The sequence below is a fragment of the Rhipicephalus microplus genome, chromosome 8 (genome assembly GCF_043290135.1).
Source record: "Rhipicephalus microplus isolate Deutch F79 chromosome 8, USDA_Rmic, whole genome shotgun sequence".
Classification (NCBI taxonomy): domain Eukaryota; kingdom Metazoa; phylum Arthropoda; class Arachnida; order Ixodida; family Ixodidae; genus Rhipicephalus; species Rhipicephalus microplus.
Genome location: NC_134707.1, coordinates 73,175,341 through 73,247,232, shown reverse-complemented (window position 1 = coordinate 73,247,232; position 71,892 = coordinate 73,175,341). Strand labels below are relative to the sequence as shown.

Genomic DNA, 71,892 nt, shown 5'->3' with positions numbered 1-71,892 from the left:
CGACATGGACGACTTCAGGTCGCGATCGGCGTCGTTGAGAGTTCGTGATGCCGTCGGGGACAACCTCGTAATCAAGTGGACCGAGACGTCGAACCACCTTGTACGGTCCGAAGTACCGTCGCAGAAGCTTTTCACTTAGTCCACGTCGGCGTATCGGCGTCCACACCCAAACACGTTCACCGGGCTGGTATTCCACGAAGCGCCGTCGAAGGTTGTAACGGTGGGTGTCGGTCGTCTGTTGATTCTTGATACGGAGACGCGCAAGTTGTCGGGCTTCTTCAGCGCGTTGAAGGTACTCGCTCACATCGAGGTTTTCTTCGTCGGTGACGTTGGGTAACATGGCATCGAGGGTTGTTGCCGGGCTCCTTCCGTAGACCAATTTGTATGGAGATATCTGCGTCGTCTCCTGCACCGCCGTGTTGTATACGAAGGTCACATACGGAAGAATGGCGTCCCATGTCTTGTGTTCGACATCGACGTACATTGACAGCATGTCGGCGATCGTCTTGTTAAGACGCTCGGTGAGGCCGTTGGTCTGTGGGTGGTACGCTGTCGTCCGGCGGTGGTTTGTTTGGCTGTATGCCAAGATCGCTTGAGTTAAGTCGGCAGTGAATGCCGTTCCTCTGTCGGTGATAAGGACCTCCGGGGCGCCGTGACGTAGGACGATATTTTCGACGAAAAACTTAGCTACCTCGGATGCACTGCCTTTTGGCAGGGCTTTTGTCTCGGCGTAGCGGGTGAGGTAGTCGGTAGCTACCACGATCCACTTGTTTCCGAAAGCCGACGTCGGGAACGGCCCCAGTAGGTCCATACCAATCTGCTGGAAAGGTCGGCAAGGTGGATCAATTGGCTGCAGAAGTCCCGCTGGCCTTGTCGGCGGTGTCTTGCGTCGCTGACAGTCCCGGCATGTCCTCACATAACGAGTGACGTCGGTGGTAAGACGTGGCCAGTAGTACCTTTCTTGTATCCTCGCGAGCGTGCGGGAAACACCGAGGTGCCCTGCCGTCGGATCGTCGTGCAGGGCCTGCAGGAGTTCTGGTCGCAGAGCTGAAGGCACCACAAGGAGGTACTTAGCTCGAAGCGGTGAAAAGTTTTTCTTTTGTAGAAGACCGTTTCGTAGAAAGAACGACGCAAGTGCGCGCTTGAATACCTTCGGGACTTCGGTGGTCCTGCCTTCGAGGTATTCTATTAGGGCTTTAAGTTCCGGGTCGGCCCGCTGTCGTTCAGCGAAGTCGTCGGTAGTTATCGTTCCCAAGAAGTAGTCGTCATCCGAGTCGTCGGGTAGCGGTTGGTCGACAGGCGCACGAGAGAGACAGTCAGCGTCGGAGTGTTTTTTGCCGGACTTGTAAATGACAGTAATGTCATATTCTTGAAGTCTCAGGCTCCATCGTGCGAGGCGACCTGAAGGGTCCTTCAAGGTGGCTAGCCAACACAAGGCGTGGTGGTCGCTCACAACTTTGAAGGGCCTGCCGTAGAGGTAGGGGCGAAATTTCGACGTAGCCCAGATGATGGCGAGGCACTCCTTTTCTGTTGTGGAATAATTTGCTTCTGCTTTGGATAGCGATCGGCTGGCGTAACTAATAACCCTTTCAAGTCCGTCAGCCCTCTGCACAAGAACGGCGCCAAGACCTACGCTGCTTGCGTCAGTATGTATTTCTGTCTCGGCGAATTCGTCGAAATGGGCAAGTAACGGAGGCGTCTGGAGGCGATGTTTAAGCTCCTGGAAAGCGTGTTCCTGTGGCGTTTCCCACTTGAACTCCGAGTCGGCCTTGGTAAGGTTAGTGAGAGGATCGGCGATGCGGGCGAAGTTTTTCACGAACCGCCTATAATAGGCGCACAGGCCCAGAAATCGGCGCACGGCCTTCTTGTCAGTGGGCGGCGGGAAATCGGCGATGGCGGCTGTTTTCCGTGGATCGGGACGAACTCCAGACTTGCTGATAACGTGCCCCAGAAACAAGAGCTCCTCATACGCAAATCTGCACTTTTCTGGCTTCAGTGTGAGTCCGGATGTCTTGATGGCTTGAAGTACAGCTTCAAGGCGCCGAAGATGCTCGTCGAAACTCGAGGAAAACACGACGACGTCGTCCAAGTACACAAGGCAAGTCTGCCACTTCAATCCTGCCAGTACTGTATCCATAACGCGTTGAAAAGTTGCAGGCGCTGAGCAAAGGCCGAAGGGCATCACCTTAAACTCAAAGAGGCCGTCCGGTGTTATAAACGCCGTCTTCTCTCGGTCTCTTTCGTCGACTTCGATTTGCCAATAGCCAGTCTTGAGGTCCATTGACGAGAAGTACTTGGCGTTATGGAGCCGATCAAGGGCGTCGTCTATTCGTGGGAGAGGATACACGTCCTTTCTTGTGATTTTGTTCAGGCGGCGATAATCGACGCAGAAACGTAGGGTCCCATCCTTTTTCTTCACTAACACCACGGGGGATGCCCACGGACTCTTGGACGGCTGGATAATGTCATCTCGCAGCATTTCATCAACTTGTCTCTTCATTGCCTCACGTTCTCGCGTCGAAACCCTGTACGGACTCTGACGGAGTGGTCTGGCATTTTCTTCGGTTATGATTCGATGTTTCGTGATTGGGGTCTGCCGTATTTTCGATGACGACGAAAAGCAATCTTCGTATTGCAGGAGCAGGGCCTTGAGCTGTTCTTGCTTATCGTTCGGAAGTCTGGGATTGACGTCGAAAGCTATGGGAGGGGCTTGGTTCCTCTGAGCAGGTTCCGCAGAATCGGCGAGGGCGAAAGCACTGGTGGCTTCGACAATTTCTTCGATGTATGCGACCGTTGTTCCTTTGTTCACATGTTTGTACTCATTGCTGAAATTCGTGAGCATAACCGTTGCTTTGCCTCCCCGCAGCTCTGCAATTCCTCTTGCGACGCAAATATTTCGGGTGACCAACAGATGCTGACTGCCTTCAACGACGCCTTCCAAGTCAGGTGATTTAGGAGCGCCGACTGAAATAATGACGCTTGAGCGAGGCGGAATGGTGACTTGTTCTTCCAGCACATTCAAGGCATGGTGTCCTGACGGCGTGCGCGGCGGTAGTGCTTCTTCTGTGGATAACGTTATCGACCTTGTTTTTAGGTTGATGACAGCACCATGGAGGCATAAGAAGTCCATGCCAAGGATGACATCTCTCGAGCAACGCTGTAGGACTACGAAGTCTGTAGGATAAATACGTCCGTTTATGGTGACTCTTGCTGTGCAGATTCCTGCAGGCGTTACGAGATGACCTCCGGCTGTGCGGATTTCAGGGCCTTTCCAAGCTGTCCTAACTTTCTTTAACTTCGCGGCGAACGACCCACTGATGACAGAATAGTCGGCTCCAGTATCGACGAGAGCAGTCACACTGTGGCCGTCGATAAGAACGTCGAGGTCGCTAGTTCGCCGTCTCGCATTACAGTTAGGGCGTGGCGTCGGGTCACGGCTGCGTCGGCTTGTTCCGCTGCTTCCATGTTGCGTCGTCCGGCCACCTTCGGTAAGTGAGCTTTTGCCTTCAGGGCTTTTCCTGGTTGGGGTTGTGTTCAAAAAGCTCCGTCGCGTCGGCGTCGTCGTCGGAGGATCTTCGGTAGTTCGTCGCACAGCAACCGCACCTCCATCGGTTGCTGCCCTTAGTTTCCCGGATACGGGCTAGGAGACCGGCCCCGCGTTGGGCCAGAGTACTGCCGGGGGTGCGGTGACATGCGGCGGCTGGGCGACGGCGAACGGGAAGGGCTTCGTGGTGTCCATTGAGTTCCTGCCAGGTAGTCGGCGATGTCACGTGGCCGATCTCCTGGCTGCGGACGCGGTGCATTGACGGCGAAGCCACGCAGTCCCATCTGTCGGTACTGGCAACGGCGGTATGTGTGCCCGGCCTCGCCGCAGTGGTAGCAGAGCGGGCGGTTGTCAGGTGCACGCCAAACGTCCGTTTTTCTCGGTGCACTGCGCTGGCCCGCTGGGGAACGGTAGAACGTCGGTTGGGGTGGTGGCGGCGGTGGCGTCTGGCGACGGAAGTGTGACGGGGCGGCGTTTTGGCGTGAACGGGGAGGAGCGTTGTGGCGCACTGCAGCGGCGTAGCTCATAGTTTCTGGCTCGGGCGGCGGTGTTTCGGGAATTCGAAGCGATTGCCGGACTTCTTCTCGCACAATGTCGGCGATCGAATCCACTTGAGGCTGCGCCGAAGGCAACAGTTTGCGCAGCTCTTCCCGCACGATCGCTCGGATCGTTTCACGCAGGTCGTCGGAGTCACTGGCTTGAGCAGCAGCGCATTCTGGAGTCAGGCGACGATTATACTGTCTGGTGCGCATGTCCAGCGTTTTTTCGATGGTGGTCGCCTCGGATACAAATTCTTGGACGGTGTTCGGTGGATTCCTCATTAGTCCCGCGAAGAGCTCCTGTTTGACCCCTCGCATGAGGAAACGAACTTTCTTTTCCTCAGGCATGTCTGGGTCAGCGTGACGGAATAGGCGGGTCATCTCCTCTGTGAAAATTCCAACCTTTTCGTTTGGTAGCTGAACCCGGGTCTCGAGTAGAGCAGCGGCCCTCTCTTTGCGAGCGACGCTTGCGAACGTTTGAAGAAATGCGCCGCAGAAGACATCCCACGTTCGGAGCGTGGACTCCCGATTCTCTAGCCAGGTCCTTGCGGTGTCTTCCAGGTAGAAGTACACACGACGGAGCTTTTCTTCGTTGTCCCAGTGGTTGAGGGCGGCCACACGGTCGTATGTTTCTAGCCAGGTTTCCGGGTCTTCAAACGATGAGCCATGGAACGTTGGTGGTTCCCTGGGTTGATGAATGACGATCGCGGGCTGGGACGCTCCGGTTGTCATTGTCGCTGCAGTCGAGGTCATTGTCTTGGTCTTCCGCGCCTTGTCTTGTAGCAGGCTGTACTCCGGTGGGAGACCTTGCTGTCGGCGGCTCGTTCGCTGCTCTTGGTTGGCGTCGGTGTCTTCTCCGCGAAGGGGGCTGGGTTCACGGCTTGACGGGGGCGTCCGGTACATGAACGAAGCAGCACCTCCACCAGATGTCACGGGGTCGTGACGTGGCCAAAGACAGAAAACTTCGTGTTGGGATTTAACTGTTTATTTGGGTGAACCTGTGCCCGGTAAAGGGAAAGTCTAATTACAGCAGCAGTCTTGCACAGATTGCAGTCTCGGACTGATAGCGGCGAACGCAGCGTCGGCCTTCGATCAACAACTGACAAGCGGCGAAGCGCGTCGGCATTTATACCCTTGCCGTCGAATGTTCTAGCGTTATCGCTGGCGGTGGCGTAGGTTCCAGAACAATCTGTACCGTTCGCACAGTGGGCGTGATCTTATCGAAATGATCTACTACAGTCCGGAACCTTCTAGAAACCTGCAGGCGCGGTTTGCGCCGAGAATCGTGTGGTGTTTCGGAACGCTAACAAAAACTTGTGAAATGGAACGTGGCAATATATATATGTTTGAAGAGAGAAAGAAAAGCCAATAGTCAAAAAACCAGTATGTCTGACAGGGATGCAGACTATTAGATGAATTTTGAGACAGATGTAGTGGTGTGTCCAAAACGCATGATATAAAAAAAGGCACACTAACATTGCAATCGGTTTGTTTCAAATATGTAGTCAAATACCGTAGAGCAGACGTCCTTGCAGCTATAATCTAATTTAATGCTGCCAAACAACAAAATTACTGCCACATTTTTTTCTAATCCAATTTTTTATGTGGAACTACCAGGTATATTTTCCGCTGATAACAACATCTGCGACAGAATGAAAAGAAATGATCAATCCTTTCTATTTCTTTGCAAGCCTGACATAAAAGTGACGCCTTTAGACCAACTTTATGTAAATTATAATTTAGTTGTGGAAATCTACAACGCAATCTGGTATAAGTAACTTCCGATTGCCTGTTGCACACCACAGTCTATTCCAGCACCATCTAAATTGTGTGAAATCTCGAAAATTTTCCAACAAGTAGGAGTTCATTTCATTTTACAAACAAAGGTTTCTAAACATAGTGTTGTCGTGCAAGTCGTATCAGGCAAAATCGGGAAGAGGGAACCGCTAGAAGATACTGTGTGTAGTGCATTCGCCATCTCAATGAGATATATGCCACGATGGCCTGGTACCCATAACAGCTGAAGCTTTTGCAAGTTTGTCGGTATGAGTTGTCGAAATATATGCATAAGGGTTAAGTTGGCTCTCGAAGACAGAGCAGCACATACTGAAAAAGCATCTGTAATTACGCCTGCTTCTGATTCAACCGAAGGAAGTTTCCGCAGTGCCAGTACATTAGGAAGTAATTCTTCGATGAATATTGGCGTGTAATCTGTACGCCTAACCGAAAAAGACCAGTCCAGAGAAGGCGAAAAGATACCTGCCCCAGCTTTTTCATTTGATACGGATTCATCAGTCGCAATTCTGTGTGCCAAGTAATCTCGTAGCCGATCATTTAAATATTGAAATGTCATTTGCGTCGCGTTAGAGGGGTAAATATTTCAAATTCTATCTGAAGGTCGAAATTAAAGTTACTTGTTTAGAAAATATGTTTTATTTTGACATTCGGTGGTTCTAGCAGCGCTTGAATGAACATGTTCAGTGGGGAGTGGAATTGCAACCACTGAGTTTCAAAAACTGAGCTTGGCTCTTTTATAAGAGCATGAAACGATTCTTTCTGGGGCAAAGTGCACTGTTTTAAAAATGTTTGGGTAGTCAATTTTTTTAATCTATTTAGTATTCAAGGTAGGCTTGCTTCCATGTAGAACACATTGTTAGCAACAAACTTGTGCTGTCAAGGCATAATCGTAAAGCTTTCCTTTCCAATACTATTAGCGGTCTCATTTTATAAGTCGCACTGTCATGAAATAATGCACAGCCGATTTCCATGATAGGACGCACGTACATTTTATAGATAATTACCCATGTATTTCTTCGCAACCTCGTTTTTCTATTGCTGAGCTTGTGTAACCACCCTATGGCTTGTGTTGCCTTGGACCCAATGTGATCACTGTGAATTTTCCAATTTAACGAGTTGTTATATATGATTCCTAAGTTTTGAGTGAATCCACTTGGGGAATAGGCTCCTTGCCGTACATCAGGAAGATGTTGACAGGATCCTTCAACGAGAACGCTAGAAGCACGTTTTTGTTTACGTTCAAAAACATCTGAATCTTTTCAAGCTATTCCTCTAGCATATTTAGGTTTCAGTGCTTATGATTCGAGAATCTGGAATTCGAGAATCTGGGAAAATTCGAGAATCCGGAAAAATTCCGGGGGCATGAATAAACTTTGCAAAAAGCTTGTGACTGTGGTTTGGCCCGTGAACTTATAGGCTAACTGATTTTCGAGGTAGACAATTGTCTTGTGTTCCACCAAAATACCCAGGTGTTCTATTAGATGCATATTGATCAAGTGCCCATAATTGGAAAGAACTTGTGCCCACCCTAAAGCGCTCTGCCCAGTCGTTTATTCTTCATAACCTCTCTGTTCTTGGCAGAGCTAAAGCATGCAACTTGTTTCTGGCAACATAACTATTCCACGCTCTACAAATAGTCTGTTGTTTGAGGGTTTACACGCAAAATTTCACCGTACATTTGCTACTTTCCTTGTAATCAACCTATGAACCAATGAGGCGAGACAATTTTCTTAGACCTGTTTGCGTAGGTGGTATTGATTTGGTACACATCTTTAAAAGACAATCGATGTGACTATTTCCCTGTTTTCGCGACTGGGCTCCTCCACTCCTTTCAACATTCTTGCAAGGGAATTTCGCAGATGTTTTACTAGATTTAGCAGTATCAACTAATTTCGATAACCTCCCTATCTGCAAAGGTCATGTGGGAACAATACAAATATTTGCATTTTCTGAGAGCTAGATTCTCCAATGAATGCTTGTTCTCTGGCTCTAGAAAATACTTATATTACTCTGTATTGAATGTGGTATTTTCGGCACGCTCACGTCACCGCTCACTGTATATTCGATTCTCTGGTCATGGTGTGGTATTACGTGTATCAAAAATGCCTATTTCACCAATAACCTAAACGTTCTTTTACAAAGAGCATACAAAAGCAATACCTGTAAAACCTTGGTTAAACATCGAAGCTATCAATGTATCCTCAATTAACTAGCGCCTATGTGAAGTTCCAGAAACAGTAAAGCATTGCTTTTTTAGTTGTAAGGGCGGCATCTTCATTTGTGGCATCTTGCAGAAGGCTTTTAAAAACGATTGAAGGCAAAATATTATATTATCCGATATCTTGCACCAAACAATTGCAATATTATGCCAGTTAACATGCTGTTGTTGATGAGCATTCATAGTTATGGGAAACTCTCATAATCGACAGGCAGTGGAAACCAATGACGTCTTCGCGATGCCACTTTGTACAAATGGCTGTGCAGCTGCAACATTTTTATGACCAACTGCAGTTTCAGCCAGACTGGTATAGATTTCTTGAAGTGTGATGCTCAAATACCCCTTTAGACATTGTGTTGTATGGGATTTGCTTTGCAATGTCCGTAGTGCATTTGACAAGTGGCTTTGTGTATTGGGTACGCTATGTATATACGTCAACTGCATTTGTAATAAATACCATGAAAGAAAAAAAAGAGACGCGTGGCCTTGTGGTAGAACACGCGCTTGTCACGTGAATAACCCGGGTTTGATCTCCGCACGGGCCCACTCAACCTGGGTTCAATCCTTACTCTATCCTACATCGTTTTTAACATTTATCTCCTTTTATCACGAATTACGATTTGCTGCCAGAAATTCGCGTGGCATCATTCCAAGGCTATCAATAGTACACTCCATGCTAAAAAATAAAGGAAAACGTTGTTTCGTGCGAGTTTTATCAATAGAAGTTATTGAGTGTATGACTAATTGTCTCATTATTCTGCCATGAGTCGGCTTCATTATTTGGACATAAGGAATGCACTACCAGGCGCGAAATACTTGCACAGTTTATTTTTTGTTGCATGTGTTTCAAGCTGATATATAGATAGAAAAAATTTTCATTCCTGCAGATTATTGGCGCGGGCTTAGATCTGCCATGTCGCCAAGTCAAGGCCTTGCCTCTCCAACGCTTCGCGGGCTTGCTGGAATGCCCAGAGTTGGTCGGCGAGCTTGGGGCTACGCATAGCGGCTTTCCACCTAGCCGAAAAAAATATCGGGACTAATACATTTTGATTTAGCCTCGCATTCCCAGAGCTTCTTTTTAAGCGTAGCGGTGTCTGTCTGGTAGATATTAGGGATGTTGGTGCTATAAATATCTGGGCATGATCGGTGATGTAGCAGTGGATTAGGACAAGTGTTCCTTTGTATATGCCACCATGTGACTGCTTGGGCTCTGCATAAATGGCCACGAGCCAGAGGAAAGCATCGCCAGGCCACTTAGAACGCTTTGGTCAGTTCATTACATTCCGTTAGTCCTTACTGGTCTGCATACTCTTCAACAAAGCCATCGCCTCTTGCGTGGGCTGTTGCGTAGCATGCTGATTTGACATATATGTGAAGCTTAAGGTCCCAAAACCACCATATGAATCTGAGAGACGCTGTAGTGGAGGGCTCCCGAAATTTCGACTACCTGGGGTTCTTTAACGTGCACTCAAATCTTAACACACAGGCCTACAACATTTCTGCCCCCCCCCTCGGAAGTGCAGCCGCCGCCTCCGGGATTCGATCCCACGACCTGCGGGTCAGTAGCCGAGTACCTTAGCCACTAGACCACCACGGTGGGGCTGATGCCTAGGATGCATCGGAGTGCGCTACCTCGTTCATGTTGGAAAAATGCATTCGCTCGCAGGATTTCAAGCTGGACGGTTGTGCCCTCGCGATCTCCGACATCAGCGTAGCTCCCGCTGACTGGTTCGCCCTCCGCGGTCTCCTGACGCCGTGCAGCTCTCGCATTGTGGCACCCCGCCCTTGGACTGCTTCGACCGGATCCCCACTTTCCTATCTCCTTCTTTTTTTCTCTCGCTGGCTGTCTTCTTCTTCGTCTATTTTACTTCTATTCTTTTTATCCCTCCTTCCCCCCACCCCTATAAGGCACTGCGCCGTGTCTTTTTTTTCCCTATATCTTTTATTCCCCATATCCTATTCGTCTGCTGACCTGTTGAGGTGTCCTCGTAAGGAGAGACAGTTACGGGTCGGCACCTTTCTTTTCTTTTCTTCTGTTATAACCACTTATATATAAAAATGCGGGTAGACTACGCATTTATGGGCGAGAACCCTGATTAAGGCATCCTGAAAAATCTGACCGGCATGCACCAGAACGCAAAAAGCTTCAGTCGCAGTCCTACTTTTATCAAAATTTCCTACTGCCTAGCGCGAGTCACTGAGTGCAGTTTGTGGTTCGCGGTCAAATTGGGCTAGAGCAATGACCATTGCTTCAGCTATCGCCGGGTGTCGAGTATAGCGGCGTGTGTTGTCGTTTTGTGTGTGCTAATGACGACGATAACGAACCACCGTCCGTTCGGAAAGCGGGCGCATTCGGTGAAACGCGTGTTCTTATCGTTGCAATACGCTTTAAGTAGAAGTGTAGCCCTGGCTTTTCTGCCACACGGGTTGCAAAGTGGGCTGAAGTTTCTTGGGATCGGGACAACGTGTACTTCCTCTCTCGTTTGCTTAGGTACCTCCACTTTGTCACCTTGCTGTCGGTACTATGTGATGCCCAACTCTTGTAACACATGCTTTCCGGTGCTTGTGAGAGTAAGCCTTTTGAGGTGCGAGGTTCTCTGGGCTTTCGCTGTTTCATCTAAAGTGCTATAAATCTACTGTCGGAGTAACCTTTCAATGCTGGTGGGTTTTAGTAGGCCGAGGGTGACTTTTTGTGCCTTGCGGATCATGATATTAGCTTTAATAATTTCGCCTCTATACCAGTTGTACGTAGACGTTACGTATTCAATGTGAAAAGCGACAAAGCAGTGTAAAGGGTAATCAGTTTGTCCTCCTTCAGTCCACCTCTTCTATATGTACCTATTTCGATAAGTCTGATGGCATTGGCGACCTTGTGAGGGAGTTTGCTTCCGGTTTCATGAGTCATCCCGTTGGATTAGATAATCACTTCAAGGACTCGGACGCGCCTGACAATAGCGATGGGGCCCCCGTCTTTGACAATAGCGATGATTCCCTGTCAAGATTCAAGCCATTTGAAGAAACACGTGGTGCGCGTGACGTGATATTGGAGTTCCCGTGTGCATTTGGGCTTAGCATGACTGAAAGTGCTATTTTATTTGCATCACTCTTGGTTTTTTGCTCGCGAATAAGATGATTGTTCGCTCACTACCTACGACACCAACGCAGACGCTGACGCAGATGCCGACGCTATAATTTCTACAAAACGAGTGCTTTAACGTTTTCGCATTGATAATTGTTGGAGTGTAACATCGTATTCACCTTAGGAATATGACAGGTGCCGTAGAGGAGGGCTGGATATTTAGACCACCTGGGGTTCTTCAACGTGAATCTAAATCTAAGCACATGGACCATAAGCACAATGGCATCCATCAATAATGCACCCTGGATTCTATCTCGTGACTTGCGGGTCAGCAGCTGAGTTGCCTTAGCCACTGGAACACCTTGGCGGGTGACAGTGTGAAGGAGCTCATGTCGCAGAACGTATGAAGCAGGGGTCAGCAAGAATCATTAGGTTTCAACTACCGGCGGAAGCGAAGACAAAAATATAACGCCAGATTCGCATTAGGGGTGTCTAGCCTGACGGAAGTGCGGAGTTCATGATGATGATGACATTGATTGGTTGGCGCTGACCCACACAAGGCGACAGACCAAGACCCAGGTAGCAGGATGCTTGAAGTAAAGGTATGAAAAACCAAAGCCAAGCTCGGCAGCCTCCTTTGTTTCTCTTCAATTTTCTTTTCTTTTCTTCTCTGTTTCTTTTTTAACTCAATTTAGACTCTTTCCTTTTTCTTTGGTTTGCTTCTTTTTTCCTCTTTCCTTGTCCATTGCTTTCTCTGTTTCTTCCATTTACGATTGCACTACCACTTTTTTCTCTTAGCCTCTATATCTATTTCTCGATTGGTTCATCGTTTCTTTTATTTTTACAAGTGGTTTTGCCTGCGTTCCACAAAGGCCAAGATTTTTCGTTGTTGTTGATGATAAGTGATAACGTTCGAGTGTTTCGAAGAGCAAGAGAAAGAAGGTTTTTCCTTATAACGAGTGTGTGCACAATATGCTTTGAGCATAATACATTCAGCATTCTGCTGCCCGGTTTGTGCTCCATCCTCTTTTTGGGTGAGCTCCATCCCTGTGACGTCGTCATTATTAATATGCCACGGCATCAAGCATTACACCAAGCGACAACACCATACAACAGTCCCTTTCCCTGTCTTATTGTGCTGTGCACAAGTACTGCTCGAGAGCCGGAATCAGACCTAGGTTCTGTGCATGAGAGTCAGTATTTTGTTACAGATTCACACCAGTTTGTCAGAGTGTTTCGAATAAGAAAATGCCACATACAAGCTTCACATGAGGACAACGTCCGAAGCGTGGGCTGTTCTGGCTATCTGCTTTTATGTAAGTGTTGCAAAAAAGTCACACTTTCAGAACAAGGCCGAGGCGATGAATGCGATAACAACACATAGAGCTGTTATACAAGGTAATTCGACGTTTTAGCGGTGCAAGCGGCGAGACAAATCATCTAGACCAGCGAGTTGAGTTTGTTCGTCTTAAGTAGTAGTGGTTGTGCGCATGGCTAAGGCAACCAAACTCAAAGACATAACAGGACCAGCAACTTGCCGAATATTCCTGGAGATTTAGGAACCATACGAAACGTAGTGAACTCACGAAGTTTCATTTCCGCAGTTCGTTGCTACACGAGAAAGTGAAGTGTACTTTGGAAATGACGGCAGTGGCGATTGACGGATTTGTTGCACAACGTATAATTGTTATTTTCGCACCTGTAACTCATGTTCTTACCGCATTGTCTTCGTGAAAGTAGCACCTGTGGCACATGCTGTCTTAAATACCTAGAGAACAACTCACCTAAACATGTGCAAGTGTACCTGGAAAGTAAACACCGCGACAGATGCAGCCATTGCTGTGCATGTGCCGCCGCATCCCTACAGCGGACGTGGCCGCAAACAGCTCAATGGAGAAAGTAGCGATGTTATTGTTGTATTTTATTACTTGTTTTATACATAATAATATCCCTCATAACAAAAACAATTGTTTAAATACAGTGTGAGCGCCGCTTTAGGCAACAGCTTCTTGCTGTACAAGCTACTGGTACCGAGGCTACACACTTCATCGCAGCCGTCGCAGTGAAGTGAGGTTGGGGAACGCACTTGCCGGCAAGTGTACTTTGCAGCGAGTGACACAAAACTTGCTCGTGTGACAGTGCGCAAATGACACTCGCGGCTAAGTGACCTCGCTCAAAGTGCACTTAGGCTGCTACGTGTGACAGGGGTATTACTCACTCGGCAAAGTGAGATAACATATAGACGGTAAGGACACCCCAAAACTACCATTCCTAGCTAGATTTTCCTAGCTAGATCAAGAAGTCCCCGCAGCGGTGGTCTAGTGGCTAAGGTGGCTAACTTGGCTGCTGACCTGCAGGTCGCGGGATCGAATCTCACTTGCGAAGGCTGCATTTCGGATGCAGGCGAAAATTCTGTAGGCCCATGTGCTGCGATTTGGGTGCACGTTAAACAACCTCAAGTGGTAGAAATCTTCGGAGCCCTCAACATCGCCGTCTAGCTCTCATAATCATATGGTCATTTCGGGACGTTACACCCCTCATATCAAATCTAGATGGAGAAGAAAACCGAAACTAGCCACTTGTTGATACGACTGGTACTGACATTGCAACTGTGAACAGAATGGCTACGGAGAAATCCAAGAGCAGCGTTGTAGAGAAAAGTGCAGCAATTGTTTATGTTATCGTGATATCAGAAAGACGTCAGAAGATAGCGCACCTTTAGGAGCGGCTTGATTTGCTTAAAGCCATTGGCTCGTACGCCATCGTGAGCAAACTTCGTGAACAGTTGTGAGGGGTGACACGTCGTTGTCTTTTCAGGAAGAAGGTACAAGGCGACCCAATCAGGTGACATGTACGTACAACGTTTCCTTACCCATTCAGTTATTCATTATGACAGTTCGAACGCTCGCTAGTGCTCGGCTTGTATAGAAGCGTTGTTTGAATGCAAACTTCTGCTCCTGAGAGCACGGCTGGCCTAGTAGAAAGGGAATGTCGAGTATTTTGCGAAGCAAGTTTGGTCTGCGATGAATAAGGAAGTAAAATAAAACTATGCGTAGTGAATCATCAGCTAATCGAACTGACGGCTCGAGATCTGTTGGGATTGGTGGAGAGATCCATGGGGATTTTCTCCGTGTGCTTCTGGATTGCACTGATTTGCTCTGTGTGCTTGTGCCTGTGCCAATTTATCATGACCAATAAACGTGCCCATAAGACGAATTTTATTTCAGCTATTTTAGCTTTGATCATCTGTGTAAAGGGCAGTCTGAAATCAGAAATTAGCTCACCGTTGCAGTTTTCATGGCATATCTTATAGAAATTTGTATGGATTGCTACAGTGTGATGGTATGTATACTCCGAAAACCACAGCTGCTGCAGAAAAACATAGAATTTCGAGTATGTCATGAGGCGACATTGATATATAGCTGCAGGTGCCGTTGATAAGGATGTGAAATCAAAACTAAGCAGCGCATTGTGAATTAACCACGGCTGAACTTCACATGATATGCGGGGAAAGACCGACGTGTGCGAATTTATCATGACTGTGCTGATTTGCTATCTGTGCTTGTAATAAGCTACCATCAATTATTTTCTGATGATTTGAACCCTAGTCACGCCACATTAGTTGTTTATGAGATTTCTACAGCGCAAAATAAAATTGGAAACCAGCTCACCGTTACAGTTTCCATGACATCTCTTACTAAAATCTTGATGACTCGCGACATGATGACGTAAAGTCTACTCCGAATAGCACAGCTGCCACCGTAAGACATCAAATGTTAGGTATATTGAGAAGCAAGTTCAATAAACAGCTGCAGATGCCAGTGATAAGGATGTGAAATCGAAACAAAGCAGTGCATTGTGAATCAACCGAGTTAACGCAGCATGTTGTGCGAGGAAAAAACCTGCGTGTGTTACTTGATCAGGATTGCGCTGATTTGCTCTGTCTGCTTGTAATAAGCTACAATGAATTACTAGCTTATGAGATGAAATCAAGTCACGATAAATAAGTTATTCATCTGATGCGCAAGGCGTAATCTGAAATGAGAATCTAGCTCACCATTGCTGTTTTCATGGAATCGCTTATAAAACATTTTGTTGTGTTGTTAAGTTTGGTACACTTCGAAAAGCACACCTGTGGCAGAAAGACATCCTATGTTGAGTACATTGTGATTCAAGTTTGATAGACAGCTACAAAAGTCATTGATAAGGATGTGAAATCGAAACTAAGCAGCGCATTGTGAAATAACCGCGGGATAACTTCGTATATAATGCGGGAAAAGCCAATGTGTGCGCATTTATCATTATTACGCTGATTTCCTCTCTGTACTTGTAATCAGCTACCATCAATTACTCGCGTATAGGATGAACTCTACTCACGCTAAATTAGTTATTCATCAGATGTGTAAGGTGTAATCTAGCCCACCGTAGCCGTTTTTATGGCATCGCTTGTAAATATCTTGGTGGATTGCAACGCTGTGTAGTTAGGTCAACTCAAAAAAGCGCACCTTCCACCGTAAAACATGAAATGTCAAGTATGTTGTTAAGCAAGGCCTATAGACAGCTGCAAGATCCATTGATAGAATGAGAAATTGAAACTGAATAGTTCAACGTGAGACATCCCAGCTAATAGCACGTGATCTGTGGGCAAAGACCTACGTGCTCGTATTTATTAAGAACGTGCATATTTGTTCCGAAGATGCAGCTTAGTCATGGAAAATTAGCTATTAATCAGGTGTGTGAACCGTAATCTGAAAATGGAAACTAGCTTTCCGTTGCAGTTTACATGGCATCGCTTACAGAAATTGTTATGGATTGCTTAACAATATAAGGCTACTCTGCAAAGCACAGCTGTCGCAGAAAAACAGATAATTCCAAGTGCGTTGTAAGAGAGATTTATAGACAGCTGCACGAGCCAGTGATAATGTTGTGAAATGAGAAATAAGTAGTGCATCACGAGATAGCCATGCTGGGCGGCACGTTTCAGTCATTGAGTGCGTGTAAAACGACCTACAAATGTTAATGTTAACGTGCAGTACCCTGTTCCCCTGTTCTCTTGTACGAAACTTCCCAATTACTCGCTCTTAATTGCACGCTGAAACGCGCTAACAAGTAGCGATGAAATGGATGCACTAAAGGAGCTTCTTGCCTCACAAATGCACCAGCCAAAAATGTTTAGAAACCATGCTTTTTGAGCGAAGTTACAAAAATTTGTCGCAAAGTGCTACGATATTTTCTCCTTTCTTGTCCAAACGAATGTGTTTCTAGGCGCTGCTTCAAACATTTCAGCCATATTTCACATTGCGCAGCCAAGAAAATTTACAACTGGTGCGTGAACTTGCCGTGTCTTCAGCCGCCCTCTTTCAATGTGAGCTGCAGAGACAGCGAGGCATTCAGAGGCTTGTCTTTACTCACTTCGGAGCTGCCGGCACTGACTGTTTGATGTCTAAGAGCAAGCGACATGCTGTAATCAGCATAAATCAAGGGCGGCGTTTTGGCTTATGTTGTTCATTTTGGGATAGGATGCAGCCACATGCCAGCGAAGCACTCTATAGTCTGGTAAAATTACGCAGAAAGCCGTACTCATCTATAAAACTAACGAAAGAGGTACCGAGAACAAATTTCTATAAGCGAATACTGAAAACCTCTGTTGCATGGGGCCTTCAGTCCAGAGATTCATTGCCTTGCGTGATTCTGCGTTTCCCGCTGGACCACTTGCTACTGTCTATTACGCCATGAGCAGAGCAGCTCAGATTTCCATGAAAAAAGGGGGGTTTCGGGGATGACAAGAACGCCACATGGGCCAAGGCATATTGCACCGTTGGTTCCGATCCGCATAAGTGGTGGTAAGAGGGGTGTCGAGTGCAATGAAAGAGATTCAGCACGTAGAGACAAGAAAACAAATTAGTTTGCAGTTCCTGCAAAGCGACAGTATCTGCTCTGTTATGTGAAGGATGAAAAAGCGGATATGTATAACCGCTCTCTCGGCAGTACCCCAGCGTCCCTTTGTAGACTTTAACACGAAAGAGTTGAAGAGATCGTTTCGCCGAAATTCCGGTGTTCGCGTCGGTGTCGGCGTCCTTGGTTATGAGTGAAAAATTCTCATCTTGCGCGTGATAGAAAAACCGAGAATAATTTGAGCAAAATAAATATTAAAAAATTCTAGGTCTGAATGGGGATCCAAGCCTGGTCGTTTGCGTGATAAGTGGGTGTTTTGCCACTGAACCACGCGTCTGCAAGTGAATACAGTGAATATAAATTCATCTACTTGGAAACGCAGTGAAAGCAACCTTTATGCTGTACAAGCAAACTTGTCCTGTATTCATGATTCACAATAAAAGATGAAATATTGCAGTAATATCTCGCAGTACAAGTGTTCACTGCCATCGCGCTAAAGAACGTGTAATTATCACAATGACTTAATTGTTTAAAGCCAGGCACCAACTAAAAGGGGCACACATGCTACTGCGCCTCTTCTGCTGAGGCGACGTAGTTGATGCGTAGCAAGATCAATAACATTTAGTTCACTAAGTGGTTGAAAGATGCACTAGGGACACGATATCGCTATCGCGTTCAACTTTTAAAGGTAAAGCTTCAGTGTGTCCTAGCTTTTTGCAATCGATTCACAAGGCCATCAATTCTCACACTGAGATCAGTCAACGATTTCTTTCATGACCCCTTTATTACACGCTTCGTTATTTCCTAGCAGCAACAATGGCTTCACCCAAGCTGTGTACACTTGCCGGATCCATGCATCTAGACACAAGCAAACCTGGAGACAAGGCTGCTGAGAGGGGCAGCTGTGACTTGGTTCCGGAGGCATCATCCAAGCAAGGGTATCAAAACGGAGAACTGGCTGCCGATTCAGAAAACTTGAAGTTTGTCTCAGATGTAGCAGCCCCACCACGTGATTCCACCATGCCCAGAGAGCCCATTAGATCAACTAGACCAATTGACAGTCTTCCTAGGGAGCCCAACTATACTGAAGCCCACACAGTTGCCCAAGATTCGGGAACTTCGAGCTGAGCTACCAAAGTCTCATCACTGGAGACTAATTCAGCCATGTCCAGCCCGCATGGTGGCTCATCTGACTCAGAGCCAGAAGACCCAAGCACGACTCCCAAACCCTCAGACTCAACACCAGGACCATCTGCTAATGTCGAAGGCAAGCCTTCTGAGCAGCCAGAAGGTTCTTCGGTAAGCTTGTGGTTCTTTGCCATGCTGGAGTGCAGATAATGCCTCAAACATTTTGTCCAAACACACAAGTTTTGCAAGTCCGTGTTTTGCATTCAAGTTCAATCTCTGCTTTCTGCGTCGTCCACTATATTGGTGTTAACTTTTTCTGTATGGTGCCATAGTCATTATACATAGACTTCCCGGGATTTCAAATCTCCAGCAAAATATAGAACTTGCCCCTCAAAAACAGCAAATTCTTCTGGGCATGCTGATTGAAAACTGCTCATTTAGTTTCATTTGTTTACATCTTGCATACACCCCCTCTCGGCGTCTCAGCATTGGGCGAAAGACCGGCATTTCGGATGAAGAACATGATAAAAGCTGACTACTGTTAAGAGCACTACGGTCTTTTCTGCTCCTATTATTTTTTTTACCCCAGCAGTGGGAATGGCTACAGAAGAGATGTGGGATAATCTGATTTGACATTTCAGGAAAACGCGCTAGCTATACGACATAAACTTCAACGAATATGCGCACATCAGTGTCGTTTTCATCTTCGCGCTGTATATAGAAAAAACCTTGCTCCATACTTAGTGTCACTTTTTTTTGTGCTTAGGACCACTGCAGTACTGCACAGCTAATACATTTTGCCATTGACGCCGACTGATGCACAATTTTCGCACACAATGATTGATGGATATGTGGGGTGCAACGTCCTAAAACCACCATATAATTAGGAGACATGCCGGTGTGGTAGGCTTTGGGAATTCCGGACCACCTGGGATTCTTTAATGTGCACCCGAATCTGAGCACACGGTCCTAGAACAATTGCGCTTCCATTGAAAATGCAGCCGCCGCAGCCAGGTTTCAATCTCGCGTCCCGTGGGTCAGCAGCCAAGTCAATTATTCACTAGACCACCACAGCGGGGCAATTTTTCGCACGCAAAACAACCTAGTGTCCCTATTGAAGCAGTCTGGCAGATGAATGTGTGTGGGCAATGATTGCGGTTGATTATTTCTTATAACTTCTTGACTTGCGCTGTGAAAACTTTGGGCCGAAACTCTACGTAATACACCTAAATGAATATTTCGGTTAGTGAGAGTCAATCTTAGTTTGGCACATTACATGTTGAAATCTCTTTCAATCAGGGATGCTAAAACTGGTTTGGGTGATCATTTACGTGAGTTAAAAGTACTTTTTATTTATGTGAGTGATGCTGAAGTATCGTGAGTCCCCCTATGCTGCGGATAACAGCTAGAAATATTGTTGACCAAATATGTTACGCAAACAACTTTCTCAAAAATTGCTTACATTGGTGGAAAAATCAGCTTTTTGTATTCTGTATATATCGCATGCGTTAACAGCTTTATTACCATCTTGTATCACCTCAAACAGAACCGAAAGGTTCCAGAACTGCCCAGCGGCACCTTTTGTGACCACTTGTAACTTATAAAGTAATTCAACAGACAATTGAATAAAATATATTTGGACAAAGACATGCCTTTAGCCACTTTTTACACCCCCGGATTTTGCTTGACGCTAACCAACAAAAATCGAAAAAAGGAGAAATTGCTATATTTTCTGTCAGACAACAAACACCTTTTTTTGTCTTTTACTTGAAAACTTTCCCTCAGTATCCTCCCTTCCAGTGACTGTTCTGCTCAGTGGCACAGCCATCACGGCCGCTTGAGTGATGAGTTCTGGAAAATGCAGTGCATGGTTCAGCGAATTGGTATTCATAGGGAAGGTAATAGTTAAAACCAGGAAAAAAGTTTCACAGTTCAGGATTCTGAAAATTACTGTTTGTTTAAGGACACTCACTCGCCTCTTTTATGTCTGTATTTGTGCATTTTTCGTTCAAGGATCGAATACATTTTGAATAATTTTAACCCTCACAGCACTTTCTATATATGGGAAAAACGTCCAACTAACGAGCAACAATCTCGTCTTAAGGTATGCTAATTATGTCCAGTCGTTCCAGCAAAAACAAGTTATTGCAGAAGCCTGAACATTAGCCGCGTTTCTTCTGGAACAAAACAGTTGTTTAAAAAGCACTCTTTATACTATCGTTCACGGTTTGTAACAGTTCAGTTGACAGCCTGAGCAAGGACCGGCAGTTTTCTACTTAATCAGGCGTTTGTGCACATCGGCCCGTGAGGAAGTATCCATGTCTTTAATATTTTGGGCACCGGCGGTAGCTACACTCTATGTGTCCCGACGTGACGTGAACATACAAGAGACAGTCCAAGTCATCTTGCTAAAGTATGACTGAGCTTTTGTGGACGAGGTTAAATGTCGGCAGAAATATTACCGCTTCATAGGCAGCGCTTCGTTTGTCAGCAAAGGCTAGTGCAGCCTCCTCAGCAAAACCTCTACTGAGCTCTGGCTGCACTAGTTGTGAAACAATGTAGGCTCTGCTGTTATCGACCCTCTAACATTGCAGCTTGCCAATAGCACCACGTTTCGTCACGTGAGAAAAAATATGGGTACATTGAAGCATTAACAACAACTTAGAAATAAAACTTCGGGAAGCAAGGCAAACATAGCTAGAAAACCTCCAATGAGTGATCGGAACACCCCCATAGCCGTGTGTTCCCGGTGCGTTAGGGTTAACAACTCTTCAAGGAAGCAAATCAGAACGCGAGGGGGAGGGGGGGCTTGCTACATTATAATAGCGAGCCAGCAAAATCAGTTTTACTTATTCTGGTATCTTGCAGGCAAGTTCAATTTTTCTGTATTGTTTCGTCTTCTTTAAGTGCTTTACAAATAACTGCTTGCTGTTCACAGCGCTTGTTATTCAAGAATGTACTCGTAAGTGTTCTCGGACTTCGCGCGAAAGCTCAGGTGAAGTAACTAACCCTCGTAACTACCGCAACCTTGCTTCGAGCGTGCGATTGTTCTGTAACATGACGAATGTCGTTGGGCGCGCGTTAGACCACATAAAAGACTTCCAACTGGATGGCCTGGAACAAATGTGAGACAGGTAGCACCCCTGACACTGGTGGCGGGGAAACCGAGGTGCTGTATAAGAGGTGGGGACGGCCCCACAGAATGTGGGACGCTCGCGAACCCTAGTGTTAGTCTGTGTACAACCGACTTAGATAGGTGGGAGTGGCTTGTGGGCAATACGAATTGTTAAATAGCTGGACGTAACCTTAAGAAAACACTAAAAGTTGTAATATTTCATAATTATAGCCACGTCCATGAACATGGGGAGGGAACGAACCATGGGCCATATGCTCGTCTAGGTGCTGCTTTAGAAGGTGTCGGCGTATAAGCAGACGAGCGATGTCCATCGTACATAGAATTCCCGGACAGTCACAGTCATCATGGTTACATGACAAAGCAAGGCGATCCGCTTTTTCATTGCCCGCAATACCCACGTGCGAAGGTACCCACTGTGCAGCTAGGCATACCCCACGTGATAGAATATTTTTGATGAATTTCATGATGCTACTTACAATAGTGCTGTCGGTCTTCTTGCTGGTGAGTCTGCTAAGGGCACCACGAGCCTCGGTGAGGATCACAACCTTTGATGCTGGTAACCCTTATTGTACATACTTAAGGGCAACATCATCTATCGCTGCTAGCTCGGCCGTCACCGACGATGATGGGTGCGATATTTTAAACAACCGCCTGATATCGGTTGAAGGGCAGTAGAAAACTGCAGAAGCGCTCGGGCCATCACTGCCTGCAGAAGCGTCCGTAAATACTTTTGCCTAGTCTTCGAAGTTTTCAAATGAGTTTGAATTGGCTAATTGCTGTAGTTTGGAAACAGGTTGGTCAAACTTTTTGCGTATTCCTGACATTGGCAGATGGGTATGGAAGGCACATGGATTGTGCTCTGTTGATATTGGCAACTCAATAGTTTCGCCGGAATTGCCAGTAATGACATTGAACAAAGCCATCCTTTTACCCATTCGAGAAAGTGGGTGCTGTAACAGTCTGTTAAGGAGTGTCTTGCCATGTGGGACTCAGTTCAGATGCTCAATATGATCTTGCTCTCTCTGGTCAGCTTCCAGCCTTAGCGGCAACTGGTGCGCTTCAGTCAGTAGTGGAATGGTTTGTGCTTCACGAGGTGAGCCAAACAGCACTCGGAGGGCAAGACGATGATCCCGTTCCAGCTAAGACAATAAAGCAGGCGGTAAATTCAAGACTGGCAAAGCATACATCACGCAAGAGAGTGCAGCTGATTGGTAAACCTGTAGTGCCGTCTTCTCATGAATGCCACCAACCCTAGCAGTTAGGGCGGCTACATACTTGAACAGACAGCGATTTTCGCCTCGCAGTTTTAACAGCAGAGTGCCAAAAAAGACGATCATCGATGATTACACCCAGGTAGCAATGTTGGTGTACCCACTGTATCGGTGAGTCTCCGAGGTAAAGCCTGCTTAGGCTTCGAAGAGCGCGTTGCCTTGGATGATACGCGATCGCAGCTGCCTTCACAGGTGAAACCTGCAGGCCAACTTCCAACAAGTATTCTGAAGTTGCATTCAGACCTCTCTGCAATGTACCACGAAGATGTGGACCATGGTGCGATGAAACACTGACCCATAGTGCGATGTCATCAGCATAAATCACTGTGCCCATATGAAAGTCACAATCTTGCGGCAATCGGCCAGGAAGTCCAGCAAGTACGCTGTTGAAGAGGAGCGCTGACAAGACGCTGCCTTGCTAGATGCCACATTTAAAGTTTCGCGCTGTACTTCTCCAAAGCGCACTTTCATTGTGTGCTGAGCTATAAAATCACGGAGAAAGTGCAACAGACGACCTGAAATTCCTCCATTAATCAGTGCACAAATAATCGCCTTATGTGGCACCGAGTCAAACGCTTGCTGTATGCCAAGAAATAGAACATACGCTTAATGTCTGTTTGCTCGAGCAGATTCAAGCGATGATACAAGATCTGCTATACTGTCGAGGGCTGAACGGGGGCGACGAATAGCTCTCATCCCATCGTTGAAGAAAGTGAGCTCCTGTAATTAGGCGTCCAGACGAAGCAGCGCCATACGTTACATCAGCTTCATAACATTAGAAGTTAGTGATATTGGCTGTTATGAATTCAGGTGTTGTGCAGGGCCACCAGGCTATAAAATTGGCTTCACCAAAGACCATTCCCAATCAGCAGTAATTAGGCTCCTTTGCCACACTTTGTTGTATTCGTCCAGAATACATTGATGAAAGACCTCATCAGCGATTTGCAAAGCATGGTACGTGACACCATCTTCACCTGATGCAGTGTGACGATAACCGAGTTTAAGTGCATGACGCAGCTCGGCCAGGGTAAATTCTGCCTCATCCATTTCACGTAGATGTACATAAAAATTGTTAAGGAACGATGACTGGCGTTGTCTTTTGACATAAGACAGGTGAAAATATTGGCAAAATCTTCCGCAATAATTTTTGGAGACCGTCCAGTCGCGATGCACAATGCTGTAGTTGGGTTCTTGCAGACCTATGGTGTTCGGAGAGCCTTCAATATGCGCCATACACTCCCAAAACCGCTCGCCTTATGCAGTGAGCTACGCAATGCGGCCCAGCTTTTTCGATGAAGTTGTTTTGTGTGCCGCCTAATGGGTGCATTCAAGTGGTTATAAAGTGTCTAATGAGAGCTTCTTTTGGAACTTCGTGCACTCCTGTAAGTACTTCGTTGGCAAGCACGTAGTCTCAAGAGCTTTAGGTCAGGGTTTGGCTTGGCAATGCTTCGCAGTCGACGTACTGTACACAGTAAAAATTTTTACACCCAAAAAAGTGTAAAAAGGGTGCTTTTACGAGAAAGCACCCTTTGCAACACCCTTTAATACCCATAAATGGTCGATTGAAAAAAAAGCACCCATTTTTTGGGTGTTTGTCTCGATAGCACCCTAAAATAGGCTCTAAGGGTGCTTTTGTGCCTGAGAAGGGTGTAGGTGACGATTCATCAGATGGAATATGCAGCATAAGAAGAACACATAATTATAATATTTGGTATTTTACGTCTCAAAAACCTTGATATGATTATGAGGGTCGTCATAGTGGAAAGCTCTAGAGATTTTGACCATTTGGTGTTCTTTAACGGGCGCTGATATCGCACAGTGCACAGGCTTCTACCTTTTCGCCTCCATCTGAATTCGACTGCCACGGCCGGCATCGAACCCGCGACCTTCGGCTTGGCGGCCGAGCAGCGTAGCTACTGCACCAATATGTGGACCTTGCGTTAAATGACGGCCTAGACTTAGAATGTGTGAAGGTGCTCTCCGAATACAGCAGAATGTCACAGAAGCAAATCGCGTTTCCTCTATAATGGCAATTAACTGCAATGAACGTTACGAAAGCTCACCTTAGCGTTGTTATAAGCTACATGTTTGCTGTGGATTATATACAGGAACATAATGTTCGCCCGAGTATGGGTGTGTGTGCGTGAGCCTGCGCATGTGTTCGCGTGTAAGCGCGATTGTGTGTACACCCGTGCATGTGTGCGTGCGCGTGTATGTGCGAGTCCGTGCTTGTGTTAAGCGTGCCTGTGCACATGTGTACGCCCATGCATGCGTGCGTTTACGGTCGCGTGTGTGTGTTGCCGTATGTGTGTATACGTGTATGTGTGTGCGCCTGTGAATAAGTATGTGTGTGTATCAGCCCGTGCGCCCTCAAATTTTGTGTGTGTGTGCGGAGGGGGGGGCACTGCTTCTTAGTGTTTAAGGTCCCACACCTGTTCAGACTGGGAGTCTATATGGAAGGTGGCTTAAGAAATGGCGGTGGTCAAGGCACTGTACACTAACTATTCAGTACATGGAAAACAGCTGCACATTTTCGTACCTCATCATTGCTTACGAACTTGCTGTGGTAACTGATTAGCTCCGTTGAGGCGCTTCTACGCTCGAAAACGTGGGTTATGACCAATTCACACGGAAAGCTGTCACTGCACTTATGCACAACCATCGTTTATATTAAGAACGTTTACCAAGAACGTGCACTGCCTTTGCTACAGGTGCTTAGCTAGCTCATTGGGCAACCATATGGAATTATGTGCTGATCATGTGGTCAGCAAAAAGTTTGTTATAACAACCTCGGCACGTTTCGTGGTGCATGACAAGCCTTCTAAACATCCGCTACTGTGGATTAATTTGTTCCAGCTTCGACTACGCATTCAGTGTTTGCGGCACCATACGCAGAATCGCCTGACACAGACAATGCAAAAAGAAATTTCTCTGGAAAAAGGTGTAGCGATGCTCTCCCGCTAATGCCACCGAGGACAAAATAATTATTGTTTCTGGCCATTCCATGGTGCACTTTGTTTTCCGCAAGTTTTGCTTCACTATTTTTCTCCCACTGCAATCGCATTCCGTCAAAATACTCAAAGAACCCGAGGCTGGTAAATAACCTGCGTCGCTGTGCGACTGGCTGGAAGGAGAGTGGCCGTTTACAAGGAGTCATTCCGCGACGAACGGCCGTCCGCCGTATGCGCCATAGCGTTTGCCTTTCGACGCCGTCTTGGCGGGGGTTTGCCGCTCCTCCCCCCCCCCCCGTTCACCCCGGTCAGCGTTGCTCCCAAAACGGCGGCGTAGATAAGCGAAGAGTTGCGTCACCGAACAACTGCGTCGACAGCTGCGGCGCCGCCACGCCGCCGCCACGCCGCCGCCAGTGCCTCCTCCTTCTCTCTCCCAATGTTGCTCTCTCTGTCTCATCGGTCTTTCAAATGCGTTGCGTTGGTCTGGGGTCTTGGTCGCTGTGCGAGTTCTAGCAAACAGGCGCATCTTCAATGGTGGTCACGCATGACACCGTGTTCGAAGTGACGCTCGGATTAAGGAATATTCATGGAGTGGTGGACACTGACAACGTGGGCCTGTTAACGGTGAGTGTACTGTTTTCGTAGGTAGTAATCATACAGCGCTAGCTGGGCGCCTGCAGCAGCTCTGCCGAAGTAGGCTGCCAGCCATTTACAACAGCATGCGTTCGCGGGCCTGTTGCAGATGCCCGATTAAACGTGGGACTTAACTAGTTCACACTGCTATGCGCGATGTTGTGTAAGTGCCTGCATCACTCATACAGTGAGTGATGTGATCACTTAACAAGGGCGGGATTAGTTGCTGATCGCACATTGTCTCTACACTGCACAAAGTGATTGATATTGTTTTAAGATGTGCTTTGAGCTACATCGTAATAACATTTCTATTAATACTCAAATGTGCAACGTGCTTCTGTAGGTGTAAGCGTAAAAAAAGAAAGAAAAAGAAAAAATTATGTACAGAGGCGCACTGTACGAAATGGCTTTTTTTTTGCTTAAAGATGGTGTAGTTGGAGGTGCTGATATGCCGCGATGCTCTGAGCACGTGCGCCTCGGTCTTTTAAACTATTTAGGACAAGTGTCACCAGCAACAGGGAAAGATCTAGCAGACTTCCAAAGGCTTGTTGTTGTGGCCATCGCCGTGCGTTGTTTTCCCTCGTTTCTGTTTGCTGTTTTCGTGCTTTGCCTTCATCTGCGATAACGTTCGGCGTTATAACAGAATCGAGAGAGTAAACGTGACTGTGGGAGCTATGTGCGGTAGCTCTAGCATAAGCCATGGCTGCTGCAACGTAGACGGCGTCCGCGCGCGTTGGTGTCGTTCGAGCGCTCCTACTTGCTTGATTGTGTTTAACTGAGTATTTAGGCACGGGTGACGTTTGTAAATCCCGTGGTCAATAATCGCTAATAGCGTGCCCCTGATTGCCGTCAGAGGAGGGGCTTGGTTGTCGAAATATGCCAGACGCTTTTTCTGAAAGCAAGCTTTGAAAAAATGTTTTTAAAGAAATACTTTCATACTTGCTAGGCAGTGCCTATTGCAGGCCCGCAACTCTTTAAAAACTGGACGAGCTATCACATGTTTTATCAAATTACAATGAATTAAGATGATTGAATTAGAGATGACGAATTTCTGTGCTAGATTAGGTGCACAAAACACATGTTCGCAACCCTACGTCTAGAAAGCAGGCAAATAGGAAGCACAGCGTCAAATTTGGATTAGATTCCATTGACGGAGCGTCTTGTGAGGGTAGAAAGAACGAGAAAATTGTTCATTTTTGATGCCCTTGTAGAGGCCGTCAGAATTGCACTGATTGGTGACTTGTAACAATTCCTCAGATTGTTAGAGGCGTGATTTAAGGAAGTGAATCTTTTACTTTTTTTTGCAGACCTCTTCGCTAGTGCCACGCCCAAGATCATTTGTTCTCATGTAAAAGAGAAAGCAGAGATGTCTTCACTGTTTGTACATGAAGAGGTAAGTTTCTTGTGCGTTTTGATTAATGCTACATGTTCTAAACGTTGTACTTTAAGAATTGTTTTTCACACTGGCTCACTACCCTTGAAGGAATTTGATTCTTAAGTGAGTTCAGGCTTTCGTAAGTGCCATTTTTGAGCTGTAATCTTACACTTCACCTCATTTCGGGAATTCGCTGTATGCTGGAAAACTCTGTCTTTATCATACGAAATTATTGGAATGTATGGGTTGTATGCTTCGAGTTCAGTGTAATGTCAATTACACGCCATTTCGAAGGATACGCCTTACACATTCCTTATATATGGTGCTGCCAGAACAGCACGAAAATCCTTTTATGAGAAGTCATATTTGCTCTTATTACAGGATGAGAGGGTGCCACTGACGTCCTGCGTAGTCTACCCCAGACCCAGCCTAAAGCAAGCCTACTTCCTGAACCTCCACATGGATAACCGAAAAATCTTCCGTGTTAGTAATGACGAAGAAGGAAGGAGTGACAGCACTGATGAGTTGATTTTTTTTTATTTTCAACATTGTCTACGGCCGCAAGGCCTTTAACAACCACCGTGATTGAGCGGCTTTTTCTCGGCGTGAGTTTAGAGTTTATCAAAGAAGTTGTTCAGGCAGTACGACGCTGAAAAGTTTAGTGTCACAATGCCTGAACAACTTTTTCTAGTGTGGTCATGGTAGATGAACAAATATTGTTATTTGTGTAAGTTATTTTGCCTAAATATAGCTGGACCATTCCATGCCAAACGTCCCAGCCACTTTGGCGACCATCTGAATTGTATTTGAAAAAAAACTGTGCTGACTTACTGCGTTGAAAACAGTAAACTGCTAGAATACTTCAGCGAGAAAAAAAGTTTTGTTCATGTGGCTGGCTTATAACTTCCTGGCATAATGCCGCCTGTGTGCTGTTTGTGGAAAATTTTGTTTTAAAACTACCGCTTATTTTTTCTAAAGCAAATTCGGTCTACCTGTTAAGTAAATGTGCTTCTGTAAGGTATCAAGCTCAATAATAATAGTGCAATTTTTTTGCCACATTCGCTCCCAAGAATAAAGCCAAAATGTGTTATGTTTGCATTTTTTATTGCAATATTGCACTTTGTATGAATATCTGAGCAGTGAATACTTACTCCACAGAAGGTATATTTTGAGGAAAAAATATCTTTAGACCTCTCAAGCTGCTGAAATATACGATAAAATATCACGAATTTCACAAAATCGTGATTTTTGTCCGTATTGAGATGCAATTTGCTCCATGTTGTGATACAATGAAAACTCATCATTATACCTAAACTGTAAGAAAATGAAATTCTTTTCTGTAATAAAAATCTTATCGCAAAAAGGACAGGAAAGAGCGCTGTCAACTGAATTTTATTGAAGGTGCTACGAGCGTTTTTATACTGAGCACAAGACCAGGGCTCATCTGCAACAACACATGTGTGACCATGACAAAATAATTTTAACCGAGAAAAGAATACTCTTTTTCGGAAAAGATAAGTGAAGGTGTACTGATGCATTGATCCTTGGCCTTCCTGATAAAGAGTTCTAAAATCTCTCATTTTTCTGCTTGCTTTTTTTTTCAAAAACCGTGTTTCATGAAACCTAGGACTACACTTACATTCTTTACGGTGTCCGGCCATGAGACTATAGCCCTTCTTAACATTTGAAGCATGCTGTCTTGCTTGATCATTGAAGCATTGCCCAGTTTGTCCTATGTTTACTTTTCCACGTGTTAGCGGTATCTCATACACATTAGATTGGCATTCAATAAACCTATTCTAGTGACGAATGGTGCAAGATTGACTATTCCTGTTGCTCTAAGTACATGCACTTTTGAAAGCTTGCAAGGGGTGGAAAACAACAATGTCATATATGCTGGCTCTTTTCCTAAAATTGTGAGACACCTTATGTACGTAGTATCATGTGACATGCAAAGATGATTGGTCATTCTCTTTTTCTTTTGGTCCTGTTTCCTTTACCTTTAATTTCTGCAGGAGTACGGAAAGACGGGCTAGTTGGTACTGCTGCATAATTGAAGTTTTTGCGCACACACACAAGGACACAGAAGAAGGGAACACAAGGACCAGCGCAGACTAACAACTGATTTTTATTCAGTAAGAAAACAGAATATATACGCTTACTTGCACCCCATGATCACCGCGCATGAGCAAAAACGGCATCGTACAATCTTAAAAACCAAATATCACATGTTGTTCAGCAATTCAATTTCTTTTTCACTAAGCGATATCGACGGATGGCTGACGCACATATCTTTAAGTCTAGAGATGTGCCACGCTTCTACTATTTCTCTTGTTGTCTGATTTGGGTGTACATACACCACCTCAGTTTGATCAAACAACGGCTTACATGCACTAAAAGAACAACGCGCACAGTGCAGTGCTAAATGTGTTTCCGGCCTCCCTTTCAAGTTGGTCATGTGCTCCTTCAATCTCACATTTAAGCATCGGCCAGTCTGACCGACATAAAAGTTCCCACAACTGAAGGGGGTCTTATAAACTACCTTTCTTTTGCACTCAACCACCTGATGACCTGCACGCTTGGAACAATTGCCTCCGATATCCCTCGTCCTTTCCTCGTACAGATTATTTACAGCCGGACACACGCCCCCTAGTTTGTTCTTTGCCGAGAATACAACTTTGACACCATATTTAGCTGCCACCTTCTTAAGTTTATGGGAGAAACCATGCTCGTAGGGTATTACCGAAATTTTCTTTGTATCTTGGCTTCTTTCCTCTTTCTCCCCGGATTTCATTTTCTTCATTAATCTTTCGCTTGCAGTTAGAAGAAACGAGTTAGGGTATCCTGCCTTTTCCAGCTTTACCTTCTGTTCAAGGAAAGATTCTTTTAACTTGTGCTTACATGTTTTTGTAAGAGCTGAATTGAAACACCCCATTGCTATACCGTTTTTTACTATCCTTGAATGGGAGGAAGCGTACTGCAACAGGGGCTTCTCTGTTCTAGGCGAATACTTCCAACACACATGGTTCTTTTCAAAAACAAGCTTCATATCTAGGAACTGTAAACAGTTTTCGGTGGGTTGTTCAGATGTAAAAACTAGGCCTTTGCCTCTCCGTCTGAAAGTCTCCATTACACTTGTGGTGACAGCATCCCAGTCTGTGTCTACACCCAAAATCAAATAATCATCAACATATCTGAATATTTTTAAGGACTTGCCACCCAAATCAGAATCAACCAGTCTGTCAACTTTGCTCAAAAAAATTGTACTCAGTACAGGGGCTACCTTGGATCCAATACACACTCCATTCTTTTGACGGAACAGTCTATCTTGAAATAGTACAACCGTGCTGTCCAACAACCGTGCATTACAACCGTACATGACCGTGAGTACAACCGTGCATTAGAGAATGTGTAGAAGTAGTTGCGAATGTAAGGATCAACCGAAGACAACGTCCTATTGTAGGACAGCTTGCTCGCTATCTGTATTCTAAGGAATTGAGGGTAGTGAAGTCAGACAAGGAAAGTCACCTTGTTGTTTTACCGGATAACATGTATTCTAGTAAGGCTTCGGATGTTATGCACAAATGTTTCGAGGAAGTAAAAATAAAACCGCAGGAACTCAAGAAACGTGCTGTGGGGTTGCTGAAGAAGTATAAGTTGGATAGTTTGTCGTCGCTAGTAAAAAAGGAAAAGGGTCATACTTTGGAAGTGTTCTTTGCGGCAAAGACGCATAAACTAGGGGTTCCGTTCAGAGCAATAGTATCGGAACACAATTCGTGGCAATTCATTGTATCTGGGTTTCTTCAAAAATTACTAGCGTCCTTGTCTCCTAAGGACCCGTTTGTCGTCAAGAATTCTGAGGAGGTGATATCGTATTTATCGGGAGTTAAAGAAGGCAGCTACAAGGGTTTTAGTGTTGATATTCAAGATTTATACTACTCTTTGCCGCAGGATGCTCTGCTAGATTCTGTGAAAGAGTGCATTGAACGGGACAATGATGAAGTGGCCTTCCGTAATCGCAGTGGAATGTCACTAGAAACGTTTCTTGAATTACTTTGCATGTACTTGGACAGCACGGTTGTACTATTTCAAGATAGACTGTTCCGTCAAAAGAATGGAGTGTGTATTGGATCCAAGGTAGCCCCTGTACTGAGTACAATTTTTTTGAGCAAAGTTGACAGACTGGTTGATTCTGATTTGGGTGGCAAGTCCTTAAAAATATTCAGATATGTTGATGATTATTTGATTTTGGGTGTAGACACAGACTGGGATGCTGTCACCACAAGTGTAATGGAGACTTTCAGACGGAGAGGCAAAGGCCTAGTTTTTACATCTGAACAACCCACCGAAAACTGTTTACAGTTCCTAGATATGAAGCTTGTTTTTGAAAAGAACCATGTGTGTTGGAAGTATTCGCCTAGAACAGAGAAGCCCCTGTTGCAGTACGCTTCCTCCCATTCAAGGATAGTAAAAAACGGTATAGCAATGGGGTGTTTCAATTCAGCTCTTACAAAAACATGTAAGCACAAGTTAAAAGAATCTTTCCTTGAACAGAAGGTAAAGCTGGAAAAGGCAGGATACCCTAACTCGTTTCTTCTAACTGCAAGCGAAAGATTAATGAAGAAAATGAAATCCGGGGAGAAAGAGGAAAGAAGCCAAGATACAAAGAAAATTTCGGTAATCCCCTACGAGCATGGTTTCTCCCATAAACTTAAGAAGGTGGCAGCTAAATATGGTGTCAAAGTTGTATTCTCGGCAAAGAACAAACTAGGGGGCGTGTGTCCGGCTGTAAATAATCTGTACGAGGAAAGGACGAGGGATATCGGAGGCAATTGTTCCAAGCGTGCAGGTCATCAGGTGGTTGAGTGCAAAAGAAAGGTAGTTTATAAGACCCCCTTCAGTTGTGGGAACTTTTATGTCGGTCAGACTGGCCGATGCTTAAATGTGAGATTGAAGGAGCACATGACCAACTTGAAAGGGAGGCCGGAAACACATTTAGCACTGCACTGTGCGCGTTGTTCTTTTAGTGCATGTAAGCCGTTGTTTGATCAAACTGAGGTGGTGTATGTACACCCAAATCAGACAACAAGAGAAATAGTAGAAGCGTGGCACATCTCTAGACTTAAAGATATGTGCGTCAGCCATCCGTCGATATCGCTTAGTGAAAAAGAAATTGAATTGCTGAACAACATGTGATATTTGGTTTTTAAGATTGTACGATGCCGTTTTTGCTCATGCGCGGTGATCATGGGGTGCAAGTAAGCGTATATATTCTGTTTTCTTACTGAATAAAAATCAGTTGTTAGTCTGCGCTGGTCCTTGTGTTCCCTTCTTCTGTGTCCTTGTGTGTGTGCGCAAAAACTTCAATTATTCTGCAGGAGGGTTTCGCAAACAAGTGTGATGATGCTGTTGGGGTATTGGCTGGTGCTATCAGCCCAGGAGTGCTAAGAATGTTCTGCCTTTTGATAGTGGGCATTCAAAATAATAGAAATAGGAATTGATACCACATGTATTCAGGCCACCCTTCAGAAGTCATGTTAGCACAAGGGTGAGGTCAGGCTTAAAAACCAGATTAAAAGACTAAAAGATGCTGGGTATCCTAACAGAATCTTCACACCCGTTTGCAAAACCGCCCTGCAGAAAGTAAAGTTAAAGAAGACAGGACCAACAAAAAACAATGACCAAAACCTTTGCATGTTATACCACATCACGTGTCTCACAACTAGAAAAATAGCCAGCAGATATGATATTAGCGTGTTGTTTTCCACCCCTTGCATGCTTTCAAAAGTGTGTGTACTAAACAGCAACAGGAATAGTCAATCTTGCCCCATTCGTCACGAGAATAGGTTTACTTAATGCCAATTTAACGTTTGTAGAAGTATTTTTTATCAAGTAAACCAATGATCAGTGCATCACTACACGTTCACTTATCCTTTCCGAGAGGGAGTCTTCTTTTCACAGTTAAAATTATTTTGTAGTGCTCACACGTGTCGTCGCGCATGAACACGGTTCTTGTACTCCGTATAAAAGCGCTCGTAGCACATTCATTAAATTCAGTTGACAGTCTGTGCTCTTTCCTGTCCTTTCTGTCTCTTCCTAAAGTTGTCGCGCTGTGACTAGCACACAACCACGATGAACCAACTCTCCCAAATTAAGCTCTGGTTACGTAACACGTAGACCGAGTTTCGTATGGAAAGAAGGAGCGGTGCTTTTAAAATACAATTTTTCACATACAACACCTAGACGGCATTCCAGAAAGTTCAGAAGGCAGCCACGTGACCAAATATTTTTCCTCTCCTAAATATTTCAGAAGTTCACTATTTTCAATGCAGCACGTGTTTTTCTAATACATTTGAGATGGTTGCCAAAATGGCTGGGACATTTGGCATAAAGTGACCCAGCTGTGTCTTTAGCCATAATTATGCATTACCTCTTTTGTTTTTTCTGTGTCCTGACTCAGTTTTGTGTTTGTTTTTAGCATATTGTGTTTCTGACCATTGTATTGGTTTCTTAAGTATTCGCTAAAGTTATATGTGCGAAAACCCGTATATGTTTGCATGTACATCATTTCTCATAACCAATTGTTATACATCCAGGAATACAAAGCTTAAACCACTGTGATTGTATACCTTTGAAAACACTATCCATATATATTTTTGTGTGCATCACTTCTTGGGAACGATTGTGTACATGAAGGCGTATATAGTGAAATCATGGTGATTGTATATATTTGAAAGAATCATAAGTATATATTTGCCTGTATTTCATTCCTATTAATTGATTGTGTACACGAAGGAGTATTAAACTGGAAACCACTGAGATTGTAGATACTTGAAAGAATTATAGGAATATATTAGCGTGTATTTCATTTGTAGTCTATATGTACTTGAAGCAGTATACTAAACTGAAACCAGTGTAATTGTATGTTGCAAAGAATTGTCAATAAAGTGAAACTGAAAAAATATAATAAACATTTGAGGTGTTGCATGTGTAGTGTACGTATACATGAACGTATATCTGGTAAAAAAGTTGTGTGGGAGAAGAAAACTTTATGTTTTATTTGCCTATTAAATAAACGCCATATGCAACGGCAGCAAGGCTTCATTTTCTGTAACGCGCATTATGCATATACACTGAAGTATATATAGATCCAGCACAAGTTCATACACGATTGTACGCGTTTATATTTTTGCCCACACGCAATGAATGGAGCTCGACAGGTGGCGCACCATCGATAATCAGGACCACTTTCTTCAAGTAGTGTTTAATCAGTGCATGCTGATATCTATTGGTGGCAGTATTCGCCACCCCTGCCATGGGCACTCAACACCCTTGTGCACCCTTCTCGCACCCTCCTCAGAGGGTGCTAAAAAAGTGATGTACATCGAAGGCACCCTTCCTTAAGGGTGTTTTTTTAACACCCTACAGTTTTTTTACATGTACACCCTATTCTAAGGGTGCATGGTAAAGCACCCTTTTTGGAAGGTGCTGAATTAACACCCTTAGGGTGTCGTCCACGGGACAAGCTCATTTGCACCCTTCTGGGTGTAAAAATTTTTTACTGTGTAGCTCGCTGCAAACATTCACTCAATCGTTTGAACAGGTTATTGTGTGATGGCGCGCCCGCAATCAGCGGAGGAACTTGTCCTAGCATAGCGAAATGCAGCAAAGAAAAAAGCAGTGGGAGCTCGCAAGTGTTCACAACACCTACTAATTGTTTTTTCTCATCAAAGGACAGACACTGCATGTCAAAGGCTCCCTTAGGTGCTTAGGTGTCATTTCTAGCACAGTTATGGCTAAACACTATGATTGATTACGTTTTTGCACATGTCTTCAAACCCTGTTTTTTAGCCGCTTTGCTCACTGACAAAGGTGTTAGTGGATAATTAGCCATTCTGATTCTGAAACTTTGCTGGAGTGCGAAGTGATGGTGCCACACACATCAGTAGTATCGTGCGTCACCGATGAATGGCAATATAACACTTTCCACTGGCAAACTAGTTGCCATGGTATTTTCAAAGTTGCTGACTAATGCAATAATTAAATGACTCTTTTGTCAGCACACGTACAATTGCGTCATATTTGTTAATGACATCGCTTCATGACACGAAATAATCAAGGCTTTGTATGGCAAGCATGCACTTTTGCAACTCTGCCGACTGAAATGCAGAGAACTTGATTACAATCTCTAGTAGAACAAACGAACGTGCCCCGCCACGGTGGTCTAGTAGCTAAGGTACTCGGCTGCTGACCCGCAGGTCGCGGGATCAAATCCCGGCTGTGGCGGCTGCATTTCCGATGGAGGCGGAAATGGTGTAAGCCCGTGTACTCACATTTGGGTGCACGTTAAAGAAACCAAGGTGGTCGAAATTTCCGGAGCCCTCCACTACAGCGTCTCTCATAATCATATGGTGGTTTTGGGACGTTGAACCCCACAAATCAATCAATCAGCAGAACAAACGAATAGGTGCCAATTGGTTGTACTTAGTGTGAATTTTTTTCCTTCAACAATAAAAGAAAAGCAATGAAGAAAGGATGAGAAGGGGCAACACGAGACCGAACTGCCAACGGCTTATTTTTTATGGAATCACGACAGAACTTGTACAGTCAAGAAAAGAGGGAGGATCACAACATAACAAATTGGCCCCGCATCTGTCTGTTACACTGCAAATGTCGTCGAAAGACGTTATTCTTGCGTCTGGAGAGAGTGAAAAAAACGTTTATTTGATGCTCTGCGCAAGAAAATTGGTGAATCGTATTCTGAAGGCACTGCATTAGAGTGTCTCAAGCGTGCAGCGGAGGCGAACGAGCGCATCAAGTCTCTTGACACGTAAAACATGAGCTCTATCTAGCAGTTTTCTGAAAAAACGAAGTGCACTCACCATGCGCACTCGTCTCGCAGGTGATAAGGCGTAGAACGCAAGACGACGGGTCGTGCGACACTTAGTTCATTCAATTTTAATCGAATTAGTTATCTCCTGTTTTATCACTTACATGTAAATATTTTGAACTATCATAAGTTTCAATAATAATATTCATTACGTTCATTTCGTTTTATTCGCTTGCTGTTTTTTTCTTAGTTGCCAATCTTTGTTCTATATTTTTATACATAAATTCACAGGAGGTCCCCCTGACAGTTTATACTTTGGGACCTCCTTCTGTATTATATCAGCTTTTTACTTGCACTGTATCATACTGAATAAAAAAACTCTTTTCTATTAAAAAAAACTATTGTTTAATAAAAAGTTCATGACCCCTTCAGTGTGTGTTTCTTGTTGAAATTCTAATTGACTTTTTTACTGCTTGATTACAGATCAAGGAGAAGCTCAAGAAAGCAGGCATTGTGGCTGGAGTAGCTCTAGGTAGGCATGACGAGCTTTTCATCTCTGTTTAAACATAGAAGCACTAGTGTGACACAACTATCTATGTCACTCTGCCAAAAGACAGTCGCGGGAATTTTCAGATAGGCTAATGGTTGATTGTTCACTTCTCCATTATATAGTCGATTCGTAGCCATTGATGAAGCTTCTTTATAGATTAACCATCTCCAAAGTTTTGTACTCAATTGTACATACCGCTTGTGTGTGCTGGCTGTCCTGAACTACTGGCTATCCACTATCCCACGTATTCCTAAGGGAGCGTGGATTGATAAATATTGCGCCCCCAACCCCGTGTACCTTGACATTTCGCTGAACTGATTCGTCTTTGTAGTTATATTTGTTTTTAAACTTCGTTTAGCTCACTACTATTGCACATCACCTTCATCGACACTTGTTATGTGTGCACTCAACTTGTTCATGCTAGTTGCCTCAACTCGTCGCAAAAGGGAGCAACATATAATGCTCAGTAGATAAACTGAACCTTCTTCATGGTGACTATGTCTTGACTTTACCTCAGTGTACGGCGTATGACAGCAATCATTCACATTTGTGGGAGCATAAAATTGCAGCCAAAACCTATTGTCGGCATACTTGTATTCAATACTTCAATTTTATGTCAAAATGAAACATGCTTGACAGCAGAATGGTTGATTATTTAAGTACATGCTATTTTCAATAAATTGCTGAAACTCTAAAAAACAGCATATATATTCCTTCGTTTTTATCTTTGAATGTAATATTGAGTGCCTTGGACTTATGTTATGTGAATTGGACACATTTGTCGACAGTTCATCATAATCCAGGCCCGAAGGAATATGATAAATTTTCTGAAGGCACACCATGCTCGATACGAGTACTCCTCATTCTTTTTTTGCAAAGCCGCGCCAAGGGTACACTTTTTTTATTTTCTTCAAACTCCACTAGCATATCGGACCTCAGGGATATCTTGCCGCAAAACTTGATTGTGGGTTTCGTGATTACGCATGCAAGACAGTGAGCACTGATGCAAGGCTCTTCCCCAATGTGCCGCTGCAGTGGTGAGTGGCGTTTGACCTGACGAGTCAGAAACATAGCCAAAGATGAAAAATTTTTGGAGAAAGGGACTGATTGAGGAAGTGGCAGTAGTGGAACCAAGATTGCGACTGAAGCAGAAGCCCGACATGGAGCCAGTGATGAAAAACACGCAAAAAAACTGGTTACCTTTTTGCCACCAGCTGAAGATCAGAAGCATTGGCAGGTTGTAACATTGGGGAAGACATGGTGTCAACGCTCAGCGTGTCACATACGTAATCATGCTAACCACTCAGAGCACTGACATGCTTGAAGAATTTTTCCAAACGGAACTGTTTAGAAACACGACCAACTCGAACTTTTTCAATAGGAACATCATTGTTTGCTGGAGTCACCTAAAAGATCATTATTAAATCGTTCCTAATTGGTTAGTAAAGACAACAATAATTGTCTTAATTTGTAAATCCCTAGCTACATGTTATCCGCAAAGGGGCTTCTGGTGTACTTCTTAGTACTGAATTTTACGAAAACCACAGTGTCTAGTATTGAACAGTATTATCCACACTATGACCAATCGAGCAGCTGTGTATTTTGCATGTCCCTTTCTGTGCCAGAATCATGGGGCAGGTACTCCTGTCAAGCCAGTGGTGGCTTTCACTCTTGCCCTGTCATATAATCTCAAAAGAAGTAGGGCTTGTATTGCTTTCTTTTGATATAACTAATGTAACTAGCACAGGGCTAAGTGATGCGTATTTTATTGTGCAGTGGCTGGTGCCGCTGCGTTCGCCTCTGCACCCGTAGCCTTGGCCGCGGTGGGATTCACTTCGTCCGGAGTGGCGGCCGGCTCACTAGCAGCTGCCTATCAAGCAACGCTAGGCGGCTTTATTGCGAAGAGCAGTGTATTAGCTCTTTTGCAAAGCTTCGGAACGGCGGGAATACCGGCTGCCGTACAAACCGGGATAGCAGCAGTTGCGGCCACTGGCACTGGTGGCGTGACAGCACTGTTTCAAAAAGTAGCGGACTGGAACCGAGAGAAAGGCTCGGAGAAAGGGACGAATGAAGAGAATGGCAGTGGTGAGACTGAAGCTGAAGCCACAGGGGAAGCCAGTGAAGAAAACGACGCCAAAGAAACCGAAGCGGCAAGCAGGCCCGAAATTCAGAAAGACAACTGCACTCATAATGGCATTGAATCCAAAGGATCTAATGTGGAATCAAGGGATGTGAAATCTGCAGAGAATGCAGAAGGACAGGAGACCTGTCGTCAAAATTAGGAGAACGAAGAGGCAGCTAGGAAACAACAGACGCCCCGAAAGTAGTGCTTTCATACGTCACTGCGACTGTACAGCCACGCACTTTTTTTTAACCCGAAAGTGCGTGCGTCAATCACCCAAGTGCATGTTGCGGACATACTGGTGCCTTATATCTGGAACAACCTTGCCGAATACACCTGCAAATTGATTGTTCATCACAGGGATGCACGTAATCTTAATCATATTGCCGTCGTTCTCAGGTAAACGCCCCTTATCGGTTGGGCAGCCGACGCTGGCGCGTTCAGCTTTTAACAAAATGGGCTGGTGCGCATCGTATGTAATTTATCTTGCAGAAGCCTGACTTAAAAATAGATTTTTCCCTCCTTTATAGGAAACCAAAGGGCAGTACGAATGCAAAATGATAACACAAACCCATCGAGATGAGAGTATTTGTTTGTTGATTGATTGATATGTGGGGTTTAACGTCCCAAAACCACTATATGATTATGAGAGACGCCGTAGTGGAGGGCTCCAGAAATTTAGACCACCTGGGGTTCTTTAACGTGCACCCAAATCTGAGCACACGGGCCTACAACATTTCCGCCTCCATCGGAGATGCAGCCGCTGCAGCCGGGATTCGAGCCCGCGCCCTGCGGGTCAGCAGCCGAGTACCTTAGCCACTAGACCACCACGGCGGGGCGAGTATTTGTTTGTATTTGTTTGGGACTCGTATGAGGACCTAGATGGCAGATCTAGAAGAAACAATTTGATAGTTTATGGCCTTCCAGATACTGTAAATGAAACGTGGGCTCAGTCAGAGGCTCCAGTGATTGCCTTTTGCTCCGAAAATCTGAACGTGGCAATCAGCACTGCTGCCATTGAAAGAACTCACAGGATAGGACGCTACACAGCGGTAAAGGCGAGGCCCATAATTCTGAGGTTTTTGTCATTTAAAGACAAAGAACGTGTGCTTGCTGTTGCCTCAAAGCTGAAAGGAACTGAGTTCGCGTTGAGTGAGGACTATTCCAGTAAAGTTCGACAGGAAAGAAAGAAATTGATTCAGTTCGCCAAAGACCGTAAAGCAGAATACAAGTTGCATTTTAATAAAATGAAAATAGGCAACCAAACCTTCGTATATAATGCTGAAACCGACACCGTGACCAGGGATACTCGATAGCCACTAACGAATGCAGCTTACCGTAAAAAGAAACCATCCGGCAAACACGATCTCGTATGTATTGTAGTAAATTGCAGAAGCCTCAAAAATAAAACTATAGATTTCAGTTCCTTGATAGAATCAACAAATCCGCACGTAGTCATTGGTACAGAATCATGGCTCGACAACACAATTAGCGACAGCGAAATGTTTCCCTCTGGCTATACCGTATATAGGAAAGACCGTAATTGCCATGGTGGTGGTGTATTTGTTCTCATTCAAGATAGCATAGCTAGCAATTCTATAAGCATCGAAGCCGACTCATGCGAAACTGTCTGGTGTAAAATTTTGCTACAAAACGGTTCTTCCGTTGCCATTGGCTCATGTTATAGGCCGCCCGGTATAAGAACTGCCCGTCCTCTCTTTCAGTTGAGCAACGTTTTATTAAGTTTGCAAACAACGCACGTAATTCTCGGAGGCGATTTGAATTCCCGGATGTAGAATGGAAGTTCTTTAAACCCGTGTTAAACACAACGTTTTTCCTGTATACTACCTTTAGGGAGATGATTAATGCCCACTCATTATTTCAATTTGTCGAAGCGCCAACAAGAATTGGTGGTGACAGTGCAAACATTCTTGATTTATTTTTGTGCAGTGAACCGGATCTTGTATCCTCTGTTGTCACGGTCCCTGGTATCAGCGACCATGAAGTTGTTGTCACTAAAATGTCTTGTAGTGCTAAAAACCGCCGCGCTCAGGCACCCCGCAAAGTGTTCTCATATGAAAAAGGTGACTACCCATCATTGTCGCGTGAACTGGATGCATTTTTTCCTGAGTTCCAATCGCATAGTTAATCGTTAGACATGAATGCGCAGAGGAATTTCTTCAAAACAAAGATAATGTCCTTGACCCAAACTTTCATTCCTTCGTGTATCATTTCGGCCAGGCGACGCAATGATAAACCATGGCTCAGTAGGGAACTCCGATCAAAGATAAATAGAAAGAATCGATTGTATCGAAAGTATTGCCAAGTGCCTAATCCTGCGTTGCTTTCAAAAATGAAAGAGATAGGCAAAATGGTGACAAAAGCTATGCGCAGAGCACAAGAAATGTACCTTTGTGATCTAGGCGAGAAACTTAAAACCAACCCCAAGGAAGTGTGGAAATACGTGAAAAATGAAAGAAATTCTAGACCCACTATTCCTGACATCATGGACGGGATAAATTACGAATCTAACACGGAAGCCAAAGCTCAGGGTTTCAATACATACTTTCAGTCTGTGTTCTCGCATCCAGTTAACATGTGTAGTCTATGCCAGAATGATGGCTCACTCCCGCAAATGAACGACATAGAAATTTCTGAACGCGGTGTCGTGCTCTTGTTGGAAAAAATAAATGTTCACTCTGCTCCTGGTCCTGACTGTATATCCAATTTCGTCTTGAAAAACTGCGCAGTGTCTATCGCCCCTTTTTTAACTCTCATGTACAAAACGTCGCTTGAACAATGCGTTTTACCAGCTGATTGGAAAAATACCAACGTAACCCCCGTATATAATAGCGGAGATAAAACAAAAAAGTGTAACTACAGGCCCATTTCTCTGACAAGCGTGTGCTGCAAGACACTCGAACATATCATTTACACAAACTTAATGAATCATCTTCAAAGTAATAACTTCTTTTCCCCATTGCAACACGGTTTCAGGGCGAGTTTCTCGTGCGATACACAACTGGTCGAGTTCACGCACGACATTGCAGCTTCTATTAACTCAGGCCTTCAGGTTGACTGTATATTTCTGGATTTCCAGAAGGCATTCGATTCCGTGTCACATGTGTTGTTGTTGCAAAAGCTTCATTGTCTAGGCATACCTAATGCCCTTCTCATGTGGATTGAGGCGTACCTTTCAGAAAGACAGCAGTGCGTGATTCTTGACGGTGTGTGCTCATCAAGCGTCGGTGTATTGTCAGGAGTGCCGCAAGGGTCAGTTTTGGGGCCCCTGCTTTTTCTTATTTTTATAAATGATATCTCCGACAATCTCTCTAGCCGTGTTCGATTGTATGCTGACGATTGCTGCATTTACAGTAACATTACCTCTGAAGCGGACACCGTTCAATTGCAGAATGACTTGAACTCCATAGTTTCTTGGTGTGATTCATGGAGAATGACACTAAATCTGTCGAAGTGTAAATTGGTGAGGTTTACGAACAAAAAACAGCCTCGGATTTCAAATTACGTCATGACTGGGGCTACCTTGCCGGTTGAAACAGAATATAAATACCTAGGGGTCATTTTTTCTGCCAACCTATCTTGGAACGCTCATATTAATTACTTAACATTAAAGGCTAGTCGAGTGCTAAATTTTTTGAGGCGCAATTTCAGACAGGCACCAACAAAGTTGAAAGAAACACTATACATATCCAATGTGCGTCCCATATTAGAATAAGCCTGCAGTGCCTGGGACCCCTCAACAAAATCAAATATAGAAGCCCTGGAGCGTGTACAGGCACGCGCAGCACGCTTTGTGGTAAGCAATTATAACTTTACCATAAGATCAGCTGACATTCGTTCAGGATTGCAATGGCCTCTGTTAGCTGACCGGCGAAAATACCTACGACTGTCCCTATTTTACAGCATATTCATGAACAAAACAGGCATCGACAAGGATCAGTATATAAGGCCACCTACCTATGTGTCACCCCGTACTGACCATTCTTTAAAACTGCGTGAATACACTTCCAGGATCAACGCATTCAAATACGCCTTTTTTCCAAGAACTACGCATGAGTGGAACGGCTTGCCAGAAGAAATTGTCTCTGCGCCTCCCTTATCTTTTGTTAAAAATTTGCACAATCTTTTGTTGAACTAATCATTACTGTACATTCCTGATGCGTTCCGTACTAATTATTTTCTTTTGTTTTTATTGCCCTGTGTTACCAATAGCACTCTTCTCTTTCAACGTTTGCTTTGTATTTGCAATTTGATGCCTTATTTATGACAGTGTTGTTTCACTTTGTTATGACTATGTTCTTTCAAACGAAACAGCCTTTTATCCCCAACCATCTTTTTCGGTATATCGACTGTACTGTATTCTTTTGCTTGTTCTCCCCCCTACAACAATGCCCGTAAGGGCGATGTAGGTATATGTATAAATAAATAAATGAAGTATTGGGACTAAATGTTTGCTTTGAAAGTAGGCATGTGACTGCTTTTTTAGCAATAAAATAGATTGTCCTGTTTTGTTAAAACGTGATATGAAGAAGTACTTGTCCCTAATTACTGTTACGATACATTATCATGGGCTTGATTCATTGGCTACGTGATTCTGTCCTCGAAATCACACAGTGCTGTACACTTACAATCTTTGCTATAAATTGTTTCTTTATTACCTTCAACTATTCAACAGTTTTTGCATGTTTCATTCTATGTATGGCACTTACATCAAGTATGAGAAAATCAGCAGTGTGTTACTCATTTTTATTGCCCTAGTAGGGTCTCGTACACTTGAACGTTGGCCTGCAGTATACAGCTAACCCGTCCTTGGAGGTGAACAATGAGGATCAATGGTGAAGACATGATCAAGAGACGTGGATGAAGGAAACAGGGTAGTATTGGCCTGCAGTATACAGTTAACCCGTCCTTGGAGGTGAACAATGAGGATCAGTGGTGAAGACATGATCAAGAGACGTGGATGAAGGAAACAGGGTAGTACATTAAAACATCGTGTTCGTGTGACATGGCATGCATCTAAATCTTCTAAGCACGACTTGGTTGGTGTCATTGTGGCACTGATTATGTGTGTGAAACGTAATGTGAGACAGAAATATTTCCAGAAAACCATTTAAAACTGCATATTTTCGACGAATACATTTGACCGCTTGTACTTTGTTGGTCGAAAGTGAAGGAGCTTCCAGAGGCACTGTCATTTCATAACGTGACAAGCAAGTATGTGACAGCTCTATACATTATGATGCAACAGATGTAGTTGACTATAAATTTCAAGGTATTTCACTGCATCAAGTGACCGATCAGGCAAGGTTCAGGAAATGTACAACATTTACGGTATATAGTTCTAGCCGCTACCATCACTTTCGTTTGAACCACACGCACTGCCATTACTATGGCCCTAGCCAATATTCCATTCTTTACCATTGGTAGAAAACTGATTATCGTCATAATACTGTGATCTAGCGACAAGGCATCTACTCTGGGTTTTGGAACCAAACGCTCCTTTCATGGGGGAGTTCCTGTACGCTTGCTACTTTCCAGCAAATCGCCACGTCCTTCACCTCTCAATTTCATTTTTTTTTTAGTCTGGTGGGCTTATTGCTTATTATCTGACCTACTGTTCGCATTGCCTTGCTAGTGCTTGTTTTGTATATTATATGCCACCTTCACTGAGAGTCTCATAGAAGTGCCATACTTTGTGACACTCTTGCTACATTGTATATCATGATAATAATTGGTTGCGTACTAATCAAACTGGTTGCTTTGGTGATTAATTTGTTGATTGAAAGTGACGCTCACTACCTAATCTATGCCTTGTGTTGAGAGATTATGTAGGTGTTTATGGTGTTGTTTTTGATAGACTTAGGCAATTTGAAAAGCCCTACAGCAGTCACGCACAACCTTAATGACAAGGGAGCCAAAGAAAGTATGGGGGAAATTACGTATAGCCTTTACTGTATTGGAGTAATTACGATATATTGTGGGCTACTTATAAAGTAACCGCTCATAACGCAATATTGTTTAAAATGCGGGTTTTTTTTTACTCTCATTTATCCTTTCATAAAAATCCGTATAGACACATCCCGTCTTTATCAACTGCGCTCAAGATTTTCCTTATCGAGCTTGTTACAGAGATCGCGTTTGCTTCCTGCAAATTTTTAAACATTTTCGACTTTATTACGCGAGCTTTCACCTTTGCTGCCAGTGTGGGGTCTTCCGTAAATTGAGCCGGTTTGAGTAGCTCTCAATCTTCAAGCCGCGAACGAAAACTTCGTATGACAAACGCAATTGTCGGTTCAGTGCTTGAGTGCGACTTTTTCGACGTCTGATTTTAATGTCTCAGACCAAGTTCTCGCGGCAGCATACCAAACGGCAGTCAAGGCCTTGTTGGTGGCATTTTGGTAAAGGTCCCGTGCTATTTAAGGCGCGGAACTCTTTGTGACGTCTCAGCTTGAATAAAGTAATATCATTGGTGAAAACGGGGGCGGCGCGGGTAGAGTTCGAATGGTTCGCGAATCGATTGCGGTGTCTTGAAGCTGGGTGCGCGCCCATAAAATTGAACTATTGGCGACTTTCAGCGCGTGGAGTTTTGGACATGGTTCGACATGGGTTCAGCGTAATGCACCTAGTGCTAACTGAATAGTCGATGAATTTCGTGATGATGATTTCTTTTGCTATACCCCTCCCCCCCCCCCCCCTTTCGCATTCATTTCGTTAACAATGCGGGTCTTCTTGCGTTATCTTTTTAAACATTCGAAAACTTAAATCCTTGTCAGGAACACGCATCGCATGCTCCGATGTTTCGGCATGCGAGGCGGCACGCTCGACACGCTTTGCGAAGGTGCGGCCATAAAGAAATAGGTTGTTTTGGTTACAGTGCGGTACCACTTATGGTACTCGTGGCTCCCGTGACTTACACTATAAGGGGTCTATACTCAAATGCGAAGAAGTGAATTTTGACGAAATGACAACTTGCCGTTAGTGGCGGCCGAGCCTACAACATTTCAATAACACATTCGATGCTTTACCAAGCGAGATACAACGGTGGTTCTCCTGCCGTTCATTTCATCGAGGGTTGATGCCGTTGTAAACCGGCGAGTATTAGCCAGCAATGCTCGTAACCATGAAAGAGAGTTTGGAAAGTACTGTTCACAAAACAATACGCGCCATCTCATATTGTGAGTATGCATGGCACAACAAATGCAGGAACTAGGGTTACTTGCTTGCATGATTTCCTGGTGCGGTTTCGTGTGGCATCGTACTACCATAGGGTAATCGGAAAGACATTCAAAAACGCATTCCATGTGGCATCACATAAAATATTGCAATGACACCTCAGAAGTGCTGCCAATAGCTAGTGTTTTTGACTATTGGTTAGGCTACAGCGACGAAAACAACTCCTGTGTGGCTTGAATGCTAACCAAAAAAAATGCACAAGCCCTGGACAGCAAATGTTCTGTTGCTGCGAGCACTTCACACTCAGTTTCAAAAATCTAGTATGCCAATTCAGTATTTTTTTTTTGTTATGTCTGGTTAGACTCGCTACTGCTCAAAACAGGCATTATTGCTGCTGATGCTGCTAGTGATGCTTCGTGCACAGAACATTTCCATTTTGTTGAAAATTTCAAGCATAATTATACAATAAATGGAAAAGGGCAATCTGCGTTATTGCAGCGCATTTCAGAAATGGTTTAATTCACCTATCAGGCCCAATACACAGCGGTCACAATCACGTTGCCGTTCAAATCCCGGCTGCGGCGGCTGCATTTCCGATTGAGGCGGAAATGTTGTAGGCCCGTGTACTCAGATTTGGGTGCACGTTAAAGAACCCCAGGTGGTCGAAATTTCCGTAGCCCTCTACTACGGCGTCTCTCATAATCATATGGTGGTTTTGGGACGTTAAACCCCACATATCAATCAATCACGTTGCCTTTAGCTTCTGCAGTCTGTTCTGGCGCATGCCGCACGCACGCATATCACTTGAGGCTTTTTCTCCACATTTATGTTGTCAAATTGATGGGCCCTTATCTGCAGCACGCATGACGGCAGCCGGGCGAGGAGAACACGCCGGCCTTGCCCATGCGCGAACCGAGCATCGGCGCCCGAGAAAGCCACGTGGAGCGGGAGAGTGGCTAGCTCCAGGCTAAGCAGGGAAATGTGACGAGTGCGGGGGCCTTTGGGTGGCAGACGAGCGATATGCGGTGTCGGTAGCACTATGCGCGATGGTTCTTTCCCCGTGTGTGCTAGAGAGCAGAGGCCACGCCGGTTTGGGCGTCCGCTAAGACGAGTCGATGGCTCGTATTCTACGGCGAGTTACGTCTGAGTTACATCAGTGCATGCTTTCCAGCTGTTCTGTTCCGTGCCCCGTGCGTATGTTTCATTGGCCGCCAGTCTGCGGGGATGGTTCATTCCGGGGTTTTGGTCCTCCTGTATGCGTTAGTGCCGCGGTGAGCCGGTCCGGAAGGCTGGTTGTGTTTCTTTGAATCGTGCATTAAAGCCGGTTATTGTTCCCAGCGTTGCTAGCTCGTGTCCTGTGAATTTGGGCTAGCTGACCCCCCTGAGCGGAAGCGAGGCCTTCAATGTACAGTGATTAGTTCACGTTAAGTGTGGTGTCCGACTGGTGATTGAAGCTCAAGCTCAATCGCTTACCCGATGGTGACGCGACTGAATCCCGGCCGTGCAGCCAGATTTTCGATGGGAAAAGTGAATGACTACTATTGTGAAAAAGCAAGAGCAGGGAAGTTCGTCAGCGCAGCAAAGAAAACTGCCAGAAGCAGTCTCGGAATGAGAATTCTTCACCGTAATATGAGACATCACATGCTTTCATACAGATCTTTGACAAGAATGGCTCACTGCAAGCGTCTGCGCCATCAGAAATTACAAATTATGACAAATATTGAGGGCGAAAACAACAGTTGAACAAAAAAAAGAGCAATAGAAACAGCGATCACGAATTTTCAGCAAATAAAGTTCGTTTAACACGATGCGCGCTACCCAAAGCGTAAATCCCACTCGCTTCTCCGCCCTTGTCTTCTTTCAAGCCTTAAAATTCGTTTTCATGTGGTACCACTTATCCGGAACATTTAGTGTTCTAAAGCTTATGGATAACTTATAAAACAGCTCAAATATAGATAAACATTTTTGGCATATACTTTCTCATGCATGAATTATGTCTTTTAGTATAGAATCCTTTACTGTGTATTGAATTTGTACATTTTGCTGCTGTAATACTGTGTAACACTGTATGTTGCCAGAATGCAGGTACGTTTTGCCCTTATGTATTACACTGGAAATTCAGCCATGGAATTTTTTTATTTATTGATGTTTTACACTTGTAGCAGTTTCTGAATTTTTCGTACTCAATCTTGGCAATGGAATAGGAAATCGTTATCTTTTTATCACACATCACGACAAACGAAATAGTGGACCTTCAGAAGGGCTGTACTATGATGGCATGCTGCTCAGCTGATTACATGCTGTGCTTCAATTTATGTATTTATCTGTGTAAACTAGAAAATTGTTCGAACTTAAATTGTAATAATTCCTGATATGAAAATAAAGTGGCGGAGATTGTGTTTATCGTGGGCTGTATGTTTACTTGCTCCATGCTGATTCGATATGCTTTAAAGCTTTCCCACTTTAGGGTTGCGCTACGTAGTAAAAAAATTCAAGCACATCCATGTTATTAGCGGCTAAACACGTTATAGTTGTCTCTTCATCGTGTTCTAATGTACCACAACCTCTACCTAACAAAGTCACATCACTACGAAGAGGACTTCATTAAGCGACCTGTTTCTTGTAAGTATATACTGCTTTGCCGGGTGACATATGTGGTATACAACAGCCTCAATGTCCCGCGAATTGTTTTCTCTGGTCGTCAAGGCACCAGGGCGAAGATGCCTTAACTGAACAAAATATTTGTTTCAAGCATACGTGCCAATATTGCAGCAGGAAAACTCAACGTGATCCATTCCGCTTCAGAGAAACCGAGCGGCATAGGTAGATGATTTCAGGAACTGCACAAAAGCTCTGCACCGCACCTTGGTTTTCCGAAGTCGGTGCACAGCTTAAAATTGTGCCTTTCTCAAAAGCTCTGCACCTTTTTACGTCAGGTTGACTGTTTGAACAAGCTTTGAAATGGGCGTATTTCGCCGCTTAGTATTACGAGCTTATTAGTGGCTGGCGCCGCTCTGGCGGTAAACCTATAGTTCTACGCATCGTTTTGCCCGCGGACTCAATGAGCTACAACATGTTGTCATATACAGCTTCGCTGTAACAGTGCAATGTTGCTCAGTGCATGCTTGTACTATAAGTTGGATTCACGTCACCCGCACAGACACATCTCGCTGAACTTTTCTCAGCGCGCGCGACGAGTGGTTTCACTGCGCAGCAGGTGAATGTAATTGTCAATCTATGCGCAACTCATGCAGTTAACATACGGGCTCGGTATATTAACTTGACGGCGCAACTAAGCTTACCAATACTTACCACTATAGTGGCTGTATATGCTCTCTACTACCTAAAAGTAGCATATATAGTTACTGTTTATATTACGGGCATTCTGCGCCATCTACATTCACTAAAAAAGCTGTTTCTCTGCTCTTTTCAATCATTCAAGCCATGATAGATGGCGCAGCCAGAACGTGTTTCGAATCTGTCGTCATAACTAGCCATAATCGCGTTCTCGCCGCGTCCTCAATATTCAAAGAAAGCTACCGCTCCAACGCTGTGCGAAACCAACTTTTCCTCGTACCCCACCCACACTTAGAACCCTCTCATTTTCTGTGCGGAATGGGTTTTTATGGAATGCGCGCTCTCCCCAAAGGCGCGCTGAGCTTTTTTCCACGCGTGCTTTGTCAAAGAAGCGGCAACAACAACTACAAAAGTGAGGGAGAGAATAAAGAGGAGAGCAGCCGCTATCGCACCGCCTCGCGGAGAGAACAAGAAGCGGCGAGAAACAGGCGCGGAGCTTTTCGGAAGCTGGCGCTGGTCTTTCAGGTTCAGAGATTCTGCAAAGCGCGGGACCAATAGCTGCAGAGGGGACGAATGCACGCATTTTCAGCAGTGTTTTAACAGATCAGTCAAAACCCCTGAAGTCCACAAGGATGCTGCAATCCTCTGAAGTGCGCCGCCCCTTCAACCGAGCGCCGGCAGCGTGCCAAGGTGCTTCTTCCATTAGAGGAAAGATGTCGCTACCTTCCGCAGCGCTTGCGGGAGGCCTTGGGTGCTTCTTCCATCAGAGGGAAGATGTCGCCACCTTCTGCAACGCTTGCGATGGCCATAGGTGGCACGGGCGCCGCCTGCAACTTAAAGTCCCTGAAAAATAAACTAAAGTAGCGCCATTCGTGTCAACGCGCAGACTCCTCTCCCCTCGCGTGCATTGCAGATAGTAAACGACGCTAGTTGAGGGGCTGTATGGCTCCTGGCCGCAAAGATGAGCTTGTGCTCATGTTTCCGTTAAAGCGCATCTGGGCGCTGCGGTTCTAGGCGATGCACCGAAAAAGTGATTGAGAAAGAAAAATAATATAAAAAGTAACGTTAATCACGACAATGTGACGTGTATATAAGCAAGTGGCATGTAGTGGCAAAGACATCACCGCAAGCACGCAATACTCAACGCTATAGCCCACCGTTTGCATGCAGACGCGCTCAGAGGTGACGCTCTCGATGGCAGCGCCACTGCTGTCCGTGTAATAAACTCGGCGGTGCTAAGACTCTGCAGCATGACGCACTAGACTTTGTGAAGGTATCGCAAACGCATTTTGTTTGTCCACTTTCGCGGTGTTTGTTTGTGGCTAGGCGTGTGCGCTTGGTATTGTTGTGTAGCCCGAGCTCGACCGCGCGTGAGTGTGTGCACGGTAATCCTGCACGTTTCGGGATGCCGACCTGCTGTGCCAGCGGTTGCAAAAGCAGGTACAGCAGAGGAAAAAAGCTATTTTCGCTTCCGCGAGGAAAAGACAATGCCGCTCGGCAAGAAGTGTGGCTCCAGCGTATCGGAAGGACTGACTTGGACCCTGTATCGTCGCGGCTTTGTGAGGTGAGTACCGGCGAGCTAAACTCTATCGTTTCGCTTGTATTCGTGTTTACAGTGTTGCGGTACTGTTTTGCGAGGGGTAGCTAGCTTTCTATTCCTTCGAATCGACCAACGAACGAATGAGTGATGTCACCGCACTAACGATACAAAGAACTGTTCAGCGACGAATGAAATGCAAAGGAAGTGTACCGAATACGAAATACTGGCAACGCCGCACACACGCTGGGGCAGCGATGAAGAATGTCGGAACGATGGCCGCCGTAGACTTTGCTTCTGTGAAGCGAGCGCGCGCTCCCCGCACAGACGCCACCGGCGTACCCTTTCAGCATACCCGTGGCACGGCTGCTCGATGAAAAACGCACGGCGCAGCAGTGCCCGAGCTGCCCAAGCGTCTGGCGCATCCAGTGCGCCCGCGTGCTTTCGCATTCGTAGTGGTGGTGGTAGTGGTTAGAATGAAGAGGAAAAAGGCACCTAATTTCTGTCTGCCTTCAGGCGACACGGCGTAGTGCCTTATAGGGGTGGGGGGAAGGAGGGATTAAAAGGATAGAAGGAAAATAGACGGAGAAGAAGACAGCCAAGCGAGAGAAAAAAGAAGGAGATAGGAAAGTGGGGATCCCGTCGAAGCAGTCCAAGGGCGGGGCGCCACAATGCGAGAGCTGCACGGCGTCAGGAGACCGCGGAGGGCGAACCAGTCGGCGGGAGCTACGCTGACGGCGGAGATCGCGAGGGCACAACCGTCCAGCTTGAAATCCATTCGTAGTTTCCTGGTGGACACTCTAGAGGCGCTGCTGTGGCTGCTGGGAGAGGAGGTAGAGGCGAAGGGGTGCGGTTAGCGCTACTTTAGTTTATTTTTCAGGGACTTTACTGCAACTTCCCCGCACCCTCGTGCTCCTCTCGTCTTCTTTCGATTGGTCAATAGACGTCACGTGACAGAGCCTTCTTTTGGAATTCCTAATCGTGGAGGAAGGGGTCGACATCTAAGCAGCGTTGATTGCGCGCCATTTCTGCTGCAAGGCCCATCGTTTACGCAGTTAATAGCGTACCCTGGCGAGAGCACCTATCGTAATCGAAACAGTGCGCATCTCTAGGAACTGCGGACGGCATACTTCATGAGCTGCTGCGCCTACGGTTGCCACAGTCGCTTCGTCGACCGAAAAAAGCTTTTCGCTCTGCCATTGGGGAAGCGTGACAGGAAACGAAGGCTCACATGGCTGCTCCGCATCGGGCGCGCCAATTTCACCGGCACCGATTCTACGCGTCTTTGCGAGGTATGAGTGAAGTCCGTTTTGTTCGTTCGGAAACCGTCGAGTTCTGCTAACCCGGCTGTTTTTACAATGTAGTTTTCGTGCTTGCTTGCACATGCCGAATACGTGTTACTCGTAGTCGTAGTGAGTGGTGGATGAGTGTTAATATGTTCGCGGACAACTTTTCTTTGCAATGAATGGGAAGCTATGGAGGCGGAACGTATGCACCTGTACTCCTTCGTGAAGTAGCCCAGTTTGACATGCGTCTCGTACCCATGTGGGAAATGATGGCGGCGCGCATTCAGCGTTGCATTTCGATACAAACACCGCCCAGCGTTTGAAGCTTAGGCTATAATCAGTTTTTTATTATATGTTCAAAAACGCAGTGTAACAACCTATAAAGGAAACCAAGCATAAATTTATCGCTGGCACGCTTTGCGTTTTTCTCAAAGATGTACATTTAGAAAATGAAATAGCATTTTTTTGTATCTTTCACAGAAAATGCGGATGTGATTAGGAACTACATATAGTTAGCACTGGGGTACGCGCGATTTCGCTCAGTAGCCTTCGCTTCATTCCCGAGCAAAAGTAGCAAACCATTTCATTGTTGCATCGTGGTGAGAGGAGGCCAGTATAGCTTGGAAGGCGCAAGTGCTAAGGTGCTTGAAAGGAAAGGTGAGTGCGTCTTTTGCAATACCGTGCTGACGCCCACAGTAGAAGTACTACTACTACTACTACTACTACTACTACTACTACTACTACTACTACTACTACTACTACTACTAGTAGTAGTAGTAGTAGTAGCGTTGAAACACTTTATAAGAGATATGCACTGGTGAGGAATTCTTGTCTTTTACATGCGGAGTCTCTTTTAAGCAGGGCATGGTATAAGTACTTGTCGATTCCCTGTTTCAGCTTAGGCACAATGGTGTCTCTTATACATAATTGTCTGTTACATACGAGTATGTGTCTTATAAGCGGGAGCGACAGTATACTCTTAAAAAATGTCGGCATACTCAGTACCTACATACGAACCGTTCAATTGCCCCAAAAAACACTAGCCTCTTAGTAAGCAAAGGTAGTTAAATGCAGGTTAGTGAAATAATACCTATTCAGTTAGTGAATAGGGCTAACACGAATGGTTAGTTCGTGACTAAATTGGCAATAGTCCCGCGAATAGAAGGTTTTAAAGGGACACTGAAGAGCTAAACGACTTATCTCGTGTTAGGTAGGATTTCGCAATCTCGAAAACACCACTCATTCCACGACGCGGCGCTTTGTAAGTGAGAAAATGGGCGATCAGAAAATGCATGTTGAGGCGTAACGCTAAGATTCTCGCACCAAACACCATGACGTCATAGATTTAATGGTGTCTTTTGAATCGCACGTAGCTTTTGACAACAGTATCTAAAAACCCCCGCCGCAGTGGTTTAGGTGCTAAGGTACTCGGCTGCTGACCTGCAGGTCGAAGCTCTTTGTCATCGAAGCTCTTTGTCATCTGTTGGTGCCGTAGCCATAACATATGAGGTTTCAGAACGTTTTCATCGAGCCAATGTTGCGAAAATACGAAAAACACACTTTGAAATTCTTGACGTCATGTGTGTCGCGAAATCCAGAAATGAGACTATAACTTTGATTTCCTTTGCTATAATAATGAACTGATGATAGTGAAGCACATGGCATTAGAGTCCTCAGAGTGTAGTTTGCCAATCTGAATAAAGTGATTTCTCATTAGCATTGAACTAACAGACACATTTTTTTACCTGTCAAGGGATAAAAAAACTTGTTTCGTAAAAATTCTGTTTGTGTCGTCATTGGTTGTGAGTGAAAAATCAGCTATGTTTTTCAGTGAAAAATCCAGAGGTGGGGGCATTTTTTGTTGGTGCTATCGCATTTAAAAAAATGTGAACTTCAATTACATATTACAGTTGCGATGTTCTCGCCGTTTTTAGGTGGATATAAACTGTCAAACACTTGTTTCGAATATCCGTAGACGGTGGCACATTGTGTATGAGTGGATGTGTCTGAGGGAAAGGGTTTGATGTGATACGCGACGGCATCTTCAAATCATTCATGCAATGAATATAAAATCACACTCGTCAAATTTTATTATCGTCCCATACTGATTCCTGTCTACCGCATGCTAAAGGAGTGATCATGAAAGAACCGAGGCCTAGACGCTTAGACATATAGATTGGACACATGGAAAGAAATGTTTAAAGTGTCAGCAGTACGCAAAGAAATATTTCGCGAATAAGTTCTTCGGTTCCACTTAAGACTAGAGCCCCCCAGGAAGTCACCGTGAAAAACGGGTGTTCAACAGTGAGTCATGCTATTGTTTGAAACCCTGCAGCACACACGCAAATACGTTACATGAAAGTCATGTCGTGAAAGGAGTCTCTTAAAGGCATGTTAAAATGCGAAGCAAAAGCGTAGAATCCCGCCAGGCGTGAAAACACGCGAGTTGCGCATTGAGTGGTTGTTTTAATAAAGATAACATTAATATACATAATAGCTATTATAGGCGAGCGCATGGCGAGGAAAAATGTCTTAAAAAATAATGGAGTATTTATAGATATCTGCTGTAAGCTATCATGACCAAGCAGTTAGCCATCCAGTAGGTCTTGCTGTATTGATATTGCCAGAGCTTCTAAATGTCGGCAGCACATAAACATGGGTGTATGGAGTAGATACAGTCTTTAGTCATAAAAAATAATACATTTAGTGCCAAGTCGTGTACTATGAATATAAGGAACATTTTCAGTATGAATAATGATTTCAAGCTTTCACGTGCCAAGGACAAAATGTGATTTAAAGACTCATTCTTAGTGGAGATCTTGAAAAACTTCGGCCATATTGTGTTCTTTAACGTGCCTTAGAAGCACTCTTTGCTGGACTAGTCGGTTAATGTTTCTGTACCAAGTTGTGCAGACCTCTGGCCTCATCCCTAGCTTTTTTTTTTCGACGTGCGAGAACGGCCATATTTTTATGGCTTGTCCAGGAGCGTGAGCTGACATTGCACAGCGCCCAACCCTGTAGCATTCAGCTTGCACCGTAATGCGATCGCCGCTGCTGGCACCGAACCCGGGACATCCCGATCAGCCTTCGTGTACCCTAACCATTGTACCACCGTGGCTGATGAAAGAGTTGTTTGCATCAGTTTTTCTTGTAATAACGTTAAAACAAGAAGGTTCAATTTGTAAAGACATAAACGCATATGCATTTTTTTTTTCTCTTTTCATTAGGATCATTTCTCGCAAGAACAGTTCGAGCCTTTGATTCTGAAAAATCTTGGTGTCAAGAAGTTGAAACAGGACGCTGTACCCAGCATCTTCGCACCATTTGTTCAAATCAAGCAAGAAGTGACAGGTGAGTCAAGGCCAGCACTGTGGATTCAGGTTGAATATGCCAATAGTGCGGTGACCATTACATAGGCCCAATTTAGAAGCCGCGTTCCAAGGAATTGCAAGAAATGAGAAGAGGCCGTCACTGTATGATGCATCATCGCTTCTCAACTTTCCCGTATCCGTCGTCTCGAAAGGTTCAACCTCTGAACAGTAGCATTGGAAAAGCTCCGTGCATGCTCTGTATATTAGAGCCTTCCGTAAGGGACGATAGCCCAGGTGAGGATTGATTCAACCAAAAACCAAGAATTGCAAATGCTAACTGAGTTTTATTTCCTGTTACTTCAGAGAAAAAGTTGTCGGGGCAACGAAGGGCCTAGAGAAAAAAATTCCTGCACGGTGACAGGCTCTGATTACAGCAGCGCACGTGGCTACAGAATGTAAATGCACCCATCCAGAGCGCCACTGAGTGCCGCACTCGCAGCGTCACCACAAACCGATGTTCTCTTCAAATGCACGTGAAGCCCAGAAAGCATGTGCTTTATATCAGTTCTGTTCTAGCTTGTTTGCATTAGAAAAGTTCAGGTTTATCTTCGTTGCATTTGTCTGCGTTCCACATTTGACAACAATAATCGAAGTAATAGTCAGCCGAAAAGAAATCTGATCAATATAAATTAAAAAATTAGCGTACTGTAAACTGAAACAAAAAACAACGTGGCAGCACACAATTGTTTTGCACTTAAACTTGGGATACAATGATCACACGCACACAATTGTTTTCAACCAGAAGTATTTATGGGCGAAAACATTACTTTGTATATATAGCTACGCATAGCTGCTCACCACAAACAATTAGTGTTAAATACGGCGCTCCGGCATCCCTCTCTAGTGTAGACTAGGAAGTCTTTTAGGCCCATGTTGCAAGGGTCTTTCTTTTTGATGGTGCTTCTGGAGCCATGGTGTAAGTATTTTGAGTAGTGTCGCTACAGCTGTGCTGGAAACAAGCTTTGAGTAGTGTCGCTACAGCTGGGCTAGAAGCAAGCTTTAGGTTTGAACGTGCAAGCTGCAAGTCTCACATATATACTGAGTATTACCTTAAGAATATTTTCGCGGAAAGCGATGAATAAAGACGTAACAAGTAAAAGAGAAAGGAAGGATACGGCTCGACTGTATGCTTCCCAACTCATACATGGGAAAATATTGAACTTATTCAAATATTTAAAACGTAAAATTAAGCCAGCCACAGACACCAAATATCACACCGTGCAAATCTGTTGCCTTGACCTAATGTAAGTTCTACTTTCGACTTACTAATTTGAGAAATAAACAATACTTTAAATAGAGTGCTCATGCAGCTGCCTGGGTTGACAAAATCATGTCAAATTTGTTGATAACCAGTTTATCCTTTCAAGTCATATTGGCATCTAATGTTTACTAGGTATCATTTGGAGACGCTGTTTTCCCATACGTCTTACGTGAAGACCAGCCTGCCAGTTTCTAGGAATTCGAACGGAACGTTGACGTGCAGGGAGCAGCCGCAATTTGCAATGAATTGTTTAAAGAAGTTACCAAGCTATAAAGTGATCTCTTCAGGCTAGCACTTGTCAAAATACGAAGATGCTGGTCTTCCACATATTGACGAGGCTCACGCTTAATGAACGTTTACTCGCTTTGTGAATGAACTATGCCACACTTGAATTTAGGCGACGTTCCAATTCGTTTCGCTGCCTTAACTGGCATCATACCTGTGTGCCAAATGTGTAGTACACAGTGTACTCCTGAGAAACATGAGCTGGAACACAAATATTTTTTTTTAAATGTCACAAAGTATGAAGGAGCCGAGCAAGCTTGACTATAAGCGTTCAAGTGAAGTGGTACATCTGGCAGTTGAAGGTATATTGAGAGCATTATTCATGCGCTTCTTCTTATCTGTATATACTCATCATCACCACTTAGGCCTGGGTTGCGGGGATCTGTCTCGGCCAATAAAGAAGAAGAGTTTTCAATAGTCAACTTTGCTTAACAAGTGGTGGGGGCTAACATGAGTAAGTGAGAAATTATTATTCTAATAATTTTGGTTTTACACCTTGAAATCACGGTGTCATTAGGTGGGATGCCGTAGGTAAGGACTACAGAAGTTTTGACCAGCTGGTGTTCTTTACGTAAACTAAACCCAACTACACGAGCCTCTGGCATTTCACCTCCGTGAAAAAGCGGTCGCCCTGGTGCGGATGTGGGTCCGTGATCTTGGCATAGTGTTCGAGCTCCATAGCCACTATAGACCGCCGTGACATATTACATAACAAGTTTTCGTTGAATGGACATGAGTTCGGTTTTGCAGCTCATATCGCTCTCAGCATTGCACGTGAAAACACAGCTGTATTATCTGCACCTATGAGTGAAAAAATTTGACAGCCACCTTCGTTACGCACAAATTTTGCTAAAGTTTGAAAATTTCTCATAGATACAAACTGTTTTTGTTTTCAGAAATTTCTACTGTCGACTGCAATGACCATTCTTTGACTTCAACGCATGGTAATAATAACACATCTTATGTGTAGGTATTCTAATATGCAGTTGCACTTAGGGGTATTATCTATATGGTGTATGCAGACATACCAAATTATTGGCCCTCGAATACGTCAGAAGCTACTCTGCACATTAGCGACATTCATACAGAAGGTGAGTTTGTTTTTGTTGCTGCGCTCAGTGACTATGGGATATGTGCTTATCGAAGGTAAAAGTTCACAACTGAATCTTCTTGCACGAACTATCTTTTTTGGCTATTTCCAGACACTCCTACTGCTGACTCCAAAAACAATTCTTTGAATTCCACGCAGGGTTATGAGACCATTTTTTTCTTTGAATTCTATTGTGCAGATTCATTTGGATGCATTCTATATATGCTGCACATTCTATATATGCTACATGCAGGCATGCACGATTTGCTGCCGACTACTTCGGAAAGCACTCTGCAGATTAGCGACATTTGTACGGATGATGAGCTGTTTTTGTGCAAAACGTAGTAATATATGAATATCTATTGATAAGTGTTAAGAAGGTGCACAACTGGCTCTTAGAATCTTCATTAGTCACAAGTTTTTCATAGTTTATGGAAATTACTGCCTATTTCCCTCCTAAAATCTCGATTTTTCGCTTCAGACACTTCTGCTGCCGGTTTCAAGGACACTTCTTTGAAGTGCACGGACGGTAATGAAACCATATTTTGTTTACGGGAATCGCTCGGGGCAGTTTCACTTAAGCATATTTTATATATGGTGCATGCAGGCGTCCCGAATGAGTTGTCGCCAACGTCGGGAACCACTCTGCAAGTCATCGATGTCCACACGGCAGGTGAGCTCTTTTTTTTTTTTTGCAGGGCACAGTCGCAGTTTGCGATGAATTGCCCGAGCTATAAAGTGACCTCTTTAGGCTAACACATGTCAAAATATGAAGATGCTGGTCTTTTACATATTGCCGGGGCTTTCAGAAAAATTTATGCCTTTGAGAAAGAACTACGCCACACTTGTGTTTAAGCGACGTTCCAATTCGTTTTGCTGCCCTAACTGGAATCATACCTGTGCGCCTATAGTGTAGTACGCAGTGTACTCCTGAGAAACATGAGCTGGTTTCACTTAAGCATAATTCATATATGGTGCATCCAGGCATACCGAATTTGTTGTCAGAAACATCGGAAAACACTCTGCAAATTACCGACATTCATATGAAAGGGGAGCTTTTTTAAATTTTTGATGCTGCATGCAGTGACATTATGACTTTTGCTAATAAAGGTGAAAAAGTTCACTGCCGGCAAATCGTGCCGAAGTTAAAACATTCACAACTTACTTTCCTCGTACAATCTGTCCTGTTTCCAAGCACTTCTACTACCGACTTCAAGGACCATTGTTTCCATTCCACACACATAGAGCACATTTTGTTTGTTGGAATTAAGTTGTTCAGTTGTATTTAGACATATTCTATATATGCTGAATGCAAACACCCAGGTTCGGCTACGCCTAAAAGTACTCCGCAAATTCGCAATATTTGTATGCAAAATCAGCTTTTTTTCTGCAGGCTGCAGTGGCTATGTGATATTTGCTGGTATGTGTTAAAAATTATCACAGCCGGCGTCACAAATGTGCCTTAGCCATAACTTTATTAAAGGATGTGAAAACTACAGCTGATTTTCTTGATACAGTCAGTCGTTTTGTTTAGAGACACTTCTACTGCCCACTTGAAGGACCCGTTTTTCAAGTTTGGGGACGGTAATGAAAACACATCTTCTTTACGGGAATTGCTCGGGGCAGTTTCACTTAGGCATATTTTATATCTGGTGCATGCAGGCATCTCAAATTTTCAGTCGGCAACGTCAGAAACCACTCTGCAAATTACCGACATTCGTACGGCAGGTGAGCTCTTCTTCAGAGTGGTGCATACGGGGACTTATTCATCTTTCCTGATAGGGGTAAAAAAGTTAACAGCCGTTTCCTTGCATTCTTGTTAGCCATAAATTTCGTTAAAGTTAAAAATTCGCAAATGATTTTGTCATGCGAACTGACTTTTTGTTTCCAGACACTTCAACTAACGGCTTCAAGGACCCATCTTTAATTTGCAGGCAAGGTAAAGCGACACATTTTTTTACAGAAATTTTGTGGTGTGTTTTCATTAAGGCATTTTTTATATTTGTTGCATTCAGGCATCCCGAATTCGTTGTCGACGACATCAGACAGCACACTGAAATTTAGTGACATTTATATGGAAGGTGAACTTTCTTGTGCTGCATGTTGAGACTGTCTCGTCTTTGCTGATACGTGTGAACAAATCTACAGCGTGCTCTTTGCATCTTTGCTAGCCATAACTTTTGCATAGGTTATAGAATTCACAGATGAGTTTCCTGTTACAATCACTCTTGTTTTGCTTCCAGGCACTCTTAGTGATGATGTCAAGGACTCTTCTTTGCATTGCACGCACGGTAATGCAGGCTTATTTTGTTTACGAGAATTTCATGGGACAGTTCCATTGAGGATGATTCTATGTATGCTGGATGCAGACATCCAGGATTCGCTGGCACCTAGGTCGGAAAGCACGCTGCAAATCAGCAACATATGTACGGCAGGTGAGCTTCTTTTGTGTGCTGCTTGAAACCACCCACCTTGTTTTACGGAGAGCAATTATGGCACTCTGGTGATCATTGTGCAATATAAACAAATAAAGGAGAAGTGGCGAAGTTCTTTTTTTGACATGTCTTGCATACCATTTCTTGATACTTCATCACCATATTTGAGCTTATACGACATAGCGAAGGAAAGAAAAAACAGCAGTGGCTTTAGCAACATGTTTTCTTTTTATGCTTTGAGTGCCGCCATGGTGAGCAATTACGGTGCCCATTAGTTCACTGAATAACTGGTCCTTACTTTGTGAGTAGCCCCGAGTTATGTGTGCTGTTCAGTCGCATATCGATGATAGATCCTACAACAAAACTGTTGCAGCACTTTTACTGGTGGTGTGCCTATGTCTTTTGTTGATGGATTGTAATGTAATGAAATGTCAAAATATATGACTGGCACAGGTAGTAGGAAAAAAAACCCTTGACAAAAAAGACGTGTAGAAACTTACGGTGCAGGCACCGTACTGCGATTGTGCGGTAGCATCACGCATCGTTGGCATGCCCTAGTGGTTCACAGCCCAACGAGCAGCTCTTTAAGCTCAAACACCACAGTACGTCCAGAGAGAGGGAGATGGAAACGTAGTTGCAGAAAGGCAGGGAGGTTAAGCAGGAAGATACTTTACGGCATGAGGGGCATAGCCAAAATTATTTCAGTGACCCAGGCAGTCGTCATTGGTGTAATAATTGCAGCACCACGTGTACACAAAAGAGAAGGAAGCAAAGGACAAATAGAACTATAGAGAAAAGAAGAGGAAATAGTAAGAAAAACCAAATTACGAGAAAAATTAGAAATATTACGGAAGAGACAAAGAAAGCAAGATAAAAGAAAAGAAACAAGCCCGGTCGTCCAGCACCGGACTTCCATCAGGTTTGGCACTTCTAGCGTAAACAGGGCTTTTTTTTCTTTTGGAGGGGAATGGTAAAGTGTCATAGAATATCGTTTCAGATGCAGGTTTTTGATTCGAAGGCCATGGTATGCCTTTAGGGATGCCAGAAGAAAAGCTTCCTCTTGCTTTGTGCTCATTTGCGACTCCCACTTTTTCAGGTGCGTTTTCTGAGGAACTTTCACGTGCTTTTGATTGTCCTGATAGTAGTTGCCGTTAGCAATATCGAGCTCTCCGTAAATATTTAAACACAGGTCTACCTTTTGTTCGAAATATCTCCCATAACTAGCTGTTGACCTATTTGCGTGATCAAAAGAACTCGACCTATGTTCGTGAACAAGGCTAATAATATTACTGGGATAATGAAGCTCTGATGTCGCGCCCGGTGTTCAACCAGCAGCGTATGCTGCATTCGTAGCGTATATCTGTACATTCTCAACGAAATGACTACCCACCACAGAAGTAATAAAAAGAATAAAATTTAATACTCCGATAAAATATTGTTATTACAATAAAACATTACTCTAATAAAACGGCACACTATAGTTACCTTTCAGATAACGGGGCTCCACACACCCCCGTACTAAGTGAAGATCTGTTGTCGACTGGTAGCACCAGTGCCCACTGGTAGATGGGTGTGAACCACAGAACAGATTTCTTCACGTGACATTATTGTCATCATTATGATATTCCCTAAACCATGCTTTGGTACGCAGATGATTGACCCACAATATGTCTGGAGCATTCTTATTGGGTCATTTCATGCCAAACGTTCCAACAGTTTTGGCGACCATCTCAAACGTATTTGAAAAATAAATTTGTGCTGGTTTACTCCATTGAAGACAGTAAAGCGGTGAAATGTTCCCGAGAGAAAAAAATCTTCCGTCACACGGCTGCTTTCTGAACTTCCTGGAATGTCGCTTAGGTGTTTTTGTGGAAACATTTCTTTTAAAATTACTGCTCCACTTTTCTATAAAAATTTAGTCTACATGTTAACTAAAGGTTCTTCTGTAAGGTGTTTGAAGCTTAGTAATAATAATGCAAGTTTACTGGTACATACACACCCGAAAATTCAGCCAAAATGTGTTATGTTGTCATTTTTATATTGGAAAACTGCACTTTGTATTAATATCTGAGTAATGAATACTTACTTCAGAGAAGGTATTTTTTGAGGAACAAAAGTTTTTAGCGCTCTCAAGTTGATAAAATTTAGAACGAAAATTCACAAGTTTTGAAGAAGTGTCTCTTTTGTCCTTATTTGGTACACAATCTGAATCTTGTGGTGTTCCTAATAAAATTGATATTTATGCATAAATCGAAAGCACCTAAACAGTTCTTTTTATAGGGCAAATCTTATTATTACAATTTTTGTTCAAGAAAGAAAATAGTTTTTTAAAATTTCCCATTAATGGCAATCTTCCCAATTGGTCATATGACAGGTGCTACCTTAAAATTCCCTATTTACATCAATGGGAAAGTACAAAAATTATTCTCTTCTTTAAAAGGAAAAATGTGATGATAAAATTAGCCACATAAAAAGCAGCTTATTTGCTTTTGACTTACTTGTGAAGGTGATTACTAATAAGACCACCACATAGTTCAAATTGCGTTTCAATTTGGGCAAAAAGGACACATTTTCGTGATTTGTGAATTTTTCTCGTAAAGTTGAGCAACTTGAGAGGCCTAAAGAAATTTTTCGCTCAAAATATACCTTCTTTGACGTAAGTATTCATTACTCAGATAGTCATATTAAGTGCAGCAATGCTATTGAAAAAAAAATGTGAACATAACACCTTGTGGCCTGATTCTTGGAGGGGTATGTGCAAGTAAAATTATACTAATGTCACTGAACTTCAAGCACCTTACACAGGGACCTTTGTTTAACATTAAAACCAAATTTCGTATAGAAAAAATGCGGTACTTCTAAAATTAATTTTTCCACGAACAGCACCCAACTGACATTCCAGGAAGTTCAGAAAACAGCCATGTGACAAAAAAATTGTTTTTTCCGAAATATTATAGCAGTTCAAATTTTTCAATGCTGTAAATCAGCATAATTTTTTTATTACATTTGAGCTCGTCCCCAAAATGACTGGGACGTTTGACGTGGAATGACCCTATTGCATTTAGCCTTGCTTATTTGCAATACGCATGCACGTTACAAAGGCTTGTTACAAGGCATTTTTTGTTTCGCTTTTCAAAATATTTGTGTCGACATATAACTTTTTTCCAAGGTGCCCTGCATATTTTGTTACATACATGAGGTAAACGCTGTAGAACCCTGCGAGCATTCTTCCAGCACGCTTGTTCGAAAAAATGTTATACAAAATTTACAACCAGTAACGTGTTCTTTTGTGTGTTTATGTTTAGGCTAAAAAATACATGAATATGATCGTGGCCTCAAAGATAAACAAATCCCTGTTATTTATGCGGTTGCCAATAGGCTATTCATGCACGCTTTGCTTTTAATACAACGACCGCGATTAGCACCGGTAGCTTGAGGCCGGATCTCATCACGGTGGTCAAGCACGGCACCAGACGCGCGGACTTTCGCAGTTTGCTGTCTGAACTCCTTTCATAGCTTCGGCAGCGTTGCATCTGATGTACGAAACAGTAAACCGAGAGATCGACCTCATAGGTCAGCAAAATTTGTATAGCTCACTGAGATTCACTCTTGATTTATGAAGTAAACTTCGCGCTCACGGCTCACCCGGACTGAGACTCTCCAAAAGTTTCTGAGCCAGACTAGTTCGGACTCACGCCCACGAAACTTTTGTTCAAACTGATTCACTGTTGACTCAAAGCCACCGTAACATTATTCACGCAGACTCGCTCGCACTACGACTCACGGCCCGATTTAAGTCACAGTGTGTCGACCAATGACTTGAGTGTGCTGACGTATGGTCGACATATGTTTGTATATGACCTGTTTTCCAGCAAATACGGTAATTATTTACGCAGCCAATTCATCAGTCTACAATGGCACCTTGGTTTGCCAATGGCCGCCTCCAGAGGGCCAGAGCCTTCCTTCATTAAGCAACGCCGAGCTGCACAAACGCATGCTGGATCTCGAATCTAAATTGGAAAGTGCTCGACGCAAAGTGCAACTGGCGAACCGTATCAAGAACAAAGTGACTAAAGAATATGAGAAACTGAAGGCCGAGCTGTCTCACTACTTGGCCCCGGATCAGCTGAACTCTATGGCGAAGAACTCGAGGGGGTCACTGTGGTCGGAGGACACCATTCGTAAAGCGCTGAAAGTGAGATTGGCCTGCGGGTCCCGCGGTTACAACCTGGCCAAGAAAACCCTCGCCCCTCTGCCATCTCAACGTACGCTGCAGAGGCATTTGGAAGTACTGAAGTCCACACCGGGCGCAGTGCCAGAACTCCTACAGGCCCTCTCTGATGAGGTAATTAAAAACAAACAAAGCATGGTCTGGTTTTATATCATTAGCAGCACAATGAAAGAGCAGTGCAATGCGTCAAGGAATGGAATGCATAGGATTGCACACAGAAAAGAAAGGGGGGGGGGAGTGGATGGGGGGCACTAGGGTGTGACTGCTCTTTTAGTCAGCTAAGAGGTGGGTTTTACTCTCTAATGTGATTTTACCCTCTAAATGTGAATAGCTAAATGTGATTTTACCCACACTTTGACTTAGAAAGCGGGCCGCTGCGATAAGCACTCCTATCAATGCAGGTTTTCTATGTCTATACTGGAGCTTAAGGAGACGTTCTAGCCATGTCTCTGTAAGAATTTCACAACGCTCTTGGTACTTCATAAATATATATATATTTTTGGCAGAGTTGGTTCACTATGAAGCAAGGAAGTGCCAATGTGAACAGAAATGCACAAGATAAAGGGAGGGTGCGTGGCATTTTTCTTCTGGGTATCTGTTTCTGCTGGCACTTACACTCTGAGCTGGAAGCAAGGTTAATTGTTCTCAATTTAGAGCTCATTATAATCTGATTGCTGTGGTTGCGACTCCATCCCCCAAACTGCTGCACAGGAGTCCTTTAATATATTTGCTCGAACACCATGCTAGCTCTTAGAGAGGTAACGAGATAGCATGCTGGCACGATGCATCCAGGTTTCTGTGACTTGGTTCCTAGCGGGGCTTTGACAGCTTACCTATTGTGATTCAGGTGTGAACACAATGTTGCCTATTATGTAGGTATTAATAATACCTCTGTTACATGACCACCACAGAATTATATTTAAGTGCATCAGTGTGTAACTCTATTTAGGTGCTGATTGTGTAATAGTAGCAAACTCAGTTTCCTTTATTATTGCTGACCGTTTTACAAGAAAAAAAATGTTTGACCAGTCTCTCTTTTGTTGCATTTCTTCAGGTCAACAGCATGGAGGACCCCGAAAAACACGTCATTGACGTTGGTGAAGTTGAAATCCAGCCCGATAAGACTGTTGACCTAAATAGTGAACAGGTACTCGGCGTATCGGCAGACCCGTTGACGGACACTCCCGAGTGACATATCTTCGAATGCGTTGACTCTCAGTTCCGAATGTACGACATGTGTTACAAACATTGTCGTTGATACGTGTCGTACATTGAGATGAGTTTTGGCGCGCACTCTCACATGACAGAAATGGCAGTGTGCCTTGTAGAAACTATCTACAAAGTTGGCATCATCGGAAAGTGCTTTTTTATGTTATCGAATGCAGTTGCAGTCGATGTCCTGCTTTCTAGTCATCACACCTAAGATTTGAGTGTCAAGTGTAGGACCCACTCGCACGACTTGTGAAGCCGAAGAAGAGATGGTACACGTGTTGTCATGTCTATGCAATACACACCACAGTGATCCATGTTTTGTTAGAATCTGCATTAACGTAAGAGAACATTGTTCTTGTTGTTTGTTTTTTAGGCATCTTGTTCTCATCTTGGTACAAAATATTCTAGCTTATCGAAGTCAGTGGTTCTGCATGGTTTGTGTTCAAGTTTTTTGTTGTAACTTTTTGTCATGCAGAATACATGCGCCTGCATACATTTAAATCATATAACTTGAAAACGATACTTCGTCTGGAAACATCACTTGTCCTTGCAGAGCTTTTGCTGGCAGCACTACATTGGTACTGTTGGCACTCAGCTCATGTTCATTTGTTAAAAAATACTCTGAAATTGTTTTATTCTGAAGAAATTTTATTCGCATTACCATGTGCTCTGTGGCTTGAAGCTTAGGACTTAATATCTTCGATGCAAAATTTTACTTGAACATCACAGCCCAGTTCTCAACATCTTCGTCATCTGGGAATCTGCAATGGAGCCAACGTTTCTACATAAGGACACTGCAACTCGTTTGAAAACAAGTCCACTTGTCTAGGCGTGGGCTGCAGCGCACACCATTTGAATATTTTTTATTGCAAGCTTCCATTTTTCTTTCTGAAATTACAGGCTGTACTCCTAAATAATACAGACTGTTCTGTGAGACTAGGGCCCGTATTCACAAACGCTCCTTCACTCAAGGGCTCCCCTCGACTTGACAAAGTCAAGGTGGAGCGTGCTCCTCAACTCAAGGGGAAGCTGTGTTTCATGAACGCTCCTCCACACTTCCTTCGCCAAGGAAGGCCTTGAAAATGCTCCCTTCACTTGAGTGAACTGCATACGCCGAGAAATGCGCCTGATAACGAGAGTATTCGCAATTGTGGTTAAGAATTGCCTATCTATAATCATTAAGAGAACGTCTTTTCTAGTTATTCTTTTTTCTAAATTGACATTACAGCAAAATACGTGCATTTAGAGTGGTAGTGTTGTTTCCCTAAGCCTTGTGCTGATAGAGTTAGCGAAACCCTCCTTCAAGTCTGGGAACAGTCGAACCCAGGCAGCTGAACGAACAGCTGATGGCATTTCGTCTGCTGCTGAACGTGTCTACCTGCTTAGTTTATTTTGTCTTGTATGCGTCTATTATGGCAGTGTATATTTGCGGTAGTGTTTGCGTGTGTGTCGTTTGAGAGCCTACTTTCGCCGGGGTGACTAACAAACTACGTGAGTGATGACGGGAAGCGCAATAGATGGTTTGTTGCTTTGTTTACTTTCGCTTTACTGAGAGCCTTCTGATCACTAATGTAGCCACCGAGTGTATAACGCGGTGGAATGAGTATTTTTTACTATATATCACAGTATGTTGGCGTGCTTTTAGAATTCACCACCGCATTATGTATAAGGATTACTCGTACGTAAATTCGTTCTCGCTACGGGAGTACGTGCACAGTTCCTAATTTCAGGGGCCTGTGCAATGTTTATTTTTCTCATTTACTGCGAATTTCACCGTGGCGCTTTTGTAGTTGTTCCTCTGCGTATAATATGAAATTTGAAAGACATTGCTCGCAACTGATATTCAAGGTTATAGCAGGGTAGCGTTAAAAACTAGGCATGTTATACTCGTGGTTGAGTGTTCGAATTAGACTGCTACGCAAGTTAAGAAAAGCGATCGTGTGCCTTTCTTTCACTATTGGCGAAAAATACATTTTAAAGTTGTTTTCTTCATTTAGTAACATATATGGTCGGTTAACAGGGACTGGTGTGTGTGTGTGTTTGTCAACTTTAACATTTTGAACTTCCAAGGAATAAGTTATTGTTTTTGCATTGTTTTTCTATTTGCCCTGCATTTGTGGATGCGTCTATTTTGACAGATTCGTATAAAAGTAACCTTTAAATTTGTGTAGCTTCCGTCTCCAAGTTCACACAGCGGCAACGTCTTAAATTTTTTTCCGTCTCCTTCATCTGCATGCTCAGAAGCACAATCATTAGTGCATGAATGACCTTCGCACTAATGTTTCGGATTTTATTTGCAATATAACTACTGGAAATACCTGTTGAAAAGGATCGTGGTGTCTGTGCTGCATTCCAAAGCCCCGGCACAACATAAATTATAGGGGATGTTTTATTTTTTTGGAAATCGTAAAATTGAAGCCGCGTCTGACTTTTGGCGCTGTTCTGTTTTAAAAACTATCCTGTGGGTTCTCTCAACCTTCGAGAAAGTGTCGTCAAGAGCAGCGTATATTATTCTGCTGATTTATTGAAGACCAGTGCAACAAAGCGGTGAAAAATGCTCAAGAGTATTGCAGTCATCGCGGATACATCTGGTCAGAACCCTGTAAATAAAATATCCGCTATTGCTGCATCATTAGCAAGTCTACCAGTTAGAACCACGCCATCTCAGTTCCGTGGAAGAGGAGTGGTGCTGCTTTATATAAAACAAGTTTGATTTTCCTAGAACTGCTTTCCTGTAGAATCGGAGAAGTGGTTTTTGCAGTCCTGTCTCATCATGAAAAGACAAACACGACGATAATTATGTATTGATAAATGAACAAAACAGAAGTTGTGAACGGCAAATGGACTTTTATTACACGTGGCTGATGAGGAGCAACGTGGCAAACATAAGAATGCAAATGAAAAGTGTTCATCAATCAAACATATGCAACCTACACACTGTAAAGATAAAGTACGAGCTCGGAGGACATCATAAATAAGATTAAGGAAGTAGACACCATAGCGCACCTAATGCAGTCCCCTATAAACATCCCCTATAATTTATGTTGTGCCGGGGCTTTGGAATGCAGCACAGACACCACGTTCCTTTTCAACAGGTATTTCCCGTAGTTATATTGCAAATAAAATCCAAAACATTAGTGTGAAGGTCATTCATGCACTAACGATTGTGCTTCTGAGCATGCAGATGAAGGAGACGGGAAAAAATTTAAGACGTTGCCGCTGTGTGAACTTGGAGACGGAAGCTACAGAAATTTGAAGGTTACTTCTGTGCGAATCTGTCAAATTAGACGCGTCCACAATTGCAGGGCAGATAGAAAAACGATGCAAAAACAATAACTTATTCCTCGGAAGTTTAAAACGTTAAAGTTGACACACACACACACACCAGTCCTTGTTAACCGACTATATATGTTACTAAACGAAGAAAACAACTTTAAAATGTATTTTTCGGCAATAGTGAAAGAAAGGCACACGATTGCTTTCCTAACTTGCGTAGCAGTCTAATTCGAACGCTCAGCCACGAGTATAACATGCCTAGTTTTTAACGCTACCCTGGTATAACCTTGAATATTAGCTGCGAGCAATGTCTTTCAAATTTCCAAGTACACGCACAGGAACAACTACGAAAGCGCCACGGTGAAATTTGCACTAAATGAGAAAAATAAACATTGCACAGGCCCCTGAAATTAGGAACTGTGCACGTACTCCCGTAGCGAGAACGAATTTACGTACGAGTAATCCTTATACATAATGCGGTGGTGAATGCTAAAAGCACGCCAACATACTGTGATATATAGTAAAAAACACTCATTCCACCGCGTTATACATTCGGTGGCTACATTTGTTATCAGAAGGCTCTCAGTAAAGTGAAAGTAAACAAAGCAACAAGCCATCTATTGCGCTTCCTGTCATCACACACGCAAACACTACCGTAAATATAAACTGCCATTAATAGGCGCATACATGACAAAATAAACTAAGCAGGTAGACACGTTCAGCAGCAGACGAAATGCCATCAGCTGTTTGTTCAGCTGCCTGGGTGTGACTGTTGCCAGACTTGAAGCAAGGTTTCGCTAACTCTATCAGCAAAAGGCATAGGGAAACAACACTACCACTCTAAATGCACGTATTTTGCTGTAATGTCAATTTAGAAAGAAGAATAACTAGAAAAAGCGTTCTTTTAATGTACAGAGATAGGAAATTCTTAACCACAATTGCGAATACTCTCGTTATCAGGCGCTTTTCTCGACGCTTGCAGTTCACTCAAGTGAAGGGAGCTTTTCCAAGGCCTCCCTTGGCGAAGGAAGTGTGGAGGAGCGTTCATGAAACGCAGCGGCCCCTTGAGTAGAGGAGCACGCTTCACCTTGACTTCGTCAAGTCGAGGGGAGCCCTTGAGTGAAGGAGGGTTTGTGAATACGGGCCTAAGGCTCTTGTTGTTCTAACTCAAGGAGCCTGCACCGAGGCTGGAATACCTCAAATTACATTCCTTACCTCAAATTACATTCACCTGACTAATTAACGAAACTTGTTTAAATATCCATGTATTTTCTTGTGCATAGTAATTCACTTGAGGGGTGTTGTAGTCCATGCTATTTTATGGGATAACCATTTTGTAAAGTCATGAAAGGTTCACGTAATTGGAGATATTCATCATGAAATAATAAGGGTGATACCGAAACTCACGGAACGCAGAAAACGCAGCCTGTTTTCTTCGTAAGATGGGAACCACACATGACGACTGTGATTGTAACTCGGCGCTCGTCCGTCTCACTGTCCTGTGTTTCGCGGTGTTGCTAACTTCCTTGAACGTAAGCAAGGAGCGGATGGAACTTGAATCAAGGCACAAAAAAGCATATTCTGGACAGGAACATCAGCAATTACACTAAAAGACACAAGTATAGGCAGCTGATTCTTAGGGAGCAAGAAAACGTCGATGTTTCGGTGTTGGTTTGGACAACGTAGAAGGAACAGATAAGCACCAATTAACACACGCAATGGTAAGGCTATTGAAGGCGCTGGCGAGATGACTTGCCGCTTTTCGAGAAAAGAAATGGCCATAAGGCGCCTTACTTCGAATTTTAGGGGTGGTGTTGTTGGTGGTGGTGATGATGCAACAGTCGTCGTTAGTCTAGCTTACATGGCCGGTAGTTGTTCTACCTGAGCTTTTTTTATTGACTTCAATTCCAAAGTGGGATGGGATCCACTGAAACTTGACATTAAAGCTATTGCCGAGGAGGTGTTTGATGAGCACCAGATACAGCCTTGAGGACGTTCCTTGAGGTAGGCAATGTTGCAGTGGTTGTGATGGCGGCTGTGAATCCGTCAGCACTGCTACATCTCGTGAAGAAACGGATCACAATTTTCTGAAACCTAAGGTGATTGCGGTGCTTCCCACCGATGTAGACAACATGACACAATCCAGGCGACCCGTATATGACATGCCTAGAGAGGGTATGCAGAAAGCGGCTTTTCAGCTATCCATTGGTATGCATAACCATCTGCCGGTGTACTCTGTTAGGTGATCGCGGTAAGTGGCACTCAATTGTTCCAACACAAAAAAACATTGCTTCCGAAGCTGGAACAGTGATATCCGCCGGCAGCTTAGGAATCCCGAAGAGACAGATA

At 44.1% G+C, this 71,892-nt stretch overlaps 2 protein-coding genes across 13 annotated transcripts; both read left to right on the top strand.

Moving 5' to 3' along the window:
- The first annotated feature begins 13,940 nt into the window (after positions 1–13,940).
- Positions 13,941–48,911, top strand: LOC142769162 (uncharacterized). The gene is made up of 4 exons (XM_075872132.1): positions 13,941–14,028; positions 17,881–18,371; positions 36,880–36,928; positions 38,723–48,911. Exons 2-4 carry the CDS (start codon positions 18,237–18,239, stop codon positions 39,226–39,228), a joined length of 690 nt encoding a protein of 229 aa, XP_075728247.1. The 5' UTR covers positions 13,941–14,028; positions 17,881–18,236; the 3' UTR covers positions 39,229–48,911.
- A 1,932-nt stretch (positions 48,912–50,843) lies between these two features.
- Positions 50,844–67,223, top strand: LOC119182934 (uncharacterized). 12 transcript variants are annotated; one of them, XM_075872120.1, is made up of 14 exons: positions 50,844–51,123; positions 55,610–55,733; positions 58,196–58,243; positions 58,322–58,390; positions 58,502–58,549; positions 58,871–58,918; positions 58,997–59,062; positions 60,052–60,117; positions 60,281–60,328; positions 60,405–60,470; positions 60,633–60,680; positions 60,759–60,824; positions 64,697–65,169; positions 66,110–67,223. In XM_075872120.1, the coding sequence occupies exons 1-14, from the start codon at positions 50,965–50,967 to the stop codon at positions 66,245–66,247; spliced, it is 1,467 nt and encodes a 488-aa protein (XP_075728235.1). In that variant the 5' UTR covers positions 50,844–50,964; the 3' UTR covers positions 66,248–67,223. The 12 variants fall into 12 exon arrangements, with proteins under 12 accessions (XP_075728235.1, XP_075728245.1, XP_075728234.1 ...); XM_075872119.1 differs by lacking the exon at positions 50,844–51,123 and adding an exon at positions 51,161–52,388; XM_075872122.1 differs by lacking the exon at positions 50,844–51,123 and adding an exon at positions 51,162–52,388 and having other exon boundaries at positions 64,721–65,169.
- The last annotated feature ends 4,669 nt before the right edge of the window (positions 67,224–71,892 follow it).

What these genes read in the sequence shown, in the direction of transcription:
- LOC142769162 (XM_075872132.1), top strand. Translation starts at nt 18,237, where the DNA reads ATGTCCAGCCCGCATGGTGGCTCATCTGACTCAGAGCCAGAAGACCCA. An exon ending in AGCAGCCAGAAGGTTCTTCG is followed by an intron (nt 18,372 to 36,879) that starts GTAAGCTTGTGG and finishes GCTTGATTACAG; the next exon opens with ATCAAGGAGAAGCTCAAGAA. An exon ending in TGTGGCTGGAGTAGCTCTAG is followed by an intron (nt 36,929 to 38,722) that starts GTAGGCATGACG and finishes TTTATTGTGCAG; the next exon opens with TGGCTGGTGCCGCTGCGTTC.
- LOC119182934 (XM_075872120.1), top strand. Translation starts at nt 50,965, where the DNA reads ATGCCGACCTGCTGTGCCAGCGGTTGCAAAAGCAGGTACAGCAGAGGA. An exon ending in TATCGTCGCGGCTTTGTGAG is followed by an intron (nt 51,124 to 55,609) that starts GTGAGTACCGGC and finishes TCTTTTCATTAG; the next exon opens with GATCATTTCTCGCAAGAACA. An exon ending in TTCTTTGAATTCCACGCAGG is followed by an intron (nt 58,550 to 58,870) that starts GTTATGAGACCA and finishes TTTTCGCTTCAG; the next exon opens with ACACTTCTGCTGCCGGTTTC.